The 70,295-nt window shown below is 53.1% G+C and overlaps 2 protein-coding genes across 2 annotated transcripts; one reads left to right on the top strand and one right to left on the bottom strand.

Annotated features, from left to right (window-relative positions):
* Positions 1–2,077: 2,077 nt before the first annotated feature.
* Positions 2,078–15,083, top strand: MYDGF (myeloid derived growth factor). Its single transcript, XM_061190694.1, has 6 exons — positions 2,078–2,306; positions 3,477–3,527; positions 10,346–10,407; positions 11,762–11,843; positions 13,020–13,092; positions 14,515–15,083. The coding sequence occupies exons 1-6, from the start codon at positions 2,127–2,129 to the stop codon at positions 14,592–14,594; spliced, it is 528 nt and encodes a 175-aa protein (XP_061046677.1). The 5' UTR covers positions 2,078–2,126; the 3' UTR covers positions 14,595–15,083.
* Positions 15,084–16,407: 1,324 nt separating this feature from the next.
* TNFAIP8L1 (TNF alpha induced protein 8 like 1) lies at positions 16,408–33,502 on the bottom strand. Its single transcript, XM_061190693.1, has 2 exons — positions 33,399–33,502; positions 16,408–18,918 (listed from the first exon to the last, which is right to left on the bottom strand). The coding sequence occupies exon 2, from the start codon at positions 18,911–18,913 to the stop codon at positions 18,353–18,355; it is 561 nt and encodes a 186-aa protein (XP_061046676.1). The 5' UTR covers positions 18,914–18,918; positions 33,399–33,502; the 3' UTR covers positions 16,408–18,352.
* Positions 33,503–70,295: the final 36,793 nt, after the last annotated feature.

Raw genomic sequence — 70,295 nt, forward strand, 5'->3', positions numbered from 1 at the left:
TATTCAGATTTTATCAGCTTTCACATGCACTCATTTGTGTGTGTGTAGTTCTATTCCACGCTGTCACCTGTACAGATTCCTAGAACCACCACCACAGTCAAAATACAGAGCTGTTGGGGACTTCCCCGGTGGGTGAGGTGGTTAAGACTCCGTGCTTCCACTTCAGGGGGCCCAGGTTTGATCCTTGGTTGGGGAACTAGGATCTCACATGCCCTGCGGCCAAAAAGAAAAAAAAAAAAAAAGAAAATACAGAGCTGTTTATTCACCACAAGGGAGCTCCTTCATGCATCCTCTTTATTATGTCCTCACCCACCCTGTTTATGGTGTCCTGACCATGGAGAGAAAAGTCGTGATACCTGTGTTATCAAATCTTTTCTTCCTTTATGACTGCTAGATTTCATGTCATGATCAAAAAGCAGGATCTTGGGAATGATGGTTTTTTTTCTTTTAATCCCTTCAGTTTTTTGTTTGTTTTTTGGAGGCAAAAAGGAAAACAGAAACAAGAGGCTTGGGGCTCAGTCTTTCTGGAAACACACACACACACCTACCCCTCTTTGAGTAGGAAACTCAAGACCACTCACAACTGAAATACCTTGTTAGCAAAAGCGCTTGGCTACTAATTGAATCCTTCATAGCGACAGGCTGGTCAAACACAGCGCTGAGGATATGGAGATATAAGGGAATCCTGCTGTGTTTAACACAGAATAGGTCTGCCAGCCTCCCATTTATGGAGCCAATTCCTAACGGGTCCACAGCAGCCAGCTGCAAAGAGGGAGCTATTTCTGCAGAAATAGTGGAGTTCCCTAATGCCCTTCACCCAGCTTCCCCTAATGTGAACATCTTACGTCACTGTGGTACCAGCCAGGTTATTGAAGCCAGGAAATTAACATCAATACAATCCTATTATCTAATATACAGACCTTATTTGGATTTCACCATTTCTCCCTCTAATGTCATTTTTCTGGTCCCGGATTGTTTGTGTCCCCCGCCCCCAAATTCATGTTGAACCCTAACACCCAGTGTGATGGTATGAGGAGGTGGGGGTCTTTGGGAAATGATTAAGTCATCAGGGTGGAGCCCTCATGAATGGGATTAGTGTCCTCATAAAGGGACCCCAGAGAGCTTCCTCTCTCCCTTCATAATGTAAGGATATAGCAAGATGGAGTCTGTGAACCAGGAAATGGGCTCTCACCAGACACCAATTCTGCCAGAGGCTTGATATTGAATTTCCAGCCTCCAGATCTGTGAGAAATAAATGTGTGTTGTTTAAGCCAGCCAGTCTGTGGGACTTTGTTATTAACAGCCCAGACTAAGGCAAGGATCCAATCCAGGATCCCACATTTCCTTTCCATGTCTTGGTCTCCTCCCTCTGTGATGGTTCCTCAGTCTTTGTCTTTCCTGACACTTTTAAAGAGTACTGCCAATTATCCTGGTACAAGGTCTCTCAACTTGGGTTCATTTGGTATTTGCTTTGATTAAACTGAGGTCGTCCATTTTAGACAGGAATTCCACGGAGGTGGCACTGAGAATGTCCTTCTCTGCATCCCGTTGGCGGCTCCATGGTGTCACTGTCTCATTTTCAGCGACGTTGACTTGATCACTAGGCTAAAGATGGTGTAAAATTACTACTTTCCCTTTGTAACTAATATGTATCTTGGGGGGGAAATACTTTGAGACAACGCAAATATCCTGTTTCTCACCATACGTTTCCCCCACCAGTTTTTAGCAGCGATCCACGGATCTTGGCTGTAACAATCATGAGGTGTTTGCTCAACGGTGATCTGTCATTTCCCTCATTCTGCCTACATGTATTAATCTGAATATTAGTGGTGATCTTTTATTTCCTTCACTCCTTGTACATGTACGAACTAGAGGAGCTGAAGGGTCAATCACTTGCCTAGTGAGAGACGAATGGACCCTAAACCAAGGAACCTGTTCCAATTTCACGCACCCCAGGACCCTCCCTGTACTTCCAAGCCCCGCCCCAAGATGGCGGCCCGGACCGGACGGGCGGGGCTCTCCGGATCACGTGGTCGTGTGGACGCCGACGTGGCCTCCGGCGGACGCCCCACTTGTCCCTCGCCGCGCTCCGTCCGTCGTCCCTGGCCAGCGAACCTGATCCCAAGATGGCGGCGCCCAGCAGAAGAAGGAATGGCGGCGGCGGCGCCGTGAGCTTGTGGGCCGCCCTGCTCCTGGTGGCCGTGGCGCTGAGGCCGGCACGGGCGGTGTCTGAGCCCACGACGGTGGCCTTTGACGTGCGGCCCGGCGGCGTGGTGCACTCCTTCTCCCAGAATGTGGGCCCTGGGGTATGTGCCTCAGCCACCCCGGGGGCTTGAGCAATGGTGCAGGCGGGGGCAGGGCCTGGGGAGGGGGCGCGGACCGGCGGGGCGGGATCTGGGGGGGAGGGGGCGCGGACCGGCGGGGCGGGATCTGGGGGGGGGGGAAACGGACCGGCGGGGGCGGGGCCTGAGGGGTCGCGGACCGGCGTGGGTGGGGCCTGAGGATGGAGGGCGGGACTTGGTAGTGAGGCCTGACAGAACTAAGAAGGGAGGCGGGGCTCCTGGGGGCTGGCGGCGTTGGGAGGGTTGGGTCACTAGCCTCGTGCCTAATTCCTGTCTCATGCCCAGCGTGCCCAAGCAGCCCTATCCCCCAGACCCAGGTGACTCCCTCGCTGTTGGAGGGCAGGACGGGCCCAGAGATGGGGAGAGGGGAGCTGGAGGCTGATGGGCATATGCCTCCAGGGCCTGCAGAAGGTCGTCCCGCTGTAGCTCTGACCAGGGAGGAAGTGGACAGGCGTTGCTCTTTCCTTCCATTGCACAAGGTCCCCCCGTCTTTTTCATTGAAATGTGGGGCCAGGCCCTCCTTACCTGGAGGTAGCAGGCCTGGCTCTAGTCTAGCCTGTCCCTAGCTTATTGAAGAAGTCGCTTCCTCTCCCAGTCTCCTTTTCCCTGCCTGTAACAACGATATCAATCATCACTATTTGTTGAGTACTTCCTTATAACCAAAGGATATTGTGCCAAATTCTTTATGTGAGGCCCATTTTACAGATGAAGAAACAGAGGCTCAGAAAGCTTTGCACTTGTCCAAGGTCCACAGCGGAGCAGAGATGGGCCCCTAGGTGCCCCTGCTTCCAAAGTTCATGTTCCTAGACGGGTGGGTGCTGGAGGGGGGTGTGACCTCCCCCTTCCTGTTCTTCATCCCCTAGAAGCCATCTGGGTTGTTTGTCCTGACCCAGGATCTCCCAAGTAGGGAGACAGGTGCGGGAGTTCCAGATCTGCAGACACTGGAAGGCCTTGCAGGGCTGGCCTCCAGGGACATCGGCCAGAGGGATCTGGCTCCACCTCCTTTCTCTGAGTGCAGATACTCAAAAGCAGGATCTTCTTGATTCTGGATCTCAGAAGGACATCCTGAGACCCTGTACCTCAAGCACTAACGATTATCTCCTACCAAGACTTTTTTTTCCTTCCATTCTCTAGGACAAATATACCTGTGTGTTCACCTATGCATCTCAAGGAGGGACCAATGAGGTGAGTTGTTCAAAATTCTACGTGGTTTAGTACGACGATATCCATTGTCATACAGAGATGCTCTCTAGGCGACACTGGACATCAGACTATTCTTACCTAACCAATAAAAGACAGTGTTTAAGTTACATAGTGATGGCAGATTCCATTCATAATTCCACGGAGTGAACAAACGTCTGGATAGAAGGAGGGATGTGAGACGTGACTCTGCCATTCCCATGAGCCTCTATTAAGGGTATTGTGTTCATTTTCTGTGCTGAGTAACAAATTACCACAGACTGAGTAACTTAAAACAACACCCATTTATTATCCCACGGTTCTGGAGGTCAGAAGTCCCGGTTGGCTCAGCTGGATGCTTCACAAAGCGACAGTCAAGGTGTCAGCTGGGCTGGGTGTTCACCTGCAGGCTCTGGGGAGAACCCTCGTCCAGACACATTCCAGCTGTTAGCAGAATTCGGTCCCTTTCGGTGTGAAACTGAGGTCCCTAGTTCCTTGCTGGCTGTTTTCTCCAGCTGGAGGCAGAAGAGGAGGTAAGAGAGATTCGAAGCACGAGGAGGACGTAGTGCACCACAGCTGGCTTTGAGGGACCACGTGGGAGGGAGGACGTGGTCTCCAGGAGCTGAGAGCGGCCCCCGGCTGGCAGCAAGGAAACGAGGGCTTCAGTCCTCCAACTGCAAGGAATGAATTCTGCTGCAACCACATGAGTTGGAAGAGGACCCAGCGCTCCAGGTGGGAACGCAATCTGGCTGACACTTTGATGTCAGCTTATGAGACTAAGCAAAGGACCCAGCCCACCATGCCCGGGCTTCTGACCTACAGAATTGTGAGCTAATGAATGGGCATTGCTTTTTTTTTTTTTTTTTAATTATTTATTTTTATTTATTTTTGGCTGCATCGGGTCTTTGTTCCTGCGCACAGGCTTTCTCTAGTTGCGGCGGGCGGGGGCTAGTCTTCATTGCGGTGCGCGGGTTTCTCATTGCGGTGGCTTCCCTTGTTGAGGAGCATGGGCTCTAGGCGCGCAGGCTTCAGTAGTTGTGGCATGTGGGCTCAGTAGTTGTGGCTCGCAGGCTCTAGAGCGCAGGCTCAGTAGTTGTGACGCACGGGCTGAGTTGCTCCGCGGCACGTTGGATCTTCCTGGACCAGGGCTCGAACCTGTGTCCCCTGCATTGGCAGGCGGGTTCTTAACCACTGCACCACCAGGGAATTCCGGCACAGCTTTTAATGCTACTAAATTTGTGGTAATTTGTCACACAGTGTAGTGAGTTGAATGAGGCCCCCCCGCCCCGTAAAGATATGTCCACATCCTAATGCCTTGAACCTGTGACTTTTAAGAAAAAGTCTTTGTAGATGTAATTAAGTTAAAGATCTTGAGATGAACAGATTATCTTGGATTACCCGGGTGAGCCCTAAATCCAGTGGCACACATCCTTGTAAGAGACACACATGGGAGATTTGATAAAAAGAAGACACACAGAGGAAAAGGCCATGTGAAGATGGAGGCAGAGGTGGAGTGATGTGGCCACAAGCCAAGGGACACCTGGAGCCGCCAGAAACTGGAAGATGCAGGAAGGATTCTCCCCTGGGGCCTCCAGAGGGAACACGGCCCTGCCCACACCTTGATTTTGGACTGCTGGCCTCCAGACTGTGAGAGAACAGATTTCAGCTGTAAGCTACCAAATTTGTGGTGATTTGTTCCAGCAGCCCCAGGAAACGAATACACACAGCAATAGACTACTGTTACAGCCAGATATGCACCATTACAGATAAATACTCTGAGGATAAAATACTGTTGTTAAATTCTGGCTAGACACCGCCGCTTGGTTCTGTCTGAAGGGAGGGCAGCACACATGTTTGAGAAGAGACACAAGACAGATTTTCTCCTCGTGATTGTTAGAAAGAATGAAAGATAATTGAAAAGGAAGAATTAATTGTCACTGCGAAAGTCAGTGTAAAGCATCTTTTGTACCCCTAAATTGTGCTTTCCTCCCCAACCCTCAGACTGTAGGGAACACTACTGTCCTTCCAGAAGAGTCTATGGCACTGTGTCCCATAACAATGGAGAGTCCCAGAGATGGAGGCTGCCTGGGGACCGCTCCATGTTTGCCTGTCACGTGCCTACCCCTCCCAGCATCCTGGTTCTGAGTCCCTCTCTTCCACCCCCACTCCCCGACTCAGGGCAGCACATTAAAATGGGCAAGAGCGGGAATTCCCTGGGTCCAGTGGTTAGGACTCGGCGCTCTCACTGCCGTGGCCCCAGGTTCGATCCCTGGTCAGGGAACTAAGATCCTGCAAGCCGGGCAGTGCGGCCAAAAACAAAAAAAAACAAAAAACGGTGAGAGCGAGTTCTCCCGCTCCACCGGGCACTGCTGACTTTAGAGGCGGGGTCGCTCTCTGTGGGGGGCCGTCCTGGGCAGCCTCCCTGGCCCCCACCCACTCGATGCCAGCAGCCACCCCCCCCAGTGTCTGCTGGGGAACAAAAGGGTCCCCAAGTGAAAACCACTGGGCAAGAGTGACATGAAATGCACTCCTTATTTTGGATGTTTCCAGTTTGTAAATAAAAGTAAATGATTCCTAGCAACAGTACTTTATTTATTTTTTTGGCCGCACCGCGTAGCATGTGGGACCTTAGTTCCCCGACCAGGGATTGAACCAGCGCCCCCTGCATTGGAAGCACGGAGTCTTAACCACTGGACCGCCAGGGAAGTCCCCCAGCAACAGTATTTTAACAAAATGTAGCAAACGCCTGGTGACACCCTTCCCAGCGGTGTCACCAGGGGGTTGCAGCTCTGCTGGGGAGCATCGCTGCCCTTCCCCCTGCCTCCAGGACAGCAGGCATCCTGCGATCGTCCGCCCCTTCCTTGGCCACCTCCAGGCCTCGCTGCTTCTCCAAGTGGTCCACTCCACTGTGGGATGGTGACAAGTGGTGGAACATTCTCCCTTGATCCAGGCCCCTTGGTCCAGCCGTGCCCTGCCACGAGCTCCAGATCAGTCCCAAAGCGCCTTCCTCCCCCAGTCAGCCCTTTCCATGCCTCCTTTGTTGTGTAGATGATGAATTCATTATACAATAAAATTGTGAGAGCACCATCGCCTAGGTGTTTGTCTGGCAGCCCGCACTGTGCTGAGACAGATACACGTCTCGTTTCCTCTTCAGAACCCCAGGAGGCTGTCCTTATCCCCGCCTTACACATGAGGACACGGTGGCCCAGAGGCTGAAGACTGCCCTGGCTCCCCCAGCTGGGACGTGACCAAGGTCCCCAAGGCGCAGGCCCCTGACCGCCGCCCTGAGCCAGGACACGCCTCGCGTCACCAGCAGCTTGGAAAAGAGCGCCCGCGCCTCCCTAACGGGACCCTTGGGATGGACATTCCACTGCAGCGTAGGGGGAGAGACCTAGGCTCACTCTTGGAAAGGCGGCTGGGTCACAAATTCTAAAACCAGCATCGGGCTTGATTCTCCCGTTTGGGATGAGGGGATTCATCCTAAAGGAAACACCTAAGAGCAGAGCAGACGTGTCCAGCACCGACTTGTTCCGGCAGCACCGGCCTAGAACTGAGATCATCAGAGACCAAGGGCCGACTGCAGAGCTGCGTGAACCCAACGGTGCGACCCGCGGGCTCTCTGGCTGCTGGCCTGCCGCCTGCTTAGGCGCAAACAGCCGGCCGGATTCTCAGCAAACGTGCAGGGGCTGTCCAGGATGTTCTCCGGGATCCGCTTGGCCACACTTGGGGGCCCTGCCAAGATGGCCCTCGGAGCAGCTGGAACGGAAGCCCCAGAGGCCCAAGTGGCGCTTCTCTAGAGCCATCGTCAACAGAGGGGAAATGGGTCTGTGGTCTGGGCTCCCAGGGGGCCCGGGATGCAGGCTGGGCTTGGGGAGAGCGGGAGGCCAGGCTGCTTTGACAGTGGTTCGTTTCTCCAGAGGGTCACCTGAGAGGCCGGCTGGTGCCGGGTGACAGCAGGCACAGGGTCATTCATCACCTCAGCGCCGGCCAGGATCCTGAGCAGCCAGAGAGCTCGTCCAAGGTTGGCGGGAATGCGGCCACTTGGGAAAACTGGCCCTTTCTTATCAAGTTAAACATACGACCCCATGCTTCCACTCCTCGGTATCTACCCGTTAGAAATGAAAACTTATGTCCACACAAAGCTTGTACGTGAATGTTCATAGCAGCCTGATTCATAGTAGCCAACAAGTGGAAACAACCCAAGTGTCCCCCAGCTGATGATGGATAAACGCAGTGTGGTCCCTTCACACATGGGAACATCACTCAGCCATGAAAAGGGGAGAAGCACTGACACTCGCTACAACGTGGATGGACCCTGAGAACACGATGCTCAGTGAGAGAAGCCAGACACAGAAGGACCCAGAGTGTGTGATTCCACTGATGGGAAATGTCCAGAACAGGCAAATCCACAGACACAGAGAGTGGGTTCGTGGTGGTTGGGCTGGGGGAGGAGATGGGGGTGTGCCTGCTCATGGGGATGGGACTTCTTTGGGGGGTGATGAGAATTAGATACAGGTGATGGTTGCACAGCTCTGAATATACTAGGAAGCATTGAAGCATGCACTTTAAAAGCATATCGTCTATACATGTATTTTTTTAAAATATAAATTTATTTATTTATTTTTGGCTGCGTTGGGTCTTTGTTGCTGCGCGCGGGCTTTCTCTAGTTGCGGCAGGCGGGGCCTACTCTTCGTTGCGGTGCACGGGCTTCTCTTTGTTGTGGAGCACGGGCTCTAGGCGCACGGGCTCAGTAGTTGTGGCACACGGGCTCAGTAGTTGTGGCTCGCGGGCTTAGTTGCTCTGCGGCATGTGGGATCTTCCCAGACCAGGGCTCGAACCCGGGTCCCCTACATTGGCAGGAGGATTCTTAACCACTGCGCCACCAGGGAGACCCCGTATTGTATGTTATGTAAACTGTTTCTCAATAAAGCTGTTAAAGGTAAGTGAATTATTGATATACATGTAGCCACATGGGTGAATCTGATATGCGTTAGGCTGAGTGAGACTGACCGACACAGGAGACCATGTCCTGTGTGATTCCACTCAGGTGGCATTTCGCAAAGGCACAACTATGGGGACAGAGCAGATCAGTGGTTACCAGGAATTTGCAGGCAGGGGTTGACTCCAGAGGGATGGAGGAGAGATAACTGGGAAGATGGAACTGATCTGTATCTTGATTGGGCGGTGGATACACAGTGTGTGCATTTGTCAAAACTCATAGACACTGAAATGGGTCCATTTCACCATCTGTTACTTGTCTCCTAATAAAAAATAATAGCGGTTACCAATTACCTGTCCTCGATTACACCCGGCCACTTAGATCCTGAGCCCCCTAGCCTCCCAGAGAAGGTCACAGAGGCTTGGGCTGAACAGGCTGCCCGAAAACAGCCTCGTGTGAGTGTCTGAGGCCAAAACCTGAGCCTTACCAAGGGCGCCTAGTGCCCACCCCAGCCTGTGGCCTCGAGACCAAGGTCAAGTTCATATAACAAGACTACTCAGAGGGATGTTGACCCTATTGCTAAGAAGCTCTTGGTTTTAATTTTGTTTGCTTTCATAATTAAAAAAAAAAAATGTTTAAATGTTTGCCTCGGGACTTCCCTGGTGGTCCAATGGTTAAGACTTCGAGCTCCCAATGCCGGGGGGCCCAGGTCCGATCCCTGGTCGGGGAAGTAGATCCCGCGTGCATGCCGCAACTAAGACCCGGCACAGCCAAATAAATAAATAAATAAATATTTTTTTTTAAAAAAAGAAGGCTCATTTTCATGAATCTTTTAAGAGCTATGGAAAACCATCCCAGATATATTTCACAGCGTAAAACTGTTTCCGGGTGCTCAGAGGCCTTGGAGCCGTGGGCAGGAGTTTTTAAATAGAAAATAAATGTGTTGGGCAGGTCCCCTTACCATGCCTGCCCCACCTGAGTAATTGGCTTCTACCTTCATGCTGCAGGCAAAAGACTTCCAAGTCACCATTTACTCCCATTATAATTAACATACAAATGGCCTTGTTTCTATTAATGGAAAAGCTCTGGCATTTAACCAGATTATCAGCAATCGTATTCCACCTTTACTCTCTGGAGAGGATGGGACACTCTCATTTTCCTAGCAAAACGCAAAAACGCCGCAGGTCACCAGACCTTGCGTTTGGCCGGGTTTTCAGAGGCCCTGAAAATGAGAATAAACTGGTAGCGGTGTGTTTTGGAACCATTTAAAAAAATTTTTTTTAATTTAATTTTTTTAAAAAGCTAACACAGGGACTTCCCTGGCAGTCCAGTGGTTAGGACTCCACGCTTCCACTGCAGGGGGCATGGGTTCGATCCCTGGTTGGGGAACTAAGATCCCACATGCCGTGCGGCCAAAATAATAAAAATAAAAAAGCTAACACACGTCATTCAAAAAGAAAAAAACATAAGAAGCTCTCCAGTGCCTTCTGTCAGCCCAGTTCCCACCCACGTCCTACATGTAACCGGGGTTATTAAAATCTTGCATCTTCTCCGAGGACTGCTCTATGCTTATGCAAGCAAGCATGGGTGTATTGTCTTTCCTTCTTTTATTTTTGTTTTTATCTTTCCCAATAGACTTTATTTTTTACAGCAAAATGGAGCGGAAGGCACAGAGATTTCCTGTATACCCCTGCCCCCCAACCATCGCCCACCAGAGTGGGACGTTTGTGACAGTCGTTGATGAACCTACATGGACATGCCATCACCCCAAGTCCAGAGTTGCCATCAGGGTTCACTCCTGGTGTGGTGCGTGCCGTGGGCTTGGACAGACATATGATGGCGAGGCTGTGTGTCCCAGACTGACCTCCCTGTCCTCTCTCCCCAGAAGTGGCAGATGAGTCTGGGGACCAGCGAAGACCACCAGCACTTGACCTGCACCATCTGGAGGTGAGCGAGGGTCCGGTGGTGGGATCTCCTCCCGGACGAGACACCTTCGCTCTGGGCGGTACCCATACCGACGGCGTCCTGCGCCCCTGGAGGGTCGCAGGCGGGAGAGGGGGTGCCGTCCTGTGTGGGACTTGAGGGCGAGGAGGGCTTCCCAGGGAAGCACGTTGACACTGAGGCCGAGAGGGGGCGGGGGGACTGGGAGGTGGGGTCTAGGCAGTGGCCGCAGCCCCGGGAGAGGGGCCGGGCTCCCCAGACGCCACCCCCTTCATGGTCACCTCAGTCACATTGCTTGCTCAAGAACTTAATCTCCCGCTGTGCCCACCCTTCTCATAATCCCACTTCCTGGAGCCCAGCTCCATGAGCCCAAGAAGGGGGTGCTCGGCCCTCTGACGGGGAGGAGGGTGATGGAGCTTCACCAATTCCTGGCCCTTCTCCCCTGGGCCTCACGGCCTGGAATGTGTCGCCCAAGCAGAACAGATTTCTCAAGCATTTGCCACGCGCCTGACATAGAAGTCCCAGCCGCGCTCTCACCCTCAGGGGACCGGGGTCAACATAGGGGACAGATCAAGAAACGGGACATATTAGAGAGCAGCGACAGCGACATTTAGTTAAAGAACACGCTTGCAGGCATGGTGCAGAATCCCCATCTCCTGCTCGATGCGTTACAAACTGCAGGCGTTTTAGTACCAAGTATTGTTGGGGAGCTTCTCGTGGGGGCGGAAGCCCTGCGTCCTCAACACGCTACCGCCAGCCCCGCTGAGAGGGGACACCCTGTCTGTGCCCCTTCCCGGCCTCAGAGAGAAGCATCCCAGAGGCAGGGAGCTGGGGTGGGGGGCTCCCTAATTACAGGTTAGCAATCAGGGCTGCATCCCCCCGGCTGTAGACCACCATCTCACACAGGCTCGTGAGCACCAGCCCTCCACCTGGGCACAGACCCAGGCCGCACTGGCCCAAAGCAGGGTCCTCAGCCCGCGGCCTCTTAGCTGACCACCCAGCGGCCCCCCAGGGACACAGCCCCAGACACCCTCCTGTTCCTAGTTAACCCCCATACTTCTCACCCCCGGGATGTGGCCCGGCCTCACCCCTAGCGCACACCTGGGATGTTGTCCACTGGATGAGAAGTGTTCTGTGAGTGGATGCGAGAGGCCCCGTTCTAGAACAGCTCCTACCCAGAAGGGGAAAGAGGCTTGTCCATCAACGAGCCAGAAGAGCATCCTGGCAAAGAGGAAACAGTGGATCACATTGAGGGCGCCCCATCCGTCCTTCCCAGAAATGCCTGGCAGCAGATCCCATCTTGGAGAGCGGGGGGGCACGCAGCCCTGGGCTGACCCCGTCGCCCGACCTTTCTTCGCAGGCCCCAGGGCAAGTCCTACCTGTACTTTACGCAGTTCAAGGCGGAGGTGCGGGGTGCTGAGATCGAGTACGGCATGGCCTACGTGAGTGTCACCTGCACGTGGGGTGGCCGCCTGGCTGGGCCACCAGGGACTGCAACTTGGAGACCCCGGGGGGGCGGCGGGGGGAATGAGGAGATGGACACCAAGCCCTTAGAGGGAGGCCTGGAGGCACGGGGGGCCGGGGTTACGGTGCCCAGAGGGGAACCCGGCTGACCCCCAGGGACACCTGGCCTCCCTCCTGTAAGGCCCACCAGCCTCCCACCAGTGCCCCCTGCTGGCAAAGCCAACAGGAAGTCGGGGGGCAAGGGCGCTCAGCCCTGGGACAGGGGCAGCGAAGGCGGAAGCTGGCCCAGGGGGCAGGTGGGCGGCTCATTGGTATCGGGGGGGCCCCGCGCCCCTTGGCTCCAGTGACCTGTGGTTCCCAGCCCAGCCAGCACCTTCTGCTGCGCTCCTGACCCCCACGGCCCCCACTCCAGAGCCCAGCCACTCTGCAGAGCCCACCCCTGCTTCTCCGTCTGGGTCAGAAACAGTTTGAAAACCACCTTATCAGTCCAAGAAGCAGAAGAGGAGACAGGCATTAAGAGATTCACTGCCAGGAATCGGCTTCCACTGTGGGGACCTGGCTTTGGGGGTTTCCTCCAGGGAAGCCTCAGCTCTGCCCTGAAGGCCCTCCCCCTGATTGAATCAGGCCCACCCAAGTCCCCGAGGATAATCTCTTTTACTTGAAGTCAGCTCAGGATGAACCTCTGTCACATCTACAAAATGCCCTCCCAGCAACCCCAGCAAGGGTCTGATTGTATGACGGGGACTGTGGCCGCTCCGATGACACATCAGACTGTCCATCAGACGGTTAATAATCGCTCTCTGGGGTCCCTTCTTACTTTGAAACTCTATTATTTTTACTGATTTGAAAAAGACACAATTCTGCTGTTTAAAAATTACATGCGAGAGACTGCCATGCTAGTATCATTTCCATAAATTAACTAAAAAAAAAAAAAAATTCCCTTGGATTTGCGGGGAAGGCATGAAGCTTTAAGCTAGTTGACAATCTCGTAAGTGGATTAACCCACTGCTTCTGCTGGATTCTCTTTTATGTGCTTAAAAAAGCATCGCGCGGCTCTTCAGCAGAAGCATGCAGCTTTAGCCTCTGCTGCTCTGCAAAGCCAAGCGAGCCGTGTTCTTTCCCAATTAGAAAAGTTTCCACTTGTTCCCTTTCAGTCGAAAGCTGCTTTTGAAAGAGAGAGTGATGTGCCCCTGAAAAACGAGGAATTTGAAGTGACCAAAACAGCAGGTATGTAGAGGGGTTTGTGGAGCTGGAATCCAGGTTCTCAAGCAGGGAGTGGATGAGAGAGGGGACAAGACCCCCGCTAGAGGGCGATCCAGGGGCCCTGTGGTGAGAGGAGCCTGCCATCCCTAAACGGCTTCCGCAAAGGGCCACCTAGTAAATATTTTCGGCTTTGGGGCCCCCTTTGAAACAACTCGACCCAGCCCCCGTAGGGCAAAGTCAGCCATAAGCCACTAGTCAGTGAATGGGGGTGGCTGCCTTCTAATAAAACTTTATTTCGTGAACACTGAACTGTGAATGTCATATCACTTTCCCATATCACAGGATGCCATTTTTCCTTTGATTTTTCTTAAAGCTATTTGAAAATGTAGAAACCACTCTTCGCTCACGGGCGGCAGGCACACTTGCCCAATCCCTAGCAGAGAACGGAGAGCATGAGAATCTGTCCTCGGAGAGCTGCGTCCTGGGACACTCAGCTCCATAGGAGGCCGGGGAGCAGGGGGCCGCGGGGTCTGACGCCTACACAGCCTGGCCGTCCTGGGCTCCGTGACAGCTTCAGGCAGTGTGGTCGGGACCTTGTGCATGCATGACATGGGAGGCGGGGGTCACCTCCTGAGGCCCCGAGACCCCCATGGCCTCTGACCCCCATTCAGCTGTAGCCATGCAGGCCAGATGCCGAGCAGAAAGAGGGGGGGTAGGCACCCGAGTTGGGGCTCAGGGTGCGAGAGCAAGGGGGGACGAGTGAGTGAGACGGTGAACATGGGGCTGAGCTGAGTCGGGGAGCCCCAAGGGTCCTGAAGGACGCGGGAGAGATGAGGAACCCATGTGGCCGTGGACGTCACCAGGCACCAAGGGGAGGGGAGGGGAGGGGAATGGGCAGCATGAGCGGGGCTTTAGGAGGGCCTGGAAGGAGGCCCGACCTGCCCGCAGGTCCTCCGGGTGGGGGCAGGGGCCCGTTCAGAGTGGAGATCAAGGACAGAGGGGATTGGGTTGCTGCAGACCCTGAGCCCCAGGGAGCATAGGCGGTGAGGATGGACAGGGAGTGGGGGGCAGGCTGGGTGGGCAGAGAGGGGGGCGGCCAGGTTCCCTGACCCTGCCCGAAGAGCGTCAGACAAGTTTGCCAGTGCAAACCTCCAAACCCCAGCCATTCTCAGTGTGGCAAAAATGACCACGGCTCTTCCCACGTCGACATCTCCCATGGCCTCCCACTGCCCTCAGGACAGTCCCACAGCCTCCCCACCTTTCTCCTATCCGTCACCCGTAAGACATCCAGGGCCAGGGGCCTTTCCCTGTGGAGTCCACTTGGAGACTGCTCCCTTGCCTTGCCCTGCTCCCATCGTCGGCTGCACGGCTTGCCTCCGCAAATCCTCCTCAGGACACGGAGGATTTGCGGAGGCAAGGGCTGACCAAGGGTTTCTTCTTTTGCAGTGTCCCACAGGCCCGGGGCCTTCAAGGCTGAGCTGTCCAAGCTGGTGATCGTGGCCAAGGCGACACGCAGTGAGCTGTGACCAGGAGCCCCTTTGAGGGCGGCTTTTCCTCATCTCCGCTGAAGGAGCCGGGCCCCATGAGGGCCCAGTACTTGTTTTCAGTGGGGGATGGGGGCTGTTAATTTTCTGCCCAGGCTGACGTTGCCCCGTTCAGAGGGCTTCGCAGGGCAGCTGAGGCCCCGGGGCAGAGTGCGGAGGGCCAGGACTCTCCTGGCTCCCACCTTTTTCTCCCCACGAGGAGTGTGGCTCTGAGACCCACTGCTCTTCTTATCAGAAGAGGCATCAGGGCACAAGGTGGGGCTCGCGGGGGTCACAGCTTTTCTGAAGCCAGCAACGTCTCCCCTAGGATCAGGCCAGGCTCCAGGACGCTCCTGGGGAGAGCCATCCTGCTGCTCTCTGACCCTAAGCCAGCTGTTTTCTTGTCATCCCCCAGGGGACCAACTTTCAGACTAACTGGGCAGGAGTGAAATGTTCTTTCATGTTTAAATAAATAAGACAATTAAAAAGTAACCACACAGTCTTGGCATCTGGCGCTGGTGCCCGCCTGGCTGGGCACGTGGGGCTGGGGGCCCCTACTTCCCTTTGCTGCTGGAGACGGGTTAGCTGCATCACCCTGGGCACAGGGACTTTTCTGCAGCCGCAGACGTGCCGTACCCGAGGCAGCTGGACCTCGCCGAGCCCATGGGGCCACGCCCAGCAGAGGGTGAGCGCTCCAGGGCAGACCTGCTCTTCTGCATCCTGTGGTTGGCTCTGCTTATTTTTTTTGAGGCCGGATTGCAGCTCGGTGACTTTAAAAAAAAAAACAAAAACCCGCAAGCAAACCAAAATAAATAAACGGTATCCCCAAAGGCCTCAGCCACTCAGGGGAGCCTGGTCTCCCAACAGCGGGGCCTGGGAGTCTGACCCCCACTAGACTGTCACCCTGACCTCTGACTGTGAGGAAAGAAACCATGTGGCCATGAAGCGGGTCCTTGATGATCAGAATCACCACGTTGGGTCGACTGAGGCCTCTCTGTTCCTGTCACTCACCTGGCCCTCCCTCATGCCACCCAGAAGCCTGGTGCTGCTGTGACCCCTCCTGCCCCGGGGCCTCAGCGGTGCTGGTGTAGGAATGGCTACAGAGAGAGGCGCAAGCAAGATGAACAGCTGTTCTCAGAACCAGTAACTACTGAGGGGGACCTTGGGCCCACGGTACTCAGGGCAGGGGCGGGGCACCAGCAGCCTCAGTGGTCAAGCGCACATGATCTGCACCACCTCGTGAGCAGCTCTGGAGGCACACACGTCCTCAGGGAGGCTCGCTCCACCGAGCACGGCGACCTGCAGCTCTCAACAGGGCCTAGGAGATGATTGCCCAGGGCCTCCTGCAAAAACCTGGCAGCTGGACACAGGTGGAGACGATGGTGCACCCTGGGCCCTGAGGTGCGTGAGGGCCAGACCCTGGCTGAGAGGGATATTGATTCTTCTATGGTCAGCCTGGAGTCACTTACCACTTCCAAGTACTGGGCACCAGCAGGGATGCAGAGCGGTAGGTGCAATGTGCTGGGACACAGCAGGGCACCTCTGGACACAGAGAAGCTTCCCCTTTACTCCATGTGACGTGTGCATGTGCCTTTATGGAGCTTTCTGGTGAGCGAAGCCGCCTGGCCCCAGGACCTTTGGTCATGATGAGGAGCTGGACTGAGCCCTGTTTGGGCTGCAGAAGCCAAGCTCTGCCACCCCACTAGTCTGCTAGTCTGTCATCCAACGCAGCGGGAATCAAACCTGCTAACAGGCTGCGGGTGTGTGACGTTTATGTGCAACCTTGATTCAAAAGGCAAAAACCCTAGGTGGGTGAGAGCAAACTGTCAGATGCTTTTATTTACATAGTTTTGTAGTGCTCTTTGGTTTTTTTAAATTATATCTCAAGTGTATGAAAAGAGTCAAGCCAGGTACAAAGCCTTATCACATGGATATATGCCAGCAGAGCAGAGGGCAAAGGATTTCATGTGGGGCTTCTCGGCGTAATCAAAATGCACGATTGTTCATTTGAAGATGTCTTTTGACCCAAGATAAATGGGAAAGTTTGCCTTGGAAGTGGAGGGCAGAGGTAGGAACAGCTGGATCCTGAGTAAAAGCCTTTGACTTTTTCAGAGCAGCAGAAACCAAACAGAGAAACGCTGCCCTGAATCTGGGGTCCTAATCTATCAGCCAGCCCCGCATGCCGTGGAGAGGCAAAAGGGAGTGGTGGGGACTGTGGCAAAGCAAAGACGGGCAACCTCTATGCAGCTTCACCACTGGGCAGTGCAGGCGCGTTTTCTAGAGAAACGCCAAGATCAAGATCGGGATGTGCAATTTCCTTGGTTTTAAGTGTTGGCAATTAATTCCAAATGTCTCAAAACACCGGATGGGGCTAAGCAAACCCATCTTCTTGCCTAATAAGGCCTGCAGGCCTCCTGTTTGCAGTCTTTGTCCTAAACAGACCAGGTTCTGCAAAAATAGACATCGTTCCCCCCCTCCCCCCTGAGTGCCCAAAATAACCTTCCCGGCCCTGACATGGCCAGACCTGCAGCCGGGTTTCGCAGTCTTTTAAAACCCATGCCCACTTCTGACAGATCACAAATACGCTCCCACACCCCAACGTGTCCATCCACGCCCCAAGTTAAGAATCGCCGCACCAGCGTCGCCAAAGCCAAGAGTTGTTGAGCTTTGTTTCTGAGGCCTGTCTTATAAAAACAATTGTTTGTGTGTTTGTTTTCCAAATATGAAATCATCATTTAAAAACATGCATGCATCTCAGACAGCTTCCCCTGACGCCCTGCATCGGGGGCGCACTCCGTTCCTCTCCCACGTGGGAGTCTGGGCCACGATGCCAACCAGAGGGAGGAGGCGTCCTCACTGACACACCTGCACCCACCGCGGCCCTCGCGTGGCTCCCAGGGCCCATTTCCTGGTCTGCGGAACGAAGTACCCCAGCCTGGGAGGCTAAAACAACAGAAGCTTGTTCGCTCTCACCTCTGGAGGCCTGAGATCAAGGGGTCGGCGGGGCTGGTTCCCTCTGAGGGCTGTTCCAGGCTCTCTCCCAGCTTCCGGTGGTGGCTGGCAGTCCTTGGTGTTCCTTGTCGTGCAGACACCTCCCCCCAGTCTCTACCGCCACCTTCATATAGCATTGTCCTCTGAGTCTGTGTCCAAATGTCCCCTTCTCATAAGCACGCCACTCAGAGTGGATTAGCCACCCCCGCTCCAGTATGAACTCAACTAATTACATCTGCAATCACCCTATTTCTAAATAAGGTCATATTCAGAGGCCCTGGGGCTTAGGACTTCGAGGAACTTGGGGCGGGGGAACAGCTCACTGTGTAACACTCCCTTTCTCCTGGTTCCCCATGACCCTCTCTGCGGGAATGCAAAAGCCCAGGCAACATTATGAAGTGGGAAGCCGCCAGCTGTCAGAGACACCAAGTGATTTGAGGGGTTCAGACCGGTGGCTCAAGGGTCATTGTGCAGACGGTGCGCCGGAGCAGGCAGTGGTCTCCAGGTGACCCGGGAGGCCGCTGGCGCAGGCAGGCCGTGCCGGGCTCCGCGCTGAGTTCCTCTCCCCACGGAGACTGGGCCGGAGGAGGAGAGGTGACCTGGGTCCTTAGAGCTGCAGAGGCGCGCGCGCGCGTGCGTGCGTGCGTGTGTGCGGGTTGGGTGGGGGGTTTGGCCAGAGTCAGACTGGGAGAAAAGAGGTTAAAAACACCCCCGCAAGCCCCGCCCCCAGCGGGAAGCCGGAGCGAGGAGGTCGGAGGTCAGGTCGGAGGTCATATGCTCTCCTCGTCCAGCAGCCGGGTGAGACCCTCGCAGATCCTGCGCAGGTGGGAGCGGTAGGGCTCAGCCGGGCCGTAGAGCGCGGCGAGGAAGTCGCAGTCAGCCAAGTGGCCGAACACGTGGTTGATGCGGCCGTGGGACTTGGCGGTCAGGTGCGCACCCGCCGCCTGGTGCAGCAGGTCCCGGCACTCCAGCAGGGCGGCGGCCAGGACGCGCCGGTCGAAGGTGAAGTCCACCTGGTGGAAGCTGACGGCGGTCATGGCCAGGCGGCGCGCCTGCTGCCGGAAGCGCTGCAGCCGCGCCAGCTCCTCGCCGCCCAGCTGCCCGCTGCGCAGCAGGACGCCCAGCTTCACAGCCACCTTGACCAGGTTCTTGATCACCTTCTGGGCCTCCTTGCGGCTGCGGGTGAACTCCTTGGTGGCACGGTACAGCTCGTCCAGCACCTCGCTGCTGGTGTCGTCGATGAACGCGGCCGCCACCGCCCTGGATGCGATCTTGCTCAGGAGTTTCTTCTGGGCCTGGAGGACCAGGCTCTTGGTGCTGAAGGTGTCCATCCGCCCTGCGCGGGGGTGGGGACACAGACCCGCCGTCAGCCCGCACAGCCCGGCTGCCAGGGGCTTGCCTGGGCGGGCCGCTAACGTTGGCGACCATCGTCTTCCCAATCCGGGAAATGGGCGCACACCACCAGCCTATCTCCAGGGGAGCCTGCGTGCCCATTCCACAGACCTACTGTGTGTGCCAGGACTGGGTGTACGGAGCCGACCAGCGAGCCCCCGGGAACACAGCAAGTGCTACCATCCGGGAAGCTGCAAGAGCCCACATAGCACGGGCACCCCAGCAGATCAAGAGGGCCCAGGCTGACCTCCTGGAGGAAGGGACAGGTGAGAAAATGGGGAGGGCATCCCAGGCGGGAAGATCCCCATGCTCCAAGGCCTAGAGGAGGGAAATTCCAAGTAGCTGGAGCACAGAAGGGCAGAAACTTGTGGAAAAAATAGCAAAAGCTATTTTTAGGAAAAGCTCGTTGAAAAAATAGCATTATGATGACCCAAGGGACCCTAAGGGAATTTATTTCTAAAAAAAAGTCAAAGGAATTAATGTGTAATGGTGAAATCTGGGCAGGGCCTTCTGTTACGGTTTATTACAGGATACTGAATCTAGTTCCCTGTGCTATACCATAGGACCTTGTTTATCCATTCTGTATATACTCATTTGCATCTGCTAATCCCAAACTCCCAATCTTTCCTTCCCCTACCCACCCTCCCCCTTGGCAAACACAAGTCTGTTCTCTATGTCGGTGAGTCTGTTTCTGTTTGGTAGATAACTTCATCTGTGTCCTATTTTAGATTCCACATATCGGTTTTATCATATGGTATTTGTCTTTCTTTTTGACTTACTCCCCTTATTATGAGAATCTCTAGGTCCATCCATGCTGCTGCAAATGGCATTATTTCATTCTTTTTCATGGCTGAGTAATATTCCATTGTGTATGTGTACCACATCTTTTTTATCCATTCATCTGTCGATGGACATTTAGATTGTTTCTGTATCTTGGCTATTGTAAATAGTGCTGCTGTGAACATTGGGGTGCATGTACCTTTTCGAATTAGAGTTTTGTCTGGATATATGCCCAGGAGTGGGATTGCTGGATCATATGGCAACACTATTTTTAGTTTTTGAGGAACCTCTATACTGTTATCCATAGTGGCTGCAATGATTTACATTCCCACTAATAGTGTAGGAGGGTTCTCTTTTCTCCACACCCTCTCCAGCATTTGTTATTTGTAGACTTTTTAATGATGGCCATTCTGACCAGTGTAAGGAGATACCTCATCGTAGTTTTGATTTGCGTTTCTCTAATAATTAGCAATGATGAGCATCTTTTCATGTTACCTGTTGGCCATCTCTATGTTTTCTTTGGAGAAATGTCTATTTAGTCTTCTGCCCGTATTTTGATTGGGTTGTTTTTTGGTTATTGAGTTGTATGAGCTGTTTGTATGTTTTGGAAATTAATGGGCAGGGCCTTCTGAATCCCACTACTTGTGGTCCCTGGTACCAGCCCTGCAAACCCACTGTATCCTTGCTGTGAGTTGAGAAGGGGCTCAAGGTGAGTTATCACAGGGGGGGTCCAGCTTATCATTCCCCTCATCCTGCAGCTCCATGAGACAGGGTCCCAGCCCAGCCCCTGGGCTGTTCAGGGTGGAGGAGCCCAGGTACCAATCCTCCTGGCCTCCTCACCCCCTTGAGTTTACAACGGACATCCTGAGGCCTTAGTCAGGCCCTGAATGAGTCAGGGGGGCAGTGGCCTGGGTGGGGGTTCCCCAGGGCCATTTGTGGGGTTTCTGGAAACGCATCACTCTGCTGATTCCTCTGATACAGAAATATTGACTTGCATCAGCTTCCGCCCAGGAAAGGGCCAGGGAGGTGGCCGAGGTGAATGGCAGGCTGGCTCTCTGGGAACAGTGACCAGGCCTCCAACCGCAGAAGCCTGGACCTCTGTCTGTCCCTTATGTCTGTCTCCTTTTGTGCTTCCTGCATGGCAGTCTTCCGGATCCCCCAGGCTCTGGAGGCTCCCCTTCCAACCACCTCCTTCCAACAGCGCCAGAATTCTTCCTACATTGCACATCTGGGCTTAGCCCTTTCCTTGTAAGAACCAGCTCGCAGCTCCTCATGGCTCTCAGGACCAAAGCCCACACCTCATTCCGGCCCCTGCATCTTCCCTGGTGAGCTCCTATACATCCCCCAACACCTTGGCCCCCAAACCCCTGCCTCTTCTCTGGTGGACTCATATACATCCCCCAAAAGCCCTGGCCCCTAAGCCCCTGCCTCTCGCCCTCGCAGGTTCATCCCTCAGCTCAGCCTGGACACCACCTCCTCTAGGAAGCCACCCCCGAACAGCCAAACTGACAGTGAGGCACCTCCTCTGAGCCGCACAGCACCCCAGGCGTCCCCCATCACTGCTCTGCCCCGCTGGCTTTGCTTCTTCCATGGTCTGCCTCACCGCAGGCCACGGGGGAGGTAATGGGCCTGATTCCTTAACCGCTGTGTTTTTCGAGGCTCCAGAAACATCTGCCAAATGAATGAGGGAGCCTGAGACCCACCCCCAGCCCTGACCCGCTGCTGCCCCAGGCTCTGGTGGGAATCCACCCCGACCCCAGCCTCAGGCCAGCCAGACCAGGAATGCCACGTGAGTGCCCACTCAGCCACAGGAACCTCCACAAAGCCCATCTGTGTGTGAGCTCAGACCCCGAGAGAAGTCCCAACCCTCGGCCGCCCTCTCCCTGCCCACAGAGGTCAGGACGGGCCTGGAGATGAATGACCCAGTCTTCCCTGCTCCCACACCAGCCCCAGACCCCGTACACAGGCTGGGGCAGAGCAGGGGTGCAGGTGACTCAGCACCGCGTGGCAGGCCCTGGTGCAGCGGCGTGTGCCCATTTCATCACTTCAGCCTGGTATTGTATTCAGCTGGTTGCCCGGTTGCAGAAGAAATTACACAGGCTCAGAGAGGCTGAGCCATTTCCCCAAGGCCACACAGCAACACAGGGACTGCCTGCCCCCACCACCTCTGCACTTCTACGCCCTCTGCCTTCCCCAGCTGACTCCTGCGAGTGGCCCTGAGCCTTGGGGGGCTGGGAGCTGTCCCTCACGACAAAACCAGCCCCGATATTTAGAGCCTGCTCCTGGCTCTAACCTCTTGGTCAAGCAACATAACTGCCCCGTGCCTCAGTTTCCCCATCTGTAAAATGGAGGATGGTGACTGTAAGGAGGGAGAACTAACTCCATCCTAGGGCAGAAGCTTGTGGCCAACCTGAGTGTCCCCCGGGCTGTGAGCTTTCCCCGGGCAAGAGGCTGGACGCCACTGCCTGGACTTGTGACCTTCAAGCTCTATGCCATTCGGCTCCCTGAATGTAGAGACCTATTTCTCTGTGATGTTCTCTGGAAAAAAGAACAGCAGCAAGGAATAACTATGCTTCCAGGATGCCCTCTCACCTCTGTTTCTCTAGAACGTTCTATTCCATTCCCTCTACCTAGACCCCTCCCCCACCCATCACTCATCCCGTAAACTCATTCAAATCTCAGAGTTACTGTCACCTCCTCCTGGAAGACTTCTGGATGCCCCAGGCTGGGCCAGGTGCCCCCTTGGCTCCCATGGTGCCCGGGGCATCCTCCATCACGGCCCCGAGTACCTTGGTTTCGGTGTCCATCTCCCTGGCCTGACAGCGTGGGTAGGGGCTGCATCTTTTTTTTTTTTTGGCTGCGTCGCAGGTCATGCGGGATCTTAGTTCCCCAACCAGGGATCAAACCTCTGGCCCCTGCAGTGGAAGCACAGAGCGCTAACCACTGGACTGCCAGGGAATTCCCCTGCATCTTTCTTGTTCACGCCATGTCTCTGGTGACCAGCCCAGGGCCTGGTACCCAGCAGACACCCAGTAAGTGTTCGTTGAATGTATGAGGGAAAGGATGTCTGCAAACATTGGAACCCGGGGGGGAACTCCCAACTCCCTGGGTCCAGCTCCCCAGTTTACAGATGGACAAATTGAGACTCAGAGAGGAGAAGGCCTTTCCCTGGATCCCAAGGACTCTGGTGCCCAGGTCTTTCTGCCTATTTGGTTGCTGTGTGACCCCAGGCAGGGTTCTGCCTCTTTCTGGGCCTTGACCTTCCCCTCTGCAAGTCCTGAGGTCGGGCGTGTTGGTTCAGAGGGGAAGCCTGTCCTGTTTACCAGCTTCAGGAAGAGCCTGGGCCCTCAGCAGCAGCACTGCCCCACACCCACCCTGCCAAGCACAGAGGAAAAGGGGCGGGGGGCGGGGGGCAGGGGCAGCTGCAGCCTTCCCTCCTGGCCTCCACACTCCTAGCCCCTACTCCCCTTGGGGCAGTCCCCAGACCTGTGACACCTGGACCAGCCCAGCTGCAATGGGTCAGCGGCCCCCCCCCCACACACACACACCGCTGACCCATTGTTCTACCAGAAACGCCTCCATCCAAGCAACCAGACAGGGAGATGACTGCTCTCCCGGGGGAGCATGCTGGGGACCAAAATAAACCCCAGCCTTCCTTCCTGCCAGCTGCGCTCATCCAAGTCCAAGGGCAGACAAGCCAGGAGGGGCCCAGCTGCACCACGGCAGCCTTTCTGGGGCAGGGCCTTCCCAGGGACAGCGGAGGGGCCCAGCGGCCAGACGGCCAGTGTCCCTGGCCCCTGCCCACCAAATGCCAGATCACCCCACTATCGTCACAAGCCAGAAAAGCCCAATAAAGCTTCAAGGGCTTGGCTGGAACACTCATTCAGTTGCTCAGTGAGCATTTATGGAGCACCAGTTGTGTCCCAGGCACTGGGGACACAGCAGTGACCAAAAGAGATCCCGTCCCTGCCTTCCAAGGGATCCCAGCCTTCTAGACACCATGCCACCTCCTTATTACAAAAGAATTTGGGTGCCCCCATTTCCGTGAAATGGAATCCACAGGCAGTACCATCTGTCTCCACCCGCTGGTATAAAAATAAAATTAATATGTGGTGATAAAGGTGAGGGGGATTGTACAGGGAGGAGCTCTGGAATTTTTTTTTTTTTTTAATTTTTAATTTTTTTTTTTTAAGATTTTATTTTTTTGATGTGGACCATTTTTAAAGTCTTTATTGAATTTGTTACAGTATTGCTTCTGTTTTGGTTTTTTGGCCGCGAGGCATGTGGGATCTTAGCTCCCCGACCAGGGATTGAACCCGCACCTCCTGCATTGGAAGGCGAAGTCTTAACCACTGGACCACCAGGGAAGTCCCTGGAATGTTTCATGTTCTGTGTCTCCATCTGGGTCTACACAATGTAAAAAGTCATCGAGCTGGATGGTTACAAATGTGAATACACTAAAACCCAGAAAACTGTAAACTTTCAAAGGGTAAATTTTATGGTATGTGAGTTATATCTTGATTTTTAAAAAATCTAACATTTCTCCAAGGAAGATATATAAATGGCCAATAAGCAAGTGAAAAGATGCTCAACATCACTGGCTACTAGGAAAACAGAAGTCAAAATCATAATGATACATCACCTCACCCCAACTAGGATGGCCGTTTCAAAAAGACAGACAAAAGGGCTGGCAAGGATGGGAGAAACTGGAGCCCCTCATCCACGGCTGGTAGGAATAGAAGATGGTGCAGCCGCCATGGAAAACAGTTTTTTGGCAGTTCCTCAAACAAACACAGAGTTACCACATGACCCAGCAGTTATGCTCCTAAGTACCTACCCCAAAGAGACGAAAACATACGTACACATAAAAACGTATACACACCTGGGCATAGCAGCATGATTTGTAATAGCCGAAAAGTGGAAACAACCCAAATGCCCACCAGCAGATAAATGCACAAACAAGTTGTGGTCCATCCACACACTGGGATGTTATTCAATCATAAAAATGAGTGAAGCACCGACACTCACTACAACATGATGGACCTTGAGAACACGATGCTCAGTGAGAGAAGCCAGACACAGAAGGACCCACTGTGTGTGATTCCATTGGTGGGAAATGTCCAGAACAGGCATATTCACACAGACAGAAAGTGAATTAGTGGTTTCCAGGGGCTGGGGAGCAGAGAATGGAGAGTGACTGCTAATGGGGATGGGATTTCTTTTGGGGGTGGCAGAATGTTCTGGAATGTGAGCACTTTAAAATAGTGAATTTTACAATATGTGAATTCTATGTCATCAAGCTGAACACTTACTGTATATATATCAAGTGTATATAGTTTATACCTTTGTGCCCCTTATTCTCTCTCTCTATTTTTTTTAAAGTATTTGTTTATTTATTTATTTATGGCTGTGTTGGGTCTTCGTTTCTGTGCGAGGGCTTTCTCTAGTTGTGGCAAGCGGGGGCCACTCTTCATCGCAGTGCGCGGGCCTCTCACTACCGCGGCCTCTCTTGTTGCGGAGCACAGGCTCCAGACGCGCAGGCTCAGTAATTGTGGCTCACGGGCCCAGTTGCTCCGCGGCATGTGGGATCTTCCCAGACCAGGGCTCGAACCCGTGTCCCCTGCATTGGCAGGCAGATTCTCAACCACTACGCCACCAGGGAAGCCCCTACTCTCTCTATATTTTATGCCTCATTTTAAAAACGTTAAATAAATTGGGACTTCCCTGACAGTCCACTGGTTAAGACTCCCCGCTTCCACTTCCGGGGATGCGGGTTGGATCCCTGGTCGGGGAACTAAGATCCCACATGCTGCGCGCAGCACGGCCAAAAAAAAAAAGTTAAATAAATTAAAAAATGTAAAAATCAGGATTTGGCCCAAGTAGTAATACAAACAGAAATAAAAGGATTACAGGGACTTCCCTGGTGGCGCAGCGGCTACGAATCCACCTGCCAATGCAGGGGACACGGGTTCAAGCCCTGGTCCAGGAAGATCCCACATGCCGCAGAGCAACTAAACCCATGTGCCACAACTACTGAGCCCGTGAGCCACAACTACTGAAGCCCATGGACCTAGAGCCCGTGCTCCGCAACAAGAGAAGCCCCCACTCGCCGAAACTAGAGAAAGCCCACACGCAGCAACGAAGACACAATGCAGCCAAAAATAAATAAATAAATAAATAAATAAATTTTTTTTAAAAAAGAAAAGGATTACACAAGTGGAGATTAGCAAATCACTTCCACCTGGCCAGGTACATGCTCAATACATGTTTGATTAAAAAATAATTTTCCTGGGACTTCCCCAGTGGTCCAGTGGTTGGGACTCCGCACTCCCAATGCAGGGGGCCCAGGTTCGATCCCTGGTCAGGGAACTAGATCCCACATACCACAACTAAAGATCCCACATGCGGCAACGAAGATCCTGTGGGCCTCAACTAAGACCTGGTGCAGCCAAATAAATACACAAAGAAGTATTAAAAAAAATTTTCCTCCTTAAAAGCTCAGGCCCACTGCACTCGATGGAGTACATCTGTCAGAGGTTTGCCCCATACAGGGCATCGCAGGGAACACGTAGCTACAAATTTCTATCAAAAAAGAGCTCCATCTTCCCTTGATTTACCCAGGAGTTGCATTTCAGGAAAATTCACTGAATATTGAAACCCCTAGTCATCGGTTTCTGTTTCTGGCAGGACATTAGGACGTTGTGAGGGCCGGGGGCTGCCCTGAGCGTGGCCAGACGCCTAGTGCCTTGGTCCCTGCCCCCCAAATGCTAGCATATCCTGTTATTATCATAAGTGGGAGGGGAAAAAAAGCCCTCTGAATTTCCAAAACGGCCCCCTAAGAGGTGTTGCCCCTGCTGGAAGGGGGAGGCACCAGGAAGCAGTGAATGTGGAAATAAACAGGATAATTTCAGGGACAGATAAGGCCCGGGGGTGGGGGGCAGTGACAGCCAGGGACGGCAGGTGACCTAGGCTGGGTGGTCAGGAGGGCCCCTCCGAGGTGGAGCCCCTGGAGCTAGGACTGGAAGGACAGGGTCTGGGGGAGGGTGAGCCAGGCAGAGGGAATGGCTGGTGCAAAGGCCCTGAGGCAGGACAGTGCCAGGGAGGAGACCGGAGGCTGGTCCACAGCCCCTGAGGAGGCCACTGTCCAGGTCCTCCCACAGCTCTGATGTCTCCCCTCCATGACCTCAGACCAGCCCCAGCCCCTGGAGGCACTTTTCCATCTGTGAAATGGGTGTCTAGTCATTGAGTCCCTGGCTCTGCTGATTGCTGCCCTGCACCCCACATTCTTCCCGGAACCTCAGCCCGCTGTCCACGCTCAGACTTTCACCCTCTGCCAAGCCCACTTTGTCTTTCTGACTCTGACCTTTGTTCCCGTCCCCATTTTGGACACTCCAGCTCCCAAACTGGCCGCAGACGGTGGAGCCTCGGGTTGCTCTAGACTTGACAGCATCCTTTCCCCGCACAGGCAAAGGTGGGCTTGGAGGGAGGCTGGGGTGGAAGCAGGACTGAATGTGAGCCTCCCCCAAGGGGAAGGGCACACAGCAGTGGACGGCACTGGCCCCAGTGGACCTCATTCCTCCCAATCCCTTCTGTCCCCAAACTCTGGAGCAGGGCCAACCTTCCCGCTCCCCACATCAATGACCTACCCTCCTTCATCTCCCCTCTTGCTGTCCCTGCAACATGCTAGGCATGGCCCCCCATCCAACCCAGGTCACAGGTGCGCTGGGGTGGCCCCTCAACCCACACATTCCCAGTCCTGGATGCTAGGTGTGGGGGTGATGGGGATTCCACAGGGCAGAAGATCCTGCTTCCCAGGGTCCCCAGTGCCCCCCGGGTGCACCGTGAATGCTGCGTCCCACCCCATTCACTAAGCGCTGGAAAATTCTTAGCCACCAGCTTTCCAGGAAAAATAAATGTAGGCATGTAGGTACATACATATGTTTACCATAAATGTTCCTGACATAAAGGATGTGCCCCATGCAACTTACAGACATAAGAAAGGATTTTGCACGGGTGAATTTCACACCCAACTGAGGCTCACTATGTGTTCTTGGTGAGTTTTGCCAAACTGGTACCAGTAGCCAATCTATAGTTGCTACAGAGAAAGGAGAGCAGTCTGACACTGATGTCGCTGGATGGTCTCTTTCATACGAACAAGGAGAATTCGGATTTCACTGACTCACTTATCAGCCAAGTGAGCGACTTCTTTGCCCAATCCGATGGCAGTTTTCGAATAGTGAGAGAATATTCCCTCAGTGCTTTTGTGCTATTCACAAGGAAGCAGCTAGAGACATGCCACCCTTTAAAATTTAATTTTCATTATTGACATTTCCTGAAGTTAGACCAGGGGTGGCAAATTCTGGCCTGCTGCCTGTTTTTGTAAATAAATAAAGTTTTATTGGCACATGCCACGCCCATTCATGTCCTACTGGAACGCAGCCTTGAAGAGAGGCAACAGAGGCAGAACAGCTGGCAAAGCCAAAAATATTTACTATCTGACCCTTTATAGAAAAAGCTTGGGTACTTCCCTGGTGGCGCAGTGGTTAAGAATCCACCTGCCAATGCAGGGGACACAGGTTCGAGCCCTGGTCCGGGAAGAACCCACATGCCACGAAGCAACTAAGCCTGTGCGCCACAACTACAGAGCCTGTGCTCTAGAGCCCGCGAGCCACAACTACTGATGCCTGCGTGCCACAACTACTGAAGCCCGCGCGCGTAGAGCCCGTGCTCCACAACAAGAGAAGCCACCGCAATGAGAAGCCCACGCACCGCAAGGAAGAGTAAGCCCCCCTCACCGCAACTAGAGAAAGCCCGCACACTGCAACGAAGACCCAACCCACCCAAAAATAAATAAATTAATAAATAAATTTAAAAAAAAGGTTGGCCAACCTCCGGATTAGATGATGACAGAACAATATATCAAACCCTGATTTGTAGCATTTGCCAATTTCCATGGTGTAAATTCTCTCACCACGGCCAATTTCAAGCTTCCAACTTGAAAATGGAGTTGGGCAGAACTGCTCACCATCTCCACCAAACAGATACACTAGATGAAAATAACCTCAAGAGCATAGATCCTTGCAAAGTGCAGTAAAATATTCAGAAATTAGGATTTTTGACCTTTGCTTTTTTATAAGTTGTGCTGAAGTATATGTCACATACCATAAAATTCACCCTTTAAAGTGTACAATTCAGTGTTTTTATATATTCACAGAGCTGGGTAACCATCACAACTATTTAATTCCAGAACATTCTCACCACTCCAAAAAGAAACCCCCTCCCCATTAGCAGTCACTCCCCATCCTCCTCCCCCAGCCCTTTGGCAGCCACTAATTTACTTTCTGCCTCTATGGATTTGCCTATTTTTCTTATAAAAAGAATCACCCACTATGTGGTCTTATGTGTCTGGCTTCTCTCACTGAGTGTCATGTTTTCAAGGCTCAGGGGTTAACTCCGTTTTTTTTTTTAAGGGGTTTTCTTTTTTTTAATTAATTAATTAATTTTATTTTTGGCTACGTTGGGTTTTCGTTGCTGCGCGCGGGCTTTCTCTAGTTGCGGCAAGTGGGGGCTACTCTTCGTTGCAGTGCGCGGGCTTCTCATTGCGGTGGCTTCTCTCTGTTGTGGAGCACTGGCTTTAGGCACACGGGCTCAGTAGTTGTGGCTCACGGGACTTGGTTGCCCCGTGGCATGTGGGATCTTCCCCGACCAGGACTTAAACCCGTGTCCCCTGGATCGGCAGGCGGATTCTTAACCACTGCACCACCAGGGAAGTCCCAGGGCTTCACTCCTTTTTATGGCTGAATAATATTCCATATCTTTGGGGGGTTTTTTCTTTTTTTTTTTTTTTGCCCTGCCAAGCAGCTTGTGGGATCCCAGGGATTGAACCTGAACCCTCGGCAGTGAAAGCGCCGAGTCCTAACCACTGGACCGCCAGGGAATTCCCATCCATACCTTTGTTTTAAATATAATGTATTTGACTGTAAGTTCATAGTATGTCATTTTTTTTTAAATTTATTTTTTCTTCCAGTTTTATTGATGGTCTGTCCTTTTTAATAATGGTGATGTTAACAACGGGGTCGCGAAATTCCTGACAATACAGCAAGTGGCTCTCGTGAGCGGGGGTGGGGAGGGCGGATGCTGGCTTCAGCATGCCACTGGTCCACGGAGCAGCCCGCCCTCCACATGAATTCTTTATGTCACAACAAAGAGCGTCAATAATTGATGGGCCTCCTCAGCGGGGCCTCCTCCCTCAGCCCCTGCTGCAGCAGCCCAGGGTGGCCTCAGGGGCTCCAGGTCTCCGCCCACCGTGGCAAATGCCCCCACGGTCCTGGTTCCCACACTATTACCCTCTGCCAGCATGAGGGCACCCACTGCTTCCAGCCCTTTATCAACCATCACTCAGACCTCACAGTCGGTGCCCATTTTGATATGGCAAAAGGGGGGACCTGCTTTTCTGAGGTGGGGGGGCAGATACCAGTGGTTTTCAAACCGGGTTCCCCAGAGCCCTCGGGGGCCACCCCAAGGATGGGCAGGGTCTGGCTGCCTGCCAGGCTGCGGTGGGAGTTGGGACACTTTCAACTGTGGTCAGATCTCCACTGAAGAAAGAGCTGGGATGGGGTGGGGGGGGGCACCAGTGGGCAAAAATGAATGTTGGGAGACCATATCCCACCCCTCTACAGAGAAAGACAGGACAGGCTGAGGCTCAAGCTGAGTAAAAGTTTTTTTTTTTTTTGGCTGCGCTGCGCGCCTTGCAGGATCTTAGTTCCCCAACCAGGGATCAAACCCAGGCCCACAGCAGTGAAAGCATGGAATCCTAACCACTGGACCGCCGTGGAATTCCCAAGTAAAAGATTTTTAACAGCAAGTGGAGGAGGCTGGAGGGTCACCTGGCAGGAATGTGGATGCAGCCCCTACATGAGTCCGGGCTCCACCCACTTCTCACCGCCCCACAGCCTCCACCTTGGTCCCCTGGCTCCTGCCCTCGCACCCTACAGTCTGTCCTCTCCGTAGCAGCCGCCAGAGGGCGCCAGTGAGCAGCCGAGTCAGGTCCTCCCCCTCTTCTGCCCACAGCCCTTCAGGGATCCCTCCTCCCTCGGGGTAAAAGCCCAAGTCCTCCCCATGGCTCACAAGACCCTGCACGACCTGCCCCGTTCCCTCCCTGCCCTCCCCTCCTCCCTCTCTAACCCTCGCTAGCTCTGCTCCATCCACACGGGTCTCCTGGCTGTTCCTCCAACACACCAGGCATGGTGCTGCCCCAGGGCCTTTGCACGAGCTGCGCCCTCTGCCTGGATTGCTCTTCCCCCCAGGTCTCCACATGGCTATTTCTTTCTTGCCATTGAGCTTCAGCTCAAATGTCACCTCCTCAGGAGGCCCTCCCAGATCCCCCATCTAAACTAATTTCCCCATCAATCTGTCTCTCCACTCCTTCATGCAATTACAGCTAACCCTAATGACTTTTTTGGATGAATGTCCATCTCTCCCAATCCCAGTCTGTGAACTGAGTGGGGGGTGGGGGACACCAGATGGGCCTTGGTCATTGCCAGGTCCTTGGCACCCTGCACGAGGCTTGGCTTACAGTAGGGGCTCAGAACCAGTTGTTGAATGAATAGATGACCTCCCAGCACCAGAGGGGCACAGAGTCAGATATCTCGTCCAAGGGCCCCATTGTCCAGCCAGGGAAACTGAGGCCCCGAGAAAAACAGATATCCCAGGGTCACACAGCAGCACAGCACGAACGCTTCTGGAAGGGGCTCCCCCCCGGTGGACACTCCCCAACCTCCACTGCCCCATTGGACAGGGAAAAGTGAGGCCTGGAAGACGGGGCCTTAGAAGATCCCAAGGACTCTTGGGCCAGAGGTGCCTCTGTGAATCCCTCAGGTGGTGGGATTCCAGGGGAAGTTGTCTCATGGAGGGGTGTATGTGCGGGATTCTGGGGTAAAAGCCCAAGTTCTCTGTAACTGGGCCAAGTCCTGCCTGTCTCTAGGTCCCCATCTCAGTCTGTAACACCTGGGGCTGAACCTGCACAAGCATGTGTCGTTTCTTCAGCATCTGCCTCTGGGGCTGTTTCCATGACAACAGATGCAGTTTTGTCCTAGGCACCCTCTGGTGGCCCCATTTGACAGACAGGGACACTGAGGCCTCCTGAACCCATCACATCAGATCACCAAGCAACCAAAAGGCCCCTCTCCTAACCAGGCCTCAGATGAGGAAACTGAGGCTCAGGGGGCACCTGACCTGCCCAAGGCCACACAGCAGAAGGGGATACTACAGAGCCTCCAATCTGCATCTGCCTGACTGGCTTCTTCACTTAGGGACCTCTGCCCCCCATCAGAGTGGGGTGTGAGTCCCTGACTCGCCCCCGTCCAAGAGGTCTGGGCATTCACCCACCACCTGCGTCCCAGGCCACCAAGCCTGCCAAGTGGAAGAAGCTCAGCCCAGGTGTTCGCGTGGCTGGGGAGACAGTTCTTTGTTCCGGTTTCCAAAGGTACAGCGTCCCTGGGCCGGCTCCTCCTCCGCCCCTCCCAGCCACCCAGCCACCCAGCCCTGGCCTGGCAGTCCCTTGGCCCAGCCCATCTAGGCAACTTGTTATGTTTTAAAGTTGGCGCCTGTGCACCTGTCATGGAGGTACAGGGAACAGCCTGTGCAAAGGCCCTGAGGCAGGATGGTGCCTGGAGCGCGTTGGTGGAATGTGGAGGCTGTGTGGCTGGAGCAGAGTGAGTGAGGGGGAGAGAGGGAGGAGGTGGAGGCCAGGTAGAGACTTGCAGGGCCCACATTCCTGCATTTAATTCTGGAAGCTGCCCTCACCCACAGGGAGTTATGTCCCTCAGACAGGAAACTGAGGCTTGGAGAATTGAATCACTCAGCTCAGGGTACCAGTGATGAGTGGCAGAGCGGGAACCCAGGTTTATCTGATTCCAAGGTCTGAGCTTGGGCTGAACCAACCCAACCACTGGGCTGAACTGCCCTCACCCTGCTACGGCACCGCCCCCACCCAGCGCGTTCACCTCCCCCAGCTGGGCTCAGACCTGCTCAGGAAGTAACCTCAGAGGCCTGTTTACAGCTGGGGCTGCTCCTCCTCCAGGAGAGCCCCCCAGGAGAGAGGAGGTAGTGATGCATGCAGATCTGGGTCAGGTCAACTGCCAGTTACCTCAGCGATGAAGGTCCCAATTCACAGTTGGCAAAACTGAGGCCAAGGCTTCAGGCCACTGGGGAGCTCCCAGGTGGCCAGTCTGGGTGGGCCTGGCTCTGACTGTCTCGGCTGCCTGGACCAGTCAGAAGTCTCACTCATTCCCACCTCCACGCCTTTGGCCTGGCTGCCCACCACCTGGAATGCCCTCCTAGCTCTGGAATCTGGCCCTGGCACCTGGTGCCCTGCACTGTGAAAGGGGGCAGAGTCCATCAGAGTCCTCTTGTTGGGGGGAGGGGGGTGCTGGTCCCAGAGCACCACCCCAAGCCAGGGTGGGCAGTTCAGACCCAGGATGCCTCCCCATAACCCAGACATCAAGAGAGTGACAGAAAGACAGAGTGAGAGGGAGAGGGAAACAGAAGGGGGGTCAGGGACATAGGGGGCGAGAGAAACAGAGAGGCCAGGTGGCCCCCAAGATTAAGCCGAGATTGGGGGGCGCCCCGGCACCGCTCGCTCACCTGCTCTCTGGGACTCCGTCGTCGGTCCGACGGTCAGGGCTCTGTCCGGCCGCCTCCGAGGGGCCTTTGCTCTGGCCGCGAGACTCGTGCCTGAAGACTGGGACCCGGCGGGGCGGGGCAGGAAGCTCGACCCCGCCCTCCAACTGCCCCGCCCCTCTGAGCGGCCCCGCCCCCGCCCGCGCGCATAGGACCTTCAGGGACCGGTGGGGGGGAGGGTAGGGGCGAGCGAGGACGTAGGCTCAGCCAATGGCAGTGCGGGCGGTGTACGAAGAGTCCAATGGGAGCAGGTCGCCGCGTGGGAGGGGTGGGACCTGGGGCGGGGCCAGGGAGCTCTGGGAGATTCCTCCGGAATCACGAAAGGGGCCGGATGCAGGGGGAGAAGCCAACCCTGGGCTCCGTCCAAGAAATGAGAGGAAGGAGACTTAGAGTCAAAAACAGAGAGAGATGGGGGCCGGGGAGAGAAAGAGAGCCAAAAAGAAAAACAGAACAACCGCGTGGCTCTGGGAAGGCCCCTTTCTACCACTGGGACTCCGTTTAAAGTACGGCCCCGGGGAACACTTTACAGCAGAAGGACCTGGGAGCCCCTTAAACATGTAGATTGCTATACCTCCCAGACGGGCTGAATCTGACCCAAGGTTGAAGATAAATCTTTCTGGGTTGCGGGTGAGGTTTGTGGCAGTTGCTACGTGGACGGACCCTGGAGACCCCACCAGGGGACTTCCCAGATCCAGCCTCGGTGTCCGTGGGAATAAGCCAGCGAGATACGCAAGAGCCTCCAGGCCGCCAGCGGGTGGGGCAGTGGGGACAGCTGGGGCCCCCGGAGGATGCAGCTGTGAGTCCTGGGAACCGGGCCCAGTAGCAGCTCTCAGCTCCCCTGCTGCTCCATTTCCTCCCTGCATCCCCAACCCTGGGTCCCAGTTGCGGCTATAGGACCAGGGGGGCCAGAGCAGTCTGGACAACCAATGTATGTCGAGTCCTGCCTGCACGTGGGGGATACACAACCCTGGCACAGACCTCATGAGGCAAAAATAAATGAAATGTCTCTTTATCTCATCCCCCCCTTTTTCTTTTTGGACAGGGTACTGAGGCCCAGAGAGTGGAAGTGACTTGTCTGAGGACATGCAGGCACAAGTGGCAGGGCCAGGATTCAAACCCAGGAATGTGTGTCCCACCTCCTCCCATCCACAGCCAGGTACTACCCTCTCCTGAGTTCAGGGTTTCTCATCCGGGGCACTATGTATTGGCATTTGGGGTCGATAATTCCTATGCACTGTGACATAGGAATAATAAAACCTACAGGTCCACAAATAAGAATGGATAAGGGGAGTTCCCTGGTGGTCCAGTGGTTAGAACGCCACACTTTCACTGCCGAGGGCGCAGGTTCAATCCCTGGTTGGGGAACTAAGATCCCACAAGCCAGAAAAAGTAAAAATAAAAATGAGAAAAATAAAAGAACGAATAAGAAGTGTCCAGGAGGATGTGAAGAAATTAGAACCTTCGTACTTTATTGGTGGGAATGCAAAATGGTGCCGCTTCTGTGGAAAATAGCTTGGTTGTTCCTCAAAAATACTAAACATAGAATTACCATATGATCCGGCAATTCCACTCCTAGATGTATACCCAAAAGAGTTGAAAGCAGGGACTCAGACAGGTATTTGTACAACAATGTTGATAGCAGCATGATTCACAATAGCCAAAAGATGGAAACAATCCAAATGTCCATCAACAGAGGAATGGGTAAACAAAATGTGATCCATCTATACAGTGGAATATAATTCAGCCATAAAAAGGAAGGAAGTTATTCATGCTATAACATGGATGAACCTTGAAAATATAGGTTTAAGATGCCAATCATAAGATGATAAATATTGTATGATCTACTTATATGAAGGACCTCGAATGGGCGAATCCACAGACAGAAAGTACAATAGAGGTGACCAGAGGCTGGGGGAGGGGGGGACAGGAATGGGGAGTTAGTGTTTAATGGGGACAGAGTTTGTGTTGGGGTTGATGGAAAAGTTCTGGAGATGGATGGTGGTGATGGTTGCACAACACTGTGAATGCACTTAATGCCGCTGAACTGTACACTTAAAATGGTTATAATGGTAAATTTTATTATATATTTACCATAATTTTAGAAAATGAATAATGTAACATACCGAACCACTGAATTGTATGCTTTAAGTGGGTGAATTGTATGGTATATAAATTATGTCTTGATGAAGCTGTTTTACTTTTATTTTATTTTTTTAGAACTTTTTTTTTATAAATTTATTTTATTTATTTATTTTTGGCTGCGTTGGGTCTTTGTTGGTGCCCGCGGGCTTTCTCTACTTGCAGCGAGCGGGAGCTACTCTTTGTTGCTGTGCGCGGGCTTCTCATTGCGGTGGCTTCTCTTGTTCCACAGGCTCTAGGCTGCGGGCTTCAGTAGTTGTGGCTCGCGGGCTCTAGAGCGCAGGCTCAGTAGTTGTGGCGCACAGGCTTAGTTGCTCTGCAGCATGTGGGATCTTCCCAGACCAGGGCTCGAACCCGTGTCCCCTGCTCTGGCAGGTGGATTCTTAACCACTGTGCCACCAGGGAAGCCCTTCTTTTATTTTTTAACTGATATTTATTCATTTATTTGGCTGCGTCGGGTCTTAGTTGCGGCATGCAGGATCTTTCGCTGTGGCTTGCGGGCTTCTCTCTAGTTGTGGCGCGTGTGCTCTAGAGCACACGGGCTCAGTAGTTGTGGCGAGTGGGCTTAGTTGCCCCGCGGCATGTGGGATCTTAGTTCCCTGATCAGGGATCAAGTCTGAGTCCCCTGCATTGGAAGGCGGATTCTTAACCACTGGACCACCAGGGAAGTTCCAAAGCTGTTTTTCTTTTAAAGTGCCTAGCAGCACATCTGGTAATAATAATAACAATACTGTAGTTAAGATTTACTGATCGCCTACTACGTGCCAGTGACTGTTAGCACTTGACGTACATTAACTCACCAAATTCTCACAGCAACCCTGCGATGGGGTACAAGCGTCCCATTTCACAGATGACGAAAGTGAGGCTCAGAGGAAGCAACTGACCTGTCTGAGGCCACTCAGCCAGGTCGTGGAAGAGATGGGATTAGAACCTGTAACATTGTGAGTCGGGAGCAATGTGTACAGCTCCTCTAGGTGGTCGGACATCCTTGGGGGTCTAGCTAGGGAGCAGGGGTCTGAAAAACAGACCAGGGTCTCTATCCAGGGTCGGAGGCTTAACTTGGAATTGGGTGCTTAGCCTGAGACCAGGGGCTCGGGGTCTGGAGCTTAGCTCAGAGCTGGGGCTGAACGCAGCGCCGGGAGCTCTATCAGGGGTCAGTTTCAGCCGGGGAGCGGGGAGCTGGGTGGGTGCTCTATTCGGAGTGGGGGGCTCCATCCAAGGTCCCGGGGTTCGTAGCTGCGTCGATTCCTGCCGTGGCCGGCAGGGGGCGTGCTCTGCCCACAGCCGGGGCCCGCGGCGCCCTAGCTTTCCCGGGAATGGGTCGCCCGGGTGGGCGGGAGATGCAGTGCGGGACAGGGCCCCTAAGTCCAAGTCACCCCAGGCCCTAGACCCATCCAGCGTCACCTGCACCCCGAGATCAGACCTTGCACCGGCGGGGCTGTGTGACTAGGAGCGAGCGACCCCCTTCTCTGCGCGTCTTCCTCGCGCCTGCGCAATGGGACCACAGTGGTGGAGGCGGCGGGGGAGATGGTAGGAAAGCCAGTTCTCCAGGAACCTCCGGGAGCCCCTTCTCCCCCGCCTGGCGGCTTCCCCGCAGCCGGAGCTCTTTGGGGACCGATGGTGGCGGTGGCCAGAGCACCACCCTCCCACGCCCCAGGCCCAGGCGTAACTCCCACGTGCCGCGATCCGTCTGTCCCCAGCCCATCTGTCTATCCCCGCAAGACCCTGCCCAAGGCCACTTAAGAAAGGGAGTGGGTGTTCGGGCCCAGACGGGGGACGGGAGAAGGGGGCGAACCTTGCTTGAGCCTCTACCGCGGGCCAGGCCACGAGGTCCCGTGGAACTTTTCCAAAAGCACACTAAGCGTGAGGGGCTGTCTTCATCCCGGGGTCACGGGCTCAGCCTGGAGTGGGGACCCAGGGCCCGGGCGACCCCCCTCTCCCCCATCATCAGGGAGGCAGAAGGAAAGTGGGGCCGGAAGGTCCTAAGAACAATTTCAGTCCTGTGCCTCCGTCGCCCCCATCCCCCCCATCTCCCTCCCGGTGGCAGCGAAGGAGCGGAGGAGCAAGTCGGCCCCAGCGGGAGGATGTATTTACAAGCGCCAGCCGCGCAGACGCCAGCCGGCCGCCTGCGTGTGGGAGGCGGGACTCTGCGGGGATAAACGGCCAGGTGTGGACCTGTGTGCGCGCGGGTGTACGTGCGGGCGCGTGTGGCTGGGGAGGGGATGGCTGGATCTGCTGCTGCTTCCGAGGGTAGTGAGCACACACACACACACACACACACACACACACTCGCGCGCGCGCATTCCCAGCAGGAGGAAACTTCACTTCTTGGAGTCTCAGTTGCTTCATCTGGAAGATGGGTGCAGGCAGTCACAGCACCAGATTCAGAGATTTGTTAAGACTTCAGGGGCACAGTGCTGATGCTCAGCGGAGGCCTGGCACATAAGTCATGTAGTAATCACCTCCAGCTGTGGGAGCCCAGACTAGGCACCTGACCCCACCTGGGAGCCCAGGGTGAGATGACAGCTGAGCTGAGACTTAAAGAAAGAGCAGGAGTCGGCCATGGGAAGAAGCAGGAAGGAGGGTTCCTTTTATTCTTGGCTTACTGACTGACCTTGGGCAAATCATAGGTCCAGTCTGAGCCTCTGTTTCCTCATCTGTTAATCAGACTCATGACACCCGCCTTGCAGGGCAGTTGCAAAGACTGACTGAGAGGATACAGGAAGTGCTTAACCCAGTACGAGGATGCATTATTATTATTTGTGGGGTTGTGTTCCATGCCCCCAGGAGCTCCCAGGCTATGGAGGAATAAGGACATTAGAAAGGGTTGAAGTGCTGATGAAGGAAAGGCACCCCAGGTGTGAGCAAGGGTGCAGACGTTGGGAAGTTCTGGGGGCCGACAGGGGACAGTGTGTGCCCCGATCAGACCACAGGGACCCTCAGGACATCAAACGTTGTGTATAAAAATCCAGAATTTATCCTGAGGGCAATGGGGAGCGTCAGAGGGTGTTAGAGCCTGGACGAGATTAGAGTATGTACTGGAATATCTCTCTAGTGGCCAGTGTGGGGTGGACAGCAGTGGGCAAGGCTGGAGCTGGGAGGCCAGGGAGGAGGAGGCTATGGGGAAGGAGAGGAGGTGCCCTGCCATGCCTTGCCCCAGTTGCACCCCCAAGGGGCAGAGGAGAAGCTGTTGGAGATCTTGAGGAGGGTAGATGGTCAGGCAGAGCCAGAGTGCAGAGGACCTGGCTGAGCTGTCTTTCCTGGGGGAGATAGTGGGGGTGAGGGCAGTTGTGGAGGGTCATTGGCAAGATTCGGAATCCAGATGCTTGGGGACGTGGCTGGAGTTGAGGACAAGGTAAAGGCAAAGGGAGAGTCAAGGGCAGAGTTTCGTGCTGAGCCTGTTTCCTCTGTGACATCCCCACCCCCTCCTGGCCCCAGGCTCCAGGGATCCCAGATCCCACAGCCTCCGGTCTCTCCTGGGGGATGCATCTCTTCTGGATCCCCGCGGGCCACCTGCTTCCCTCTGGGGCTGTGTCAACCCCACATCCGAACAAGCTGCCTTCTGGGACTTCCCTGGTTGGGACTCTGTGCTTCCAGTGCAGGGATGCAATGGACGCAGGTTCCATCCCTGGTCGGGGAACTAAGATCCTGCATGCCTGCGGCGCGGCCAAAAAAAAAAAAAAGCAGCAGCTGCCTTCCTTTCCCCAGGGCCCAGAGAGACTGGCCCTGCTCAGTGAGAGGCTAAGAAACTCCCAAGGTCCCCCGCGCTTGCTCAGATCATCACCTGCTCCAAAACCTGCAGCAGCTCTAACAGGCTCTGCCAGACCTTATCCTGGAGCTCCCCGCGCATCACCTCCCCCTCCCCCCACCTGCCACCTCCATCACCCTCCCTCCTGACAGCGTTCACCTAGTTTCTCGAGGACGCACTGCCACACCAGTGCTCATACCATTCCCTCCACCCTCAGAACCCTCCTAGCACCCCTGTACTCAGTCGGTGAGACAGCTCTACAAGGGGTTAGGTCTAGCTCCTTTATCACACAGACCCGGCTGTTTCCGGCTCAGACCCAAGTAACTTGCTATCGGTGGACCAGCCTCAGTTGCCTTTTTTTTTTTTTTTTGGCCGCAGCACGAGGCATGTGGGATCTTAGTTCCCCCACCAGGGATCGAACTGTGCTCCCTGCAGTGGAAGTGCGGAGCCCTAACCACTGGACCACCAGGGAAGTCCCCAGCCTCAGTTTCTTTTATCTGCCGCCTTCACGGAGCTAACTTCCAGAGAGGCGTGAAACAGGAATGATGCAAATAATTTTAAAATTGCAATCATGCAGTTCTAAAAGGCAGTGGACACTCAGTGCAATGTGGGATCCTGGATTGGACCGTGGAACAGAAAAAAGGCGCATTCGTGGAAAAACGGGAGACATCCGAAGGAAGTCTGGAGTGTCCCATCATTTTTTTTTTTTAAATAAATTTATTTATTTTATTTATTTATTTTTGGCTGCGTTGGGTCCACTTGCGGCCAGAGAGGGCTACTCTTCCTTGTGGTGCGCAAGTTTCTCATTGTGGTGACTTCTCTTGTTGCGGAGCCCGGGCTCTAGGCACAGGGGCTTCAGTAGTTGTGGCATCCGGGCTCACTAATTATGGGATCTTCCGGGACCAGGGCTCGAACCCGTGTTCCCTGCATTGGCAGGCAGATTCTTAACCACTGCGCCACCAGGGAAGTCCTGCATCTGATCATCTTAACGTGCCCACGCTGGTTTGTTCATTTGGACAGATGTGCTGGGGTTATGTAAGGTTTTTTTTTTTTTTAATAGATCTTTATTGGAGTATAATTGCTTCACAGTGCTGTGCTAGTTTCTGTTGTACAACAAAGTGAATCAGCTATACATACACATATATCCCCATATCTCTTCCCTCTTGCGTCTCCCTCCCTCCCACCCTCTAGGTGGTCACAAAGCACAGAGCTGATCTCCCTGTGCTATGCAGCTGCTTCCCACTAGGTAACTGTTTACGTTCAGTAGTGTATATATGTCGATGCTACTCTCACTTCGCCCCAGCTTCCCCCTCCCACCCTGTGTCCTCAAGTCCACTCTCTATGTCTATGCCTTTATTCCTGCCCTGCAACTAGGTTCATCAGTACCATTTTTTTTTTTTTAAACTTTGGGTTTGTTTATTTATTTATTTATTTATTTATTTATTTATGGCTGTGTTGGGTCTTCGTTTCTGTGCGAGGGCTTTCTCTAGTTGTGGCAAGCGGGGGCCACTCTTCATCACAGTGCGAGGGCCTCTCACTGTCGCGGCCTCTCTTGTTGCAGAGCACAGGCTCCAGACGCGCAGGCTCAGTAATTGTGGCTCACGGGCCTAGTTGCTCCATGGCATGTGGGATCTTCCCAGACCAGGGCTCGAACCCGTGTCCCCTGCACTGGCAGGCAGATTCTCAACCACTGCGCCAGCAGGGAAGCCCAGTACCATTTTTTTTTTTTAGATTCCATATATATGCGTTAGCATACGGTATTTGTTTTTCTCTTTCTCACTTACTTCACTCTGTATGACAGACTCTAGGTCCATCCACCTCACTACAAATAACTCGATTTCGTTTCTTTTTATGGCTGAGTAATATTCCATTGTACATATGTGCCACATCTTCTTTATCCATTCATCTGTCAATTGACATTTAGGTTGCTTCCATGTCCTGGCTATTGTAAATAGAGCTGCAATGAACGTTGTGGTACATGTCTCTTTTTGTATTATGGTTTTCTCAGGATATATGCCCAGTAGTGGGATTGCTGGGTCATATGGTAGTTCTATTTTTTAACATTAAGGGAAGCTGAGTGAAGAGTAGAAACCCTCTGTACTCTCTTTGTAACTTTTCAGTAAATCTAAACTTATGGGAACTTCCCTGGTGGTCCAGCGGTTAAGATTCCGAGCTCCCAGTGCAGGGGGCCTGGGTTCGAAACCTGGTCAGGGAACTAAGATCCCACATACCGCAACTACTGAGCCCGCGTGCCCTAACGAAGACCCAGAGTAGCCACAATAAATACATAAATAATAAATTTTTTTAAATAAATAAAATAAAATACCGCCAAAAGAGAAAAAGAAAGGCAAAAAGCAGGGGATTGTGAGTGCTTTTAGCAGGGAGCACTGGTATAGCTGGGGTGGGGAGGTAGGTGTGACTCTGAGATTCATCAAATGTGCGGGCTAGGGTGAGGTGAGGGGAAGCAGAAAGAACAACGGCATGTGCCAGGGTCCAGTGGAAGGAAGGAGGAAGTGGCAGGAGCCCGTGGCACGGCGGGTGGGGGCCTGCAGAGGGACAGTGGCCTGTGTGAGGAAGGCCAGAGAAGTGGCACCAGAGTGGGAGAGAAAACTCTCTCTTGAAGCTCAGGGAGAGGATACTATTCTGTCCCCAGTCCTGTCCCTGGCACACCCTGAGTTTCAATGCCCGCTGCTCCCCTGGGACCTCCAGACCTTCCCATACCCTCTGACCTGGGTAGTCAATGCCGGGGCCACTTTGGTTGTTAAGTATCTGACACATCTCTGGTGTGGGGTGTATATGAGGCGGCAAGTGGCCTGTGTGCACATGCAAGGGCGTGCCACATGGCTGGTGTGTATGTACCCATGTCTGTGTTGTGCTTCCAACCTGTCTCCAGCACATGGCTGTTGGCGGGAGGCCTCAGTTCTTTGCCACTTCGGCATCACCAGGGGCTGCTTGAGTGTCCTCTCAACATGGCAGCTGGCTTTCCCCAGAATGGATGATCAGAGAGAGAGAGAGAATGAGCAAAGAGAAAGCCACATGCCTCATATGTATGACCTCATTTCAGAAGTCACACTGTCAGTTCTGCCGTATTCTATTTTTTAGAAGTGAGTCACTCAGTACAGCCTACACTCAAGAGGAGGGGAATTAGGCTTCAATTTTTGAAGGTAAGCATGTCAAAGAATTTGTGGGCATACTTTAAAATCACCACAACCTCCCAGATAAACTATCTGCAGCCAGAATCTTGTCTTGGGGGTCTGCTTAGCACCAGTAAGAGAGCAGAAAATTAGATAAGTAAGGGAAGGCAGCCGATATAGGGTGTGTCACGAGCCAGTTGAGGTTCAGTCATGCTGAGGACTTCTGGGAGACAACAGTGTAGACTATACCACACAGTTGTTCCTCCCCAAGAGTGAGGGAGCTGGGGTATCCATTCTCCAACTTTCAACCAGCATTGCCTGAGGGCTGCTCCCAGGAATATTGGCTCTGGGCAGAGAGAAAGCCCCACAGCAGAGTGTTTTAAGTGCTTGTGAGTGCTGCAGAGATACAGGGCTCTGAGAGCATCTGCTACAGCACACAACTCATTGTGAGCCAAGGGGAACCAGCCCTGGGAAATGATTGATAATTATAGGAAAGACATCTCTAAACTGGGGAGACATCAGCTGGGATCTGCCAAGGGTCAGTCTGCGAGGTCTGTCTGCTTGACACAGAAGTCAATGGAGGACAGTAGAGCCAAGTCAGAGAAGGAGGCTGAGTTCTGAGGCCCTTGATCAAACTGTGCCTGAAGCCCCTGGACTTTCTAGTTTCTAAAACCTGTGGACCCAGCTGTGAGCCGGGCAGTGTATGATGATTTTCTTGTTTAATCTGCCCCATGACCAGGCACAATCACATCCAACGTTCTCCTCCAGGCAGGCCCTGCATTCACATCACCACATCACCCAGAATTTCTCTCATCTCCAGACTTTTGCCCATACTGAGCCTGCTGTCAGGCACCGTTCTTCCTCACCCCTTTGCCTGGAGAACTATTCACTTCCCAGGGGTCATCTCAGAAGGAGCTTTTCCCTGACCCCCCTCCCCAGGCTGAATCTGGTCCTCCTCTGGGGTTCACAAAGCCCTAGGTGCCCCCCACCACACCTATGGTCCCCCTGTATTTTAGCAACCCAGCTAAACGTCTGCCTTCCCCACAGGCCTGAGAGCCCTGGGAGGGCAGAGCTGGGTCTTCCTTGTTCACTGCTGTGTCCCTGGTGCCCAAAACAGGGCTTGGCACACAGTAGGTGCTTACTAAATATTTGCTAAGCAACTTAAGGAGACCTTTCTTGGGACTTCCCTGGCGGTCCAGTGGTTAGGACTGCACACTTCCACTGCAGGGGGCACGGCTTGGATCCCTGGTAAAAAAAAAAAAAAAAAAAGTAGACTTTTCTCTCCACTTGGTGGCTGAGAAAGCAGAAACGAGTCATCTAGAGAGAGTCACAGAGCAAGTGAGTTTGAGCCAGGATTCTAACCCACACCTGCCTGACTTCCCATCCTGCTCAGCACTTTCCCACACATTTTGGGCACTTCCGCGGTCCTCTCTGACTATCCTTCCCTCCATCTGACCAGCCTCTCTGGGGTCCCTGTTATTTCCCTGAGATCTTCCCCCTCCCCCCAACAGCTTCCTGCAGGACCCCAGAGAGTCAAGGCAATCTGGGAGGGCTTCCTGCAGGAGGGAGCTCCCAGGCAGCGAGGTGTGTTGCGTCTCACAGCCTGTGAAGTGTGATGTTCCCGTTGGTTTGCTCATCCTCACCTCTCCCAGAGGCACAAAGCACAGGTGGGAAATCTATTTCCACGGCTGTCCTCACACCCACCCGTCTGTCTTGCTGACTTCATCGGGGCCTGAGCAGGGGGTGCTGCTGACCTCATCCTCCCACCTTGGGGAGAGTGTGTTAGCAGAACCCTGACACCCTAAAATAATAACTCAGTAGCAGCACACCCAGCCAGAATCTGGGGCGACAGGCACCATCCGCGTGTTATCGCAGAGTCCCTGCTGCAGCCCCAGGAAGAAGGAGTTGTTAAGGTCCATCTTTAGCAGATAAGGAAACTGAGCTCAGAGAGGGAGTTCACTTGCCTAGGGACACACAGCGAGTGAGAGACAGAGCTGGGACTGGTCTCCCCTTGGCCATTGCACTCCCTCTTCAATGCATTCTCCCTGTGGCAGCTAGAGCGCGTCAGTGAGCACCTGAGTCAAGTCTGACCTCTCCCCTGCCCACAGCCCTCCAGGGTTCCCACCTCCCTGGGGATAAAAGCCCATGTCTTCCCCCTGCCCTCCCCTCCTCCCTCTCTCCCCCTTGATCACTCTGCTTCAGACACACGGGCCTCCTCGCTGTTCCTCCAACGTGCCAGGCACAGTCCTGTGCCCCAGGGTCTTTGCACAGGCCTTTCCCTCTGCCTGGGATGCTGTTTCCTGAATATCTTCATAGGGCTTTTTCTCAACAGCTGCGGGCAAGGAGGGTTGGGGAGACTCGTGCTCACAAATGGGTGAAGGTATGGAAATGATGAAACACCTTCTGCTGCCTTCACCCCTCCCCTCCTGGGGAAAGACCTTCAGCCCACCAGTGGGTTGTGGTCATGGGAAGTCCTTCCTTTTTCCCGGGCCTCTGTTTATCAGTCTGTAAAGTGGACAGGTGACATTTCACAAACTTGTGCCAATGATTTTTTACATTTTCCGTTTTCCCCACACCTGTAATTAATATTTTCTTTTAAACCCGCTCACATCTGGAACATCGATACCCATAGGGGTTTTTGAAAGTCCTTTTCTCTTGGTTTTTCTTTTTTTTAATAAATTTATTTATTTTATTTTTGGCTGCATTGGGTCTTTGTTGCTGTGCATGGGCTTTTCTCTAATTGCGGTGAGCGGGGGCTACTCTTCGTTGCGGTGCGCGGGCTTCTCATTGCGGTGGCTTCTCTTGTTGTGGAGCACGGGCTCTAGGCATGGGGGCTCAATAGTTGTGTCTCGCGGGCTCTAGAGCGCAGGCTCAGTAGTTGTGGTGCACGGGTTTAGTTGCTCCGCGGCATGTGGGATCTTCCCGGACCAGGGCTCGAACTCGTGTCCCCTGCACTGGCAGGCGGATTCTTAACCACTGCGCCACCAGGGAAGTCCTTTTCTCTTAATCACAAACGTGAAAGAAAAATCAGCATTTCTCATCGTAGATAGAAGGTAACTGAAAAAACAATTTGATCTGAATCTCACTGGTTACTGCCGCCTGCAGAGGCACTGATCCTGTGATGGGATTAGCGGGTAGAAAAGGCGTTACAGACACCCCCTCCTCCAGGACCCAGCTGAGACTTGGGGAAGATGGAAATGACATTTAAGAAGAGTCTCTTTGCAACTGGAGTTCAAGGTTATTTCACACCCTGCCAAGCACCCTCCGAAGTCATGTTATTTGTGAACAAGGGGCATGCAGCTTTGGGCAACACTGGCCACAAGATTCTAGGGCCAGGTGTCGAGATGTCACCCCCTCAGGCAGACCCTCCCCGGTAGCCAACATCAGGTATTCTGTCTGCTTCATTGAATGTGTTTCCTCTCTGTCTCTCTCACTAGAACTTATGTTTCATGAAGGCCAGAATGATTGTCTGCCTTGTTGCCTGCCACACCTAGGACAGCTTGGCATACAGTAGGCACTCAATAAGTGTTTGTGGAATGAACGAATTTATCCATGTCGGCATCTCTTTGTGGTTGGCAGAATTATAATTCCCCCTCAAAAAAGATGTCCGTGTCCTAATCCCCAGAACCTCTGCGTATGTCACCTTACGTGGCAAAAGCGACTTTGCAGATGCAATTAAGTTAAGAATCTTGAGATGGGGAGGTGATCCAGGATTACCCGGGTGGGCTCAATGTCATCCCAAGGGTAATTATAAGAGGGAGGCAGAAACACCAGAGTCTGAGAACAAGATGTGACAACAGAAGCAAAAAGACAAAGTGAGAAAGATAGTAACAGTTTGAGAAGGACTTGACCAGCCTTGGCTGGCTTTGCAGATGGAGAAGGAGGCCATGGACCAAGGAATGCAGGCAGCCTCTAGAAGCTGGAAAAGGCAAGAAATGGGTTCTTCCCTAGAGCCTCCAGAAGGAGTGAAATCCTCAATTTCAGCTCAGGAGCATTCAGGATGGAACCCAAGGGGGAGAGAGGCTAAGTCAGGACCCCTAAGAGCTCCACCCAGATCGGATCAGCACTCAGCTGGTATTTACTGGATGCCTACTGTGTGCCAGGCACTGTTCTGGATGCTGGGGATGCAGCAGTGGGGGAAACACATAAATCCCTGCCCTCATGGAGCTGACATTCCAGTGGGGAAGACGCACAATAAACAATCCAATAAAATGCCTAATATAATGGCAAGTGGTAAGTTCTCTCACCAAACATGAAGCAGGTTGCTAGAGGGACAGGGTGTTCATGGAAGGATTCTCTGAGGAGGTGACATTTGAGCAGAGACCTAAAGGAAGTGAGGAGGGAGCTGTGTGGATATCTGTGGAAAGAGTGGTACAGGCAGAGGCAACAGCATGTGCAAAGGCCCTGAGGCATTAACTCTGGTGAGCTGTTGTTTTGGGGACAGATGGGAGACGATGGGAGAAGAATTGATGCGACTGAGTGCATCCATCCAGTGACCCAGCGATTCTATTTTTAATCTTAGTCCTTAGAGAAATACTTTGCCTAGTACATAAAGAGATATGTAAAGACTGCTCACAGCAGCAGTGTTTGTAAAATTAAAAACCAGGAATTGACCTAAAAATCCATTGAGAGAACAGGCAAGTAAATTAAGGCATATTCAAACAACGGAATAGTGTAGAACAGTCAAAAAGGACGTAGTTAGATCTATACAGTAATAATTTCTAACATTTATTGAGCACCTACAGTGAACCAGGTGCTGTGCTAAGCACTCTGTGTGTGATAACAAATAGCATCCCTTAGAAAACGACCCTAAAACAACTACTAAAAAGTACGTGCTAGGGACTTCCCTGTTGGTGCAGTGGTTAAGAATCTGCCTGCCAATGCTGGGGACATGGGTTCGAGCCCTGGTCTGGAAAGATCCCGCATGCAGCGGAGCAACTAAGCCTGTGCGCCATAATTACTGAGCCTGCGCTTTAGAGCCCTTGAGCCACAACTACTGAAGCCTGCGTGCCTGTGCTCCGCAACAAGAGAAGCCACCGCAATGAGAAGCCAGCGCACCGCAACGAAGAGCTCGCAGCAACAAAAGACCCAATACAACCAAAAATAAATAAATTTTTAAAAATAAGTAAAATTTTTTTTAAAAAGTACCTGCTAAAAAGGAGAGAGTATTAGTACCTGTATTTTCCAAATGTGGGAGTTTTAAAATATGTCCATGAATTCTTTGACAATTTCTTCAAGGAGATGGAGACTAATTCTCCTCTTCTTGAGGGTGGGCTGGACTTAGTGACTGGCTTTTTTTTTTTTAAATTATTTACTTTTTGGGGCTGCGTTGGGGCTTTGCTGCGTGAGGGCTTTCTCTAGTTGTGGCGAGCGGGGGCGATTCTTTGTTGCGGAGCGCGGTCTTCTCATTGCGGTGGCTTCTCTTGTTGCGGAGCACAGGCATGCGGGCTGCAGTAGTTGTGGCTCGCGGGCTCTAGAGCGCAGGCTCAGTGGTTGTGGCGCACGGGCTTAGTTGCTCCGCGGCATGTGGGATCTTCCCGGACCAGGGCTCGAACCCGTGTCCCCTGCATTGGCAGACGGATTCTTAACCACCACGCCACTAGGGAAGCCCTCTCTCTGCTTCACTTTTCTCAAAATTAAAAATAAATGATTATAAGGATGAGAGAAAGTCAGTCGTGGAGGACTTAAATAGGTGCAGAGGAAGTGGGAGGGCGTTCCAGCAGAGGCACCAGCTTCACAAAGACCTGGAAACATGGGTGAGCTTGGTCTTTTCGGGAAATGAGGAAACCTAGAACGACCATACTACACCCTGGTGGCACATTTGAATTATGTACCGAGCCCCCACTTCAGACCAATTAACTCAGAATCTCAGGGCAGGCAGGGACAGGGTGGAAGGTGGTGGCAGGATTTAATAGCTCCCCAGGTGATTCAAATAGGCACACAGTGTCAGGAACCATTAGATACACAGTCCAGTGCAGTAGCCACTTAATACATGTTTGCTGAGTGGTAAATGAATTATTTGGGGAGAGTCATAGAGAAGGTGGGGGGGGATGGGCAGGCCTTGGCCAGCCTGTCGTTTGGACTTGGGAGCGGTTGGGCACCCAAGATCCAGTTCCCTTAATTGTACCTAAAGAATTGCCATCATTCGCCTAAGAAATTTCCAGGTGATGATAAGTGCTGTCAAGAAAATGCAAGAAGATGATGGGACAGGAAGCAATTGAGAAGCTTTTGGAGCCAGTTGGTCAGGGAGAGCTTCTTGGAGGAGGTGACATTTAAGTTGACACCTGAAGGGTGAGCTGACCCTAGAGATGTGTGGGAAAGGTGTGCCAGGCAGAGGGAACAGCAAGGGTGGAGGCCCTGAGGAGGTGACAAACATAGAAACAGGTGGTTGCCGCACAGGGTGACCAGGACTGTGATGGGGGACTCCAGAGGTGGCAGTTCAGCCCTGTCACTCCTCAGCAAAAATGCCCCTCTCCCTCCGCTCCCCCTCCCCTCCCCCCCATCCCTGAGAGAAACAGCACCTGAATAGACACATTTATTTTTTTTTTTTCCCAAGGGGAGAGAGAGTGAACACGATCACCCTACATCCATCTGATTTTAAATTTAGCCCAGTGCACATGGAGCTCAGTTCGGGAAAAACAAGAAGTTATAAAAATATAATTCCATTTTTCATCACGGGCAGCGGCAGAGGGAGTGGGGCAGGGAGAGATGGAGAGGTGGGATTTGGAGGGTGAGGAAGATGTAAAACTCCCAGGGCAGCTACAGAGCCTGAGCTGCTGTGATAGGAGACTTCTGGAGTCCTATCCCGGGCCCCCCACCTCCTCCAGTCCTGCCCCCTGACAGCGCTGTCCCCGCACAGCCATAACCAGAACGACCAAGCTAAAACCCAGATTCATCCCATCCCACACTGCCCCCAAACGCCCATGGTTCCCCACCGCCCTGTCAGCGAAACGCAAACTCCTCTCTCCCCGCCCCACACTATGCTACCGCCCAGAAAAACTGCCTTCCAGCCTGAAGAAGTCACGTGTGCTGGCTTAGTCATCTCTGGCGGCACAAGAAATGAACCCAAACATAAAAACTGCAAGCAGCACACGTCACTACCCATAGATTCTGTGGGTCAGGAACCCAGCGCTGCTTAGCTGGGTGCCTTGCTTCGGAATCTCACGAGACCACGTTCAGGGAGACATCTGGGGTCGCGGTCTCATCTGCAGGTGCAACTAGGGCAGGCTGGGCTGTCCAGTCTGGTCAGGTGCTGTTGGTGGTGTTCAGTTTCTTGCCAGGTGGCCTTCTCCATCAGGGTGAGCTTGTGGAGAGAGAGAGAGAGAGAGAGAGAGAGAGGAACAGCAAAAAGGAATTTACAATCTCATGTAAATTAATTAACCTCAGAAGTAACATCCCATCACTTTTGCTATATTCTATTGTTTAGAAGTGAGTCAGAGGCCCCATCACACCCAGTTGGAGGGGATTACACAGGATGTGATAGAGCAGGAGGTGGGGATCCTTGGAGGGCCATCCTAGAGCTGGGGCTTCATTAAGGATATCACTTTAGGCTCACACTGTGGAATACTACACAACTGTTAAAAGTGTTATGGAGTTTTAATTTAGACTATTATCCTGTTACTGTTGAAAAATGTCTATATATATGTTGAAAAAATATATATTATATATATATAATATACATATATATATAAACATCCCTCATAATCTAGTAGTGGTCCTCCCTCAGGGCCTTTGCATGTGCTGTGCCCTCTTCCTGGAATGCTCTTCCTTCATATTTCTACGTAGCTTCTTCCCTCATCTCCTTCAGGTCTGTGTTCAAAATCACCTCCTGAGGGACTTCCCTGGTGGCGCAGTGGTTAAGAATCTGCCTGCTAATGCAGAGGACATAGGTTCGAGCCCTGGTCCGGGAAGATCCCACATGCCGCGGAGCAACTAAGCTCATGCGCCACAACTACTGAGCCCACGTGCCACAACTACTGAAGCTTGCGCTTCTAGAGCCCGTGCTCTGCAACAAGAGAAGCCACTGCAATGAGAAGCTCGTGCACCGCAATGAAGAGTAGCCCCTGCTCGCCACAACTAGAGAAAGCCCGCGCGCAGCAACAAAGACCCAATGCAGCCATAAAAATAAATAAGTAAATAAATAAGTAAATAAATAAAAAAACAAAGTCACCTCCTGAGAGAGGCCCTTCCTGACCACCCTCTGTCTAAAATAGCCCCGTTCCCCTCCCTGACCCCCCCAACCCTACTTTGTTCCGTCCATAGCTCAGCTCACCACTGGACCATGTATATTTATCTTGTTAGTCCTCCATTTCCCACTGGAATATCAGTTCCACAAAGGCATGGACCTCTGGTTTTTTCATTGCTGTGTTCCCATCACCTGGCACACAGTAGGTGCTCAATAAAGACAGACTGAACAAATGAATTTGTGCCCCCTCCCCACAGATTCTTTGATTAATGTCAGCACCCTGCTGAAACTCCTGAACATCAACTCTTTTTTCTTAAATGCCACCCCCGTCCCCCACCCCAGACCCTGGGACATCAGTGGTCTTGACCCTGTCTCTCAGCTTCATCTTTTTTTTTTTTTTTTAATATTTAATTTGTTTATTTATTTTGGCTGCTCCGGGTCTTAGTTGTGGCACGCAGGCTCTTTAGTTGCGGCATGCAGACTCCTTAGTTGCGGCATGCGGACTCAATTGTGGCATGCATGCAGGATCTAGTTCCCTGATCAGGGATCGAACCTGGGCCCCCTGCATTGGGAGCACAGAGTCTTACCCACTGGACCACCAGGGAAGTCTCTCTCAGCTTCATCTTTATTGCTAGGCAACCCAATGCTCTTCACTCTCTCCTCCAGCCCCCTAATCCACACTCCTTTCTTGGGGTAGAGTAGACTAGCTTGTCCCACCAGCCCGCCTCCTCCCCACACCCAGCCCCTGAACCCCCGGCCACATTTTCTGAACCAAATTGGCCTCTGGATGAGGGTCCCAAAGCAAGCCGGCCCCCTCCCTCATCCCCCTCCACCTCTTGGTATCATCCAAGTCCACAGCGGTCCCCCAGTCCCCCGACTCCATCTTTCACATGTTCTAAGCACTTTCTCTGTGCCAGTTTGCTTAATTATCACCCAGCGAGGTGCCACTGGGTCCCCATACAGATGAGGAAGCTGAACTGTCAAGGGGGGCACAGCAAGTGCTGTGACTCGCACCTGAAGCCACAGGAGGTCCCAGGCCAGGTGCTGTGTGACCTTGGGGAGGCCCCTTTTCCCCTCTGGTCCCCCCACCCCCACTCCCAGCCAGGCAGGGAGAAGGTGAGGCCACAGGATACATTTCAGTTTTGCCTCCCAGCTCTCAGTTGAGTACCTGGGGAGGTGGGGAGCAGATGGAGGGATCCAGAAACGGGGGGGGGGGGGGCCAGCCTGGTAGAGAAGGGGAGTGTGGAGCTCAGAGACACGCAGCACTGGGGGAGGGTGCCCAGCACATCTGAGATCCCTGCTAACAAAAACTGAAATAGAATGTCAGAGGAGGGACTTCCCTGGTGGCGCAGCAGTTAAGAATCCACCTGCCAATGCAAAGGACACGGGTTCGCGCCCTGGTCCGGGAAGATCCCACATGCCACGGAGCAACTAAGCCCGTGTGCCACAACTACTGAGCCTGTGTTCTAGAGCCTGCAAGCCACAACTAGTGAGCCTGCATGCTGCAACTACCGAAGCCCACGCACCTGGAGCCTGTGCTCAGCAGCAAGAGAAGCCACCACGATGAGAAGCGCACGCACCGCAACAGAGAGTAGTTCCTGCTCACCGCAGCTAGAGAAAGCCCGCGTGCAGCAACAAAGACCCAACACTGCCAAAAATAAATAAATAGTTAAAAAAACAGTTAATAATTTCTTTAAAAAAAAGTCAGAGGAGAGGCAAAGAGATGGGGGAGACCAGACCATCTCCCCACCTGTGACCAGTGACAGAGGGGTGTGGGTCCCCAGTGGCGTGGGGAGGGGAGAACAGAGAAGACAAAAGTGAAGGAGGTGCAGTGGGGAGGGAAACTGGAAAGGCGGACAAGAGTAGGGGATGAAGGAGGGAGTGAGAGGGCAGGGAGGGGGCTGAGAAGGAGGGAAGTTGTGGGAGGGAGGGAAAGAGGCAGTGAATGCAGCGGGTGCCTCATGGGACGGACAGAGACAAAAGGAGACCCAGACAGATAGAGGGAGAGAGACACAGACACACAGAGACACACTAGGGATCAGAGATAGACACGGATAAGGAGAGATGGAGAGAGATCAGGGAGAGAGACCTGGCCAGCCTCAGGCTCAGAGGGATATTCAGATCATAAATGTTTCAACAGCTGTTTTGTCTTTTTTAGCAGCTATCTTTGGGTACCTGCGCAGGTAGTGGAGCCCAGGTGGTCTCCCACAGACCAACCCCCAGGCCTCATGGTCAGGCTGGGGTGGAGGGGAGCTGGAGCTGGGGGTGGGTGTTGGCCAGAGGGGAACAGGGATAGGACGCTCTGGTTTGGGTGGGAGAATTAAGGCTGCACTGAAAGGGGCTTGGAGCAGGGGCATTAAAGGGTGAATAGGTGACTAATCACTAAGACGAAAATACTTTGGGGAAAGGTATTTCCGGCAGAACAGCATGTGCAAAGGCCCTGAGGCAGGACCCTGCCTGGTGTGTTGGAGGAACAGTGAGGAGGCCTGTGTTTGGAGCAGAGTGAGCGAGGGGGAGAGAGGGAGGAGGGGAGGGCAGGGAGGGGACAGGGCAGGTCATGCAGGACCCTGTGGGCCACAGGGAAGACTTGGGCTTTTCATCTCAAAGGAGGTGGGAGCTCTGGAGGGCTGTGGGTAGAAGTAGGATGGATCTGGCTCAGATTTTAAATCGATCATTCTGAATTCTTTCACAGAAGAAAAACAAAAATCTCAGGCCAAAGTGACAAAACATTAACTGTGTTCATTAACTGAGGTTGGTTCTTATGTGATGGTATTCTCTGGACTTTATGTCTAAAAAGAGAAAAAAAGTCTCCAAATATAAATCAACTAATAAATGAACAATGACAAGTTGAATTTGATTGGTGGTCTTCAACTCCAGCCCCAGCTGGACCCACTGACTGGGACACCCAGGCCTCCCTCTGACCTGCACATTTGGCCCTTTCCTGGGGCCGGGCACCCACATTGCTGCCCCCTCACCTTGAGCCTTTCTGGCAGGGAGCCTAGCTTCTTCCCTGAACTCAACGACGGAATTCCTCAGCTCTGAAAGCCTAATTGTGCGTGAAATCCAATCGAATTATCAGGCCCTGATGAGCAGTTCCCCAGATTATTTAGCTCAGTGAAGTAAATAATGACATTAGCGTCTCCTGTGAGCTCCTGGAGCCCCCACTGCCCCCCTTCAGTCCTGCATTCCAGTTCCCGGCACGGTCTTTTGCCTGAATGGTGGGAACAAAGATGGGGGGTGGGGCTCAAAATCCTCAGGTTTTAGCGCAGGAGGGACTCAACACTTTCCTACAGATGGGAAAACTGAGGCCCAAAGCAGGACCTGTGACACAGAGAGTTAGGGCCTCTGGAATCCATCTCCATCTCTTTGGCCATTCCTGCAAGCATTGATGACCCACATGGGCAAACCCCCCTCACTTCCTTCCTTGGGTGTGCCAAGGCAGGACTCAAATACCAGCAAGAGTGACATGCTGTGTGCATGCTGTGTGTGTGTGTGTGTGTGTGTGTGTGTGTGTGTCGGGGAGAGGGTGGGGAAGGCTGTGGTGTGCATGAACCCTAAGATTTGTCTTGTTGAGAGAGGCAAAGAGACACGGATTAACTTTCTGCTATGATAAGCTAAGTATGCATGTTTTTTTTAAAAAGTATTGTAAGAATGACTACTGAGAGGATAGAAATAGAATGAATAATTTCCATATCACTAGAGGGAATAAAAAAGGAAATAAAGGAAATCCACAAATTCAGCAGAAGGTTGAAGAGAAGGTAAAAAGGAAGCAACGGAAAAAAATCATGTTGAACAGAAAACACAATAAAAGAAGGTGATGGGAATATATCCAAATACGTCTGTAAATGCAATAAATATAAATGGATTAAACCCACTACTTGAAAGACATAGACTCTCAAGTTAGATGCATGCAAACAGAAACAAACAAAATCCATCTCTATATTCTTTGGCGGACACACCTAAAACAGAATGCTATATCATCGACAAATAAATTGCAAGGAAAAAAGAAAAAGACGTAAAGAGAAATCAACCAATTATGTGTGTAGATCTTATTTGGATCCTGCTTCAAACTGTAGGGAAAGAATTATGACACTTTTTATGTAATTGGAAATTTAAAGACCGGTGGAATATTTGATGATATTATGGAAGTATTAATTTTTTAACTAAGATAATTCAATTATCTTTAATTAAGATAATGAGTCCTTATCTTTTAGAGACACAAACTGATCTATGTCTGTATACATTATATGATTCTGGATTTTTCTTCAAAATAATACCAAGAGAGATGAAACAAGATCAATAATTAATTGATAAATTTTTGACATTGATGATGGGTACATGGGGTTTCATTGTATTATTTTCTCCACTTTTATACATGTTTGAAATGTCCCATGATAAAGTGTTAAAAGAAAGAAAAAAAGGATGATGCAGATAAGCTTAAATGTCAAAGAATAGAAAAAGACTTACAGGAAAATATGAACCCCCCCGCAAAAGAGCCCTCAGAATAATAAACCAGTTCCACCTCTGCATGGGTGGACCCTTACTAACATCACATTCCCTTCATCAGTTCTTTTTTTTTTTTTTTAATTAATTAATTTATTTGTTTTTGGCTGCGTTGGATCTTCGTTGCTGTGCACAGGCTTTCTCTAGTTGCGGCAAGCCGGGCTACTCTTTGTTGCAGTGCGCAGGCTTCTCATTGCAGTGGCTTCTCTTGTTGCAGAGCACGGGCTGTAGGCCTGCAGGCTAAAGTAGTTGTGGCTCGCGGGCTCTGGAGCGCAGGCTCAGTAGTTGTGGCACACGGGCTTAGTTGTTCCGCGGCATGTGGGATCTTCCCAGACCAGGGCTTGAACCCGTGTTCCCTGCATTGGCAGGCGGATTCTTAACCACTGCGCCACCAGGGAAGCCCCCCTTCATCAGTTCTTAAAAAGAATCCTTTCTCTGGTTCTGACCCCAGGCCCTTTGCACATGCTATACCCCCTGCCTAGACCATGTTCTCTCCTTTTCCCACTCTTACTCAGCCTTCAGGTCTCAACTTCAATAGCCCCTGCTCTAAGAAGCCTTCCCTGATCCCCAGACTGTGCCAGGTGCCTCATCTGCACCCCCCCAAATGCCTGGATGTCCCGCATCAGGACCCTCACCACATGGGGACTGTGAGCCCCATGAAGACAGGACCCCAATCAGTCTTGGCCACCACAGTGAACCCAGGACCCCCAGCATGGGGCCTGGCACACAGTAGGTGCTTGGTACATATTTTCTAGGTGAATGAACCTGTACCCCTCAACAACCCCTCCCTATCTTTAGGCCTGAGTTTCCTCTCCTGTAAAATGGAGGGAAACCCTCCCACGCAGGCTTAGGGTGGGGTGTGCCAGAGAAGGGAAGGAAAACACCCAGGGGGTCACACCCGGGGGGAGCATCATGAGTGTGGCCTCCCCAGCTCAGTTCAGGCCTGGGTGGTGGAGACCGCCCCCATTTTAGGAGCAAATGTGTCCCTGTCTCTGGGACCCAGCTCTGGCTGAGTGGGGATCAGGGTCCTGATTCTGATCAGGAGGGTCTCACAGCTGAGCCCATGGCCTCTGCAGTGGGGAGACCTGATGTTAGGGACTGCGGTCCCTCAAGGAGGGGTCTCAAGTAGCAGCTAGGGGAATGGGGGGCAGGTAAGCAGGGCAGGACCAGAGCCCTCGGCCCAGAGGGGACAAGTGAGAGGATGGGCTGGGAGCCTCTTACACACTTCTCTCCGTCCCTCTGTCTCCTTCTGTCTCTGTCTCTGTCCCTCTCTGTCTCTCTCAGTCTCTCCCTGGGTCCCTCTCTCTGCGCCTCTCTCTCTCTGGGGCTCAATCTCAGTCTCTCTGTCTCTCTGTGCCTCCCTTTATCTCTGACTATCTTTGTCTCTCTGTCTCTGTCACTATCTGTGTGTCTCTCAGTGTTCTTTCCCTCTGACTCTCCTCACCTCCTCCATCACCCCTCCCCCTGCTTCTCTCTACCCACCCCCATTCTGGTTCACACAGAGACCCCTCCCCGCCTTGGCCCTGCCTTCACTCCAGAGAGGGGCGGGTGAGCACGCTGCCCTCTGGTCCCGTGTCCTGCTGGACCGACCAGCTCTCTGACCAACCCCTTCCCTCCCTCACTGCTTCCCCATCTTGATTCCCAGGGGGGTTCCCTCCTGCCGAAGCACCATCTCCGCCAGCACTTTCCCTCCCGCTGCTCCCACACCTCTCATTGTTGCTGCCGCCGCTGCCCAAGGCTACACAGTGAAGAACCACAGTCTGGTCCCCTGGTCTCTCCCATCCCTCACTTTGCCCCAGGCCCTTGGAACAATGGAGAATCAAATGTTTTCTCTCTTTTCCAGACAAGGCATGAAAAACTCCCTCTCCATGTGGAGAGACCAAGGCCGTGTAACCTGGTCCTCGAGGGCAGGCCTGGTACACAGCGGCTGCTTCATAATCATTCGCTGGATAGATACTTATTGAGCACCTACTGTGTGCCAGGCCGTATTCTAGGCATAGGGAATGCTGTGGGGGTCCAAGATGGACAGAATTCCTGCCCTCCAAGAGGTGACCTTCAAGAGCAGGAGACACACCAAAGTCAAACACTCCCCTGCACCCCACCCCCGCTGCCCCCAAACAAATTCATGCCCACCTGGAACCTTGGAATGGGACCTTACCAGCAACTGGGGTCTTTGCAGATGTAATTAAGGATCTCGAGATGAAATCATCCTGGACTTAGAGTGGGCCCCAAATCCAATGACCAGTGTGTTTCTGAGAAAGGACAGGCTGATTAGGACACACAGGGAAGACAGCCATGTGATGATGGATGCAGAGATTGGGGTGATGCTGCTACCAGTCAAGAAACACCAAGGTTGCCTCAAACTTACTGGCTTGAAACAACACAAATTTATTATTTTAAAGTTCTGTAGCTAAAATCCTGGTGTGGGCAGGGCTGATCCTTCTGGAGGCTCCAGGGGAGAATTGTTTCCTTGCCTTTTCCAACTTCTCGAGGCCTCCCACATTCCTCAACTCAAGGAACAGGGGCATTGGGGGTGGGGGGGAACCCTTCCTCCACCTTCACAGCCAGCAATGGCTGGTGGAGTCTTTCTGCCTTTACATCACTCTCATTCTTTGGCTTCCCTTTTATAAGGTTCCCTGTGATTACACTGAGCTCACTCGGATAATCTAAAATAATCTCTTTAACTCAACTGTCCACTGATTAGCAACCTTAATTCCATCTGCAACCTTAATTCCCCTTTGTCCTGTCAGGTTACATATTCACAGATTCTAGGGATTTAGACGGGGACAACTTTGGGGAGCATTATTTTGCCTACCACAGTTGGTTATACAGCTTTAGACACCAGAACATGTGGAATCATTCCTAACCATGCCACGATATTCCTCCTCCCTGCCCTCCTTTGGGACTTGCTTCTATTCATCCTTCAGATCTCAGCTTATGGATCACCTCCTCCAGGAAGCCCTCCCTGATGCCTCCTTTGGTCCCCACTGCCACCTGTGTGTCATCATCACAGCCCTTACCACCCTATGTGGGTTACCTGGTGATGTCTGTCACTCCCACTAGATCCACTAGGAGGTGTGTCTTGCCCCTTCTGGGTCCTCGCACCTAGCGCAGAGCCCAACACACAGTCGGCGCCCAATAAATGTTTGCAGCTTGCATGAGTTGGATGCTGCTCCACTCAGGTCTATAAATAGCTCCGGCCTGGTGATGATAAACATAATAAGAGCATACACAGGGACTCACAGACTTGGCAGGCAGGTGGGCACTGGTGACCACGGGACCCCGTAGCCCTGGCTAGGCCTGGCCCAACCCAGTGCCTGCTGCTCCAAGCAGCCCTTCTGGCCTCCTCATTAAAGCAGGCCTTTTACTTAGGCCGACGCTGCCAGTTCTAATTGATTGCCTGCCTCCCCCGGGGAACTCGAGTTCCTGAGGTCGGCAGCTGGGCCAGGGCCAGGCCACGGCAGGTGGGAGGGAGCCCCGCTCCAGGATTGGGAACAAGGCCTGAAGCCTGGACCTTCTGCCTCACCAGAGAGAGCCTGCCCTCCCTCCAGGACTAGGGCACCCACCGACCTGCAGGCTCAGAGTCCCTTCCCAGGCTCATGCAAGCCTCTGGTATGTTTGATCTTCATACACTTGGTGACACCAAGAACAAAGAACACACCAAGATGCACACAGACACTCAAACACACACAAGCCCACAACCCACAGGTCCAGACAGAGGCAGTGTAGCATGGTGGTGAGACACGTGGGCACATAACCCCTCTGTGCCTCAATCTTCCCATCTGCAAAATGGGATTATAATAGTCTCTTCCCCACACACATCCATGGGGCTTCCAGGAGAATTAAATAAATTAATAGTTAGAAAATACTTAACACAGGGCCTGGTGCATACTCAGTGTTCTATAATGCTTATTATGTATGCATTTGACAGGTATTGATTGAGTGGCAGGCCTAGCAGTTATGGCAGTGAACAAGATATGCACAAATTCCTGTTCTGGGGAGCTGACATCTGAAAGGGGAGGGGGAGAGTAAGCCTAATAAAAGAGTAAATGTTGGGGTGAGCTGGGAGGACACAGGTGGACACACACACTCAGACACCCCTGGAGAGGTACATTCTCTGAGTTTCTGTGATTATTCCCATTCCACAGATGGAGTAAATGAGGCTCTGAAACAAAAGGAAAATGGGTTTGTTTGGGGCCACCCAGTTTCTGAAATAGTCAATGCTTCATGTGGCCCCAGGGCCTTTGTCCCTGCTGTTCCATTGCCAGGCAAACACCCCCCACCCCCATCCTTCTGTTCTCAGCTCAAGTGTCACTTCCTCAGGCTAGCCCTTCCATCCCCTCACTCCCCTGCAGTTCCCTGCCTCCTTCAAACTCTCTTGGCTGTGGCTGCATCTGTACTGGGGAACATCTTTCATTAATATCTGTCACAGATGCCTCTGAGTTCCCAGAGCCTGGCACACAGTGGGTGCTCAATAAATGCACACTGGCCCTGGGACACAGCCCCTCCCAGACAGAACTTGCAAACTGGCAGCTGAGGGAGGCCAGGTTGGGGGCCTCCCACCTCCCAGTTTTGATCCTGGCTGTCCCCGCCTCGACCACCACCAGCTTCTAGAACCTGTTTCTAGCTTTTCATCCTCCCTGGAGAGGCCTCATTACCGCTCCCAGCCCGAGAGACAGGAACCTGCAGCCTCCTGGGCTTTGAAAACAACATATTAAAATAGAAATCGATGCCACCACTTGGGCACCCTGGGGCCTAGACTTTGGGCTGTGAGCCCCTGGCCGCGTGCTGTCGCTTTTAGCCCGCCCTTTGTGAGCTGAAGGAGATGACAGACTTTGGAGCCCAGAGCATCGGGAGCTGGTAATAACCGTCATTAGGATAATGATTTTAATTATTATCTAATAAAAGTATATTTAGCAGCATCCATTTTGTGAGCCTTTACACTGTTCAAGGCACTTTTCTTTCGGCCGCGCTTGCGGGATCTTAGTTCCTCCACTAGGGATTGAACCTGCACCCTCGGCAGTGAAAGCGTGGAGTCCTAACCACTGGACCACCAGGCAATCCCCTCCAGGCACATTTTAAAACCCTTTTCTTGATCCCACATTCCTCTCTGTTGACCACCCAGTTTCCGAGAGTCGGCTGTTTACACTCACCCTTTCTTCCGTTGCCTCCAGAATCTGCTCCAGTGGGTCTCTCACGATCCCCACACCAGGAAATTGTACTCTGGGAAAGATGCTCCTGGCAGGGGCACCCACCTTGGTGACTGCCAGGCAGGTGGAGGGGGAAGCTGCCACCTCCACTGCTTGGATGGAGAGGGCTGGGGGCTGCTGGCCTGGAGGGGCTCTGGGATGGGGGAATCACTCACCAGGCAGCGGGACCAGTCCCAGACACACCCACCTCAATCCCTGACTCTAAGCCTGGGGGCCTGGGAGGCCCTGGGAATACCACCCCTTCACTGTCACACAACCAGCCTCTCTCATGAAGAATACAGACTCAGACGGAAAACAGGAGAGAAAGCTAACATTTATGAAGGGTGTGTTCCATGCTAGTGGGTATGTGTAGTAACTCCTTTAATTGTAAAAGCAACCTTATGGGTTAGATACTATTATAGTGCCCCCCCCACCTTTTTTTTTTTTTTTTTTTTGCCGCACCGCGCGGCATGCAGGACCTTAGTTCCTGGACCAGGGATGGAACCCGTGCCCGCTGCAGTGGAGCAGTGGAAGTGTGGAGTCTTAATGACTAGACTGCCAGGGAAGTCCCTATAGTCCCCATTTTATTGTTGGGGAAACTGAGGCACAGAGAGGTGCCGTGGCCTGGCCAGTCACACAGCTAGTAAGTGGCACCCGAGTCTGAACCCTTGTCTCTCTGAGTTGAGAGGCACAGCCTGTGCTAAGTATCATTTCCCACCCAGGAGCAGTGGAATCCACAGAGCCATGTGCCGGGTGGGTTCTGTTATCTGCCCATTGTACAGATGAGGACACTGAGGCTCAGAGGAGCTGCTGGGCTGTGCTGGGAGGACATAGCAGAGCTGGGGCTCCAGCCTGAGGCCATGCACACAGAACCGGGTCTCTTAACCACTCCAGTCACCAAAGGCTCTCCAGGCCTCTGTTTCAGCATCCATAAGGTGGGTTTAATTGCAGAATCCAGGTTATGAGGACCACGTGCAAGCAGGCTTGTAAAGCACCCCTTGTCGGGTCTGGCCAAACAGTAGGGTCTGATTTGCATGAGTTGGGGACACAATGGGGATGGCGCAGGGAAAAGTTTTCCCATGGCCCCCGTCCATCAACCTCCCTCCAACCTGGGGCAGTTAGATCTGACACACACACACACACACACACACACACACACACACACACACACACCCCTGAGATCCCCTTCCCTGGCGGTCACCTAAGTGCCCTTCGGCCCCTAGCAGGGAACAGCGCCGCCTCTGTGTCAGGCGCGGGGCCAGCATCCCTCCAGGTTTGTCAGCGTTGCCCAGAGACGGGAAGGGAGTCGGCGGGCCCCCGCCCCCTGCACGCAGACCCCTGCCCGCCCAGCCCCCAGGACCCCGGATCCAGAACAATGGGCAGGCAGGAGGAGGAGGCGGGCAGGCGGGGCTGGGGCCTCGGGGAGCCTGGGAACAGAGCGGCTCGGGGTTGGTGTGCAGGGAGGGGGGTCCTGAGATCAGACAGAGCCTCCAAGAGGGGCGGGGGCTCCGAGAGGGGCGGGAGGCGCACCCACCCAGCCAGGAGCGATCTCGCGGAGGCGAGGGAGCTTAGCCCCCTCTCCCACGGCGGCTCCAGAAGGAGAGGCCGCCCCCTCCCCCCGGCCCCGGGGCTCGTGCCGGGAACAGGTGTGGGGGGCTCTGAAGGCAGGACTAAGGGACACAATCCCTTTCGGAAGTGAAGTGACATCGGGGCCCCACACCGCTATAAATACGGACACAGCTGACTTGGGGGAGGGGGGATCGGAGGGAACCTGAAGGACCCGAGAAGAGGGCGGGTAGGGTAGCGGGATGGGAGGCGACCCTGAGCTCTTGGGACGCGGCCAAGTTTCTGGGTGGATGCGAAACCCGGTGACTTGATACACTCCGGACCCTGGTGTCCTGGGGCCGCAGCGGAGGACAGAACCGGGCGGGTCCACCACCTTTCTGAGCCCCGCCCCTCGCCGAGCCCCACCCCTCCCTGAAGCCCCTCCCGGTTCTGAGCCGGCTCCACTCTCTCGGCCCCTCCCCTTTCAGCGCCCTCTCCTCTCCCTTAACCCCCTCCCTTGGCTGAGCCTCCTCTTCTATCTCAGCCCCCTCCTCTCTCTCAGCCCCCCTCTTTCTAAGCACCACCTCCCATCTTTCAGTTCCTTGGGGTGGGGAGTGTCCTGGGACAGCCCCTTCCGGCTGTCCAGATAGAAACTTGACTCCTTGGCTGGTGGGGGCTTCCCTGGCTCTTCCTCATCTGCAGCATCACCCTCATATTCTGTGACTGCAACAACCAGAGCTTTTGAGGTTCCGCCCTCCCTGGGCGCCCCGCGGGCCCGGTTATCCAGCAAATACCTGCAGAGATCCCCTACCTCCAACACCCAGTCCCGGGCTAGGCTCCTCATCAGAAACTGCGAGAAAGACCTTCAGGCATGCATACCCCCTTCAAATTCCCGCTTAGACCTCTCATTCTTCCCAGATCTAGGAGCCGATTTTGAAATGGGGGATGGGTAGAAATTCTGACTTCATTCATTCATCTTTTCATTCATATTCTTCAACAAACATTTAATGAGCACCTACTGTCTGCAAGCCTGTGCCGGAGGCTGCAGATACAGCTCACGGTCCAGTGGGGGAGATAGTCCGTGGGGTGATGGGGGTCAAAGGGCTGTGATGGGGGCACACAGGCAGCTATAGGGGTCAGGGAGCTGGTGGGTCAGGGAAGGAAGGCTTCCCACGGGAGGTGTCATCTAAACTGAAGGCTAAAGATATTAGGGGCCAAGAGAGGGTGTTCGTGGCAGAGAGAACAGCAAGTACAAAGGTCCTGAGGCAGGAGCAAGAGCCCCTGGCTTGCAGTCCCAGCTTTGCTGTTTATTTGCTGTGTGACCCAGACAAATGACTGTTTTTTTCTGAACCTTAGTTACCAATGCTCGACGGAATGGCTTGGCAGGGCACCTGGTATACAAGAGGTACTCCATAAATATTTGCCAAATGTTGATGAGGTAATTGAGGTTTCGAGGGTTGTCATGAAAGAGAAGGCTTTGTGGCCCCTGCCTGGGGATGAGTGGGTTGGGGCAGCTCGTGACCTCTTTTTCTGGCCAAGGTGCCCCTGTCCCCTGGGCCCCTCCCCCCGGGCCCACCCGTCCTCCACCAGCTGTCCCTCCATGTGTGCGGCCGCCTGTCAAGAGCAAGCGCCTGTTCCGGAACACCTGATGCCTTGCTTCCCAGGGATTTCAGAGGGGTAGATGCACGGAAGTTCAGCTGCCACGGGGGCTTAACCCTGGAGCCTGGGCGCCGGGTCTTCAGAGGCCCAACGGCATCCCTCTTGACCCTGTGAAGAGCCCTGGCACCGCTACCAACCTTAGCTGGAAAGACCCCACTTCAACTCCTAGCCCTGGCATTGCTTGGCTGTGTGGCCTTGGGAAAGTTAGTCAGCTTCTCTGGTCACCGCCACCACCAATAATGATAACAGCTGACACATCCTCAGTGCATATTATGTGCCCAGGGCCATGTTTAGAGCCTTTCTATGAATGAACTCTATCTTCTAGCAGGATTCTGAGTTCCCAAGTATTGTTGACCCCATTTTATAGATGTGAAAACTGAGGCACAGAGCAAGGTTATATGACTCACAGGGTGAAATAACCCAATCAGTAATAACTACAGTAACACCTATTGCGTCCTCACTGGGTGCCTGCTTTACGTGGATTAGCTCATTTAATTCTCCCCCAAACCAAATGAGGTGGTGGAGACTGCTAATAGAAGTCCCTTTTTACAGATGTGGAAACTGAGGCCCAGAGAGAATAAGCAATTTGTTCAAACCTACAAAGCTGTATAACTTTGAGCACACATCATCATAGAAAGTTCTACTGATGAGCATTGCTCTATGAGAAAGTGCTTGCTGTCATCTGGTAGGAGCCCAGGCCCTGGTAAGTTACAGTTAACTTGTAGGTTTCTGTTTGGTAGAAAAAAACTCCAGTTATGGTTTTGCTGCATGTAGGACATTCACTAGTTTGTACTCAGCCTAATCTTATTCTAACATTCTTAAGAAAAAAAATCCTGATAAATACCCAGTCCCTTAAATGCTCTCAGAATCAGGTTGGGGACTTATCCCGGTGGCGCAGTGGTTAAGAATCCACCTGCCAATGCAGGGGACACAGGTTCAATCCCTGGTCCTGGAAGATCCCACTTGCCACGGAGCAACTAAGCCCGTGAGCCACAACTACTGAAGCCCGCGCTCCTAGAGCCTGCGCTCCGCAACAAGAGAAACCGCCGCAGTAAGAAGCCTGCGCACCGCAATGAAGAGTAGCCCCCTCTCGCGGAGAATGACCATTTAACTGGTTCCCTGAATAATGAGTTAATTAATCATTGACCAGAGTTTATGTTTTCAACTTTCTGAGACCTGTACCTTGACAGCCCCATTTTGCAAATGGGGAAACTGAGGCAAGTTCCCTGCCTCCCCCGCCCCAAGCCTGGGGGCCCAGTCATTGCACACCTGGCTCTCCACATCCAGGCAGCCCCCGCCCAGCTCCCAGAAGCAGCACCGAGAACCTGTCTTCCCTAAGCAGCAGAGAACCAGGTCAGCCAACCGCTGGGACATCAAAGGGAATCTATAAATACAGCTGCAGGAGGAAAAATAGACACTTTTCTAGCCCCTCCCGGCCTTGCCTCTCTCCGTCTCCAGATCTTTCCTGGCTAGGCTCCCACTGTGGTAGCTGGGCCGAAGCCACCAACCCCAAGGACCCCTGCTGGAAAACAGTGGGGAAAGCTGCTGGCAGTTCCTCGGTTTCCCCCAATGAGCTCAACCTCTTCTGCCCTCCCCTTCCCCTGCCAGGGGACTGAGAAAAGAGGGGAATCACTGGGCCTGTCCCTGGGAGGTGCAGATGAGGTTCTAAGCCCAGAGGTTAGGGTTACTGGTTTGTAGAAATCTTCGAATTCCAGAACCCTGGAATCTTCCCTCTTTCTCACGGAACACATAGGGCTTCTGCACTGTGTTGGGTGCTGGGAAGCTGGCAGGACCAAGGCAGACAGTTTAGACTTGGCCAAGGCAGTCAGGAGGGCTTCCTGGAGGAAGTGACATGAGCTGAACCCAATGTAAGATGGGACAGATGGGGAGGAGGTTGCAGGGGGAGGAATTCAGAGTCCTCCTGGATGATTCCCATTTCCTTGCTCCCCAAGTCTTTGCATCCAAAATGACTCTCAAGGGACTTCCCTGGTGGCCCAGTGGTTAAGACTCCGTGTTTCCAATTCAGGGAGCGTGGGTTCAATCCCTGGTCAGGGAACTGAGATCCCACATGCCGCCCAGGGCAGCCAAAAAAAAAAAAAAAGAAGGCCTCTCAAATCTGCCTATTTCTCTCCACCTCCTCAGCCCCTGCCCCGGTCTAGGCCCCCATGTTGCTCCCCCAGACTAGCCCCTCCTCCCCTGGGGCCTATTCCTGCCCTGGGTGCATCAGTCTCGGCAAGGCAGCCAGAGGGACCTTTTTAAACGTTAAATCAGATCATGTCACTTGCTCACTATAAACTCTCCCATGGCTCCCTAGTGCCCTTGAAATAAAATCCAAACTTTTCCCCATGTCCCCAACACTTCTCTGCCCTCCCCTCCTCCCTCTCTCCCCCTCATTCTTTCTGCTCCAGCCACACGGGCCTCCTGGCTGTTCCTCCAACATGGTCCTTCCCCAGGGCCTTTGCACATGTTGCTCCCTCTGCCCTTCCCCTATTTCTTCGTCCCCAGACTGGTTCCTATTTCTCCTTCAGGTCTCAGCTCAAAAGTCACCTCATCTGAGAAACCCTCCCTGATGCCTCCAGACAGCTGCTGCTCTTCATCGTCTTTTCTTCCTGGCCTTTATAATGATCTGAAATTATTTTAGTCATTCACACGGTTCTTCATTGTCTGTCCATGAATGCCCCGAGAGGGCAGAGACCCTGCCAGAGACCTCACCCACCATGGGCTTCAGTTTCCTTGTCTATAAAATAGGTGGGCTTGTGACAAGCTGCTCCCTTGGGGAGGCTGCCTGCCTCATTTGTTGTTCAAGTTACTATTGATATTTCCCTTACAAACTGTTTGTAATCAATATGCTAATTGATGCAGATTTTATGTAAATGACACAAGTATTTATTTATCCTCCCCCTTCCCCCCAACAAATTCCCCAATGGCCTAAGACACCCTGAAAGCTGGAGGGTGGGTGGGTAGCTGTCTCAGCCCACGTCTCTTGGGGATCTTTGGGGATAGAGGGACAGTCTTGGGGGCAAGCAGGAAAAGGGGCAGGAGGTGGGCGTGGGGGATAGAAATCTGGAGACCTGGGGGAAGATTGAGACCAAGACAGTAAACGAGCAAGATGGAGAGATGAAGAAGAGGGTGGGGAGATGGAGAAACACAGAGAGGATAGGAGAGAAGCAGAGAGGGAGACTGGAAGCAATGAGGGAGGAGGGCCCGGCAGGGGTCCCTTGCCCACCTCAGGGCGTGCTGGGGGCAGACCTGCTCCCCACCACACACTTGGATCAGTAGAGTGACCTTCCCACCTTCACTCTGATCATAACCTATTGGAATCTTCTTGCAGGGGAAACTGAGGCAGGACAAGGGAAACCGCTGGCCTCACTGGCCATTCCAGGACAGGTCTGGGATGAGAACTGGCCCACCGCTCCACGGGACCCTGGAGGTAAGGAGGCTTCCTTGACACTTGCCTGGACCTTAGCCAATACTCCATTGTCTTTACTGAGTGCCTACTGTGTGCCAGGTCTGTGTTGGGCAGTGCTGGGATCGAGACCAAGTGCCTTGACCAAGACAGCTTGGGGTCTTTGAGGAACCAAATGAATTCCAAAGTGGTCCCCACGGCCCACAAGGCCCTGCATGACCTGCCCCCCCCCCCCACAGACACCCTATCACCTCTTCCCTCTCTCCCCCTGGACCATGCTGCCCCTGCTCCTCCTCTAGCAGGTCAGGAATGGTCCTTCCCCAGGGCCTTGGCACTGGCCGTTCCCCCCATCTGGAGCTCCCTTCCCCCACATACCTGCATGCTTTTCTCCCTTACCTCCTTCAGGTCTCTGCTCAGATGTCACCTCCTCCATGAGACGTCCCCTGACTACCTGCCTAATATCTCCCCCAACTCGGGCACTTCCCATCTTCTTTCCTTGCTTAATTTTTCTCCTTAGCACCATCTGGCCCAGCATAGATCTCACTCGTTTATGTTGCTTCTTGTCTGTCAACCCCATTGGGACGTCAGCTCCACGAGGCCAGGACTTCTGTCTATTCTGTTTGCTGCTGTGTCCCCAGTGACTAAAACAAGCGGGGCATCCAGTAGGAACTCAATCCATACTCGTTAAATAAGTTCATCGTCTCCTGCCCTGAGCTGTGAGCATTGCCAGGACAGAACCTGGCTCTGTCTTGGTCACCATTGTGTCGCCAGCACTACCCAGCAGAGCCTGGTACACAGTAGGTGCTCAATAAAGTCAGCTGAATAGATAGGCCAATGAGGGTCAAGACCTACGGACTCGGCTCTGCTTCCTGAACGCATCAGAGGGTTTGTAGCCAAAGCTGAGCTTGTTCCAGGCAGGTCCCGAAGGGCACAAGGAGCCTGGGCGTGGAGGGTGAGCTCAGGGCCCGCCAGCTGCACCTCCACACACTGACGTCAGCGTCACTTGAGTCGAGAGCCTTGGTGGCAATGATGGAATCGCCACCAGATGAGGTCATTCACACACACCCTCTACTGCCACTGGCTGTGTTGGTTTTTTTTTTCCCATAACAGTTTTGATTTGATTTGATATTTTTGTGGGAAAATATACCTAATGTAATATTATTTTAACCATTTGTAAATGTTCAATTCAGTGGCATGAAAGACATTCCCATTGTTGTTCAGCCATCACCACTACCTAGACCCAAACTTTTCCACCTTCCCAAACTGAAACTCTGTCCCCATGAAACACTGACCCCCCCATCCCCTCCCCCAGCCCCTGGCCCCCACCATCTACTTCCTGTCTCTATGGATTTGACGCCTCTAGGGACCTCCTATGAGTGGAATCAGACAGTATTTATCCTTTCGTGTCTGGCTTCTTTCACTGAGCATCACGTTCTCAAGGTTCGTCCATGTGGTAGCAGGTGTCAAATTTCCTGCAGTGGCCACGCGCATTCTACCACTCCATCACTGATTAAAAAATGAATTAACAAAAGGCCTCTTGGAGAAAAGGATATTGGCCAAACACATGAGGATCTTCCCAAGGAGAGGGAACAGCAAGTGCAAAGATCCTGGGGTGGGGCTGAGCTCTATGTGTTTGCTAGGCTGGAACAGGAAGCTCAGGGGAGGGTGGATTTTGAACAGGGAGAATGTGATACTTTTTCACCTCCCTCCAAGTGATGCTGGCTTCCTGCCCTTTCTGTGCCTCAGTTTCCTATCCACACCGAGGACAGACCCCAGGGAGCTCAAAGGTCCCTGGGTCCCTCACCACTTCTCCCTTCTGAGTACCAGGGTGCCCCTTGCCTCATTTGCATATTCAGATGAGGCCTTGGGGCTGGAGGTTCTGGGAGGACCCTGGACACACCCATGCCTTTCTGGGGATGTCATTGGTTCTGACCGGGAGGAAGCACTGTAACTGCTCTAATTTCCACTCACAAATCAGGCAGGGAATGCTGCTGCTTCTCTCTCTACTGTTTCCCGGGGGTATGTCTGGCACTTGGAGCTCCAGCCAGACACACAGTCAGCTCAAGCCACAGCCCTGGGTCCAAGGGGCTGCAGAGAGGGTCTCAGGCTGGACAGCCCCCAGCCATCCCTGCTGGCTGCCTGGCTGGAGGCCTACTGTGTGCCCAGGCCTGGCATTCACCCTCTCCACTGAAATGGAGGGGGACTCGGGCAAACTCTAGGGCCAAGCATCCTGGGTTTAAATCCTTGCTCTGGCTCAAAATGTGTACAGTACCTGGAGCTATGCAGTGCACACAGCGGGCACTTAATAAGTGCTCCTGAAGTTATTACTTCACTGGATACCTCTCCCCCAGCCTGAAGAGGTGGCCTCATGTTGCCCCATTTTGCTGCCGAGTGGACTGAGTGACCCTGGGCTCCTGCCCAGCTGGGCCTGTTTCCCCATCTGTACAATGAAGGCAGAGCTCTCAGGCCCCCATTCATTCGTTCATTTGTTCAACACATTTGTTGAATGCTTACTGTGTGCCAGGCCCTGTTCTAGACGTTGGGGACACAGCCATGACCAAGGCAGACTCTGGCCTGCCCTGGCAGAGCTGATTGCAGGGGTGGGGCAGAAGAGGGGGCAGGAATGGGAAGAGAAACAAGTAAATGGATAAAAGAAATACTGTTGGTGGGTTTCCCTGGTGGCACAGTGTTTAAGAATCCGCCTGCCAATGCAGGCGACACGGGTTCGAGCCCTGGTCCGGGAAGATCCCACATGCCGTGGAGCAACTAAGCCCATGCACCACAACCACTGAGCCCGTGCGCCACAACTACTGAAGCCTGCGCGCCTAGAGCCTGAGCTCCGCAACAAGAGAAAGCCCGGGGGCAGCAAGGAAGACCCAATGCAGCTAAAAATAAACAAATAATAAGAATAAATTAATTATAAAAATTTAAAAAAGAATCTTCCAAGCTAGGAGGTCCCTGAGCCCTTGGAAACGATTAAAAGCATGGGGTTCAAATTCCAGTTTTATTTCCTGGCTATGTGAGTGGCCAAGCCATTTCTCTCTGGGCCTCAGTTACCACACCTGAAAATGGGGCAATAACAGTAGTCATGCTCTGGAATCATGGGGCTACATATAGTAGGTGCTCCATAAATGTTAGCTCATCGTTATCATTATTACTATATGCACAAAATGGGTCATTTTCCCAGCCCAAGGGTGCTGTGTCGTCTCTGGAAAGGGCCACACCCTCTCTGGGCACCAGGTCCTTCAAATGCTCCAAAGGCCCCAGGACTATTTTTGAATCTGGAGAAGAGTCCCAGAGAGGAGTCCCTCAGCCTGCCCTGCGAGCAGGCAGGGGTCAAAGGGCAAGAGGCA

This window comes from Eubalaena glacialis, chromosome 4 (genome assembly GCF_028564815.1).
Source record: "Eubalaena glacialis isolate mEubGla1 chromosome 4, mEubGla1.1.hap2.+ XY, whole genome shotgun sequence".
NCBI lineage: Eukaryota > Metazoa > Chordata > Mammalia > Artiodactyla > Balaenidae > Eubalaena > Eubalaena glacialis.

What these genes read in the sequence shown, in the direction of transcription:
- TNFAIP8L1 (XM_061190693.1), bottom strand. Translation starts at nt 18,913, where the DNA reads ATGGACACCTTCAGCACCAAGAGCCTGGTCCTCCAGGCCCAGAAGAAA.
- MYDGF (XM_061190694.1), top strand. Translation starts at nt 2,127, where the DNA reads ATGGCGGCGCCCAGCAGAAGAAGGAATGGCGGCGGCGGCGCCGTGAGC. An exon ending in CTCAAGGAGGGACCAATGAG is followed by an intron (nt 3,528 to 10,345) that starts GTGAGTTGTTCA and finishes CTCTCTCCCCAG; the next exon opens with AAGTGGCAGATGAGTCTGGG. An exon ending in TCGAGTACGGCATGGCCTAC is followed by an intron (nt 11,844 to 13,019) that starts GTGAGTGTCACC and finishes GTTCCCTTTCAG; the next exon opens with TCGAAAGCTGCTTTTGAAAG.